General features: G+C 39.8%; 2 protein-coding genes across 8 annotated transcripts; one reads left to right on the top strand and one right to left on the bottom strand.

Annotated features, from left to right (window-relative positions):
* Positions 1–24342: 24342 nt before the first annotated feature.
* On the bottom strand, positions 24343–58250 carry LOC124137218. 5 transcript variants are annotated; one of them, XM_046503414.2, is made up of 4 exons: positions 58122–58250; positions 57702–57830; positions 29330–29489; positions 24343–26997 (listed from the first exon to the last, which is right to left on the bottom strand). In XM_046503414.2, exons 2-4 carry the CDS (start codon positions 57723–57725, stop codon positions 25901–25903), a joined length of 1281 nt encoding a protein of 426 aa, XP_046359370.1. In that variant the 5' UTR covers positions 57726–57830; positions 58122–58250; the 3' UTR covers positions 24343–25900. The 5 variants fall into 5 exon arrangements, with proteins under 5 accessions (XP_046359370.1, XP_046359372.1, XP_046359373.1 ...); XM_046503416.2 differs by lacking the exon at positions 58122–58250 and adding an exon at positions 57960–58044; XM_046503417.2 differs by lacking the exons at positions 57702–57830; positions 58122–58250 and adding an exon at positions 45280–45689.
* Positions 58251–58414: 164 nt separating this feature from the next.
* LOC124137219 (5-demethoxyubiquinone hydroxylase, mitochondrial-like) lies at positions 58415–71511 on the top strand. 3 transcript variants are annotated; one of them, XM_046503419.2, is made up of 8 exons: positions 58431–58502; positions 58922–59002; positions 61059–61269; positions 63671–63785; positions 65397–65481; positions 68999–69053; positions 69567–69635; positions 71186–71511. In XM_046503419.2, exons 3-8 carry the CDS (start codon positions 61081–61083, stop codon positions 71261–71263), a joined length of 591 nt encoding a protein of 196 aa, XP_046359375.1. In that variant the 5' UTR covers positions 58431–58502; positions 58922–59002; positions 61059–61080; the 3' UTR covers positions 71264–71511. The 3 variants fall into 3 exon arrangements, with proteins under 3 accessions (XP_046359376.1, XP_046359375.1, XP_046359377.1); XM_046503420.2 differs by lacking the exon at positions 58922–59002 and having other exon boundaries at positions 58415–58502; XM_046503421.2 differs by lacking the exon at positions 58922–59002 and having other exon boundaries at positions 58440–58586.
* The last annotated feature ends 578 nt before the right edge of the window (positions 71512–72089 follow it).

Genomic DNA, 72089 nt, shown 5'->3' with positions numbered 1-72089 from the left:
TATCACTGGATTGTCTGGTCAAGGCAGGACTGTTTACAGGACGCCGTCGTAAGGTGGGCGTTAGGCAACAATCAAACAATTATTATTAAAGATTTAATACAATTGTGTGAGTGGCAGTGGTACCGGCAGATCAGGACATGCTTAGTCTTTTCGCGAACACCTGGTGCCATCGCTGATTTTCAATGATCCCTTTTGGCTGTTTCGGTTGATAATCGAGACTGGTTATTCTCTGGCAGTGACGCTCTATACGTTCATAGCATTGTATTATGCTCGTAAGTGCAAATTTGAAGGAAAAAAACCATAATCATTGTATGTTTAGCGTCTACGGCATTAAACTGACGTTATGGTCAGTTCGAAGGGCATAAATTAACGAAAATGGTACAGAGGCTGTCGTTGAAAGATGCTTAATGAGAAACGGATGATGACGGATGGTACTGTTTTAACGCGCTGTAGTTTAAGACACGCTTAGCGAAAGGACTAGTCACGAGTTACTGTAAACATGACAATTGTGTTCAGTTAGCAAGTATTCGTTCAGATTTGACTTCGTGATCATTAAGGCTTAACGACATCTCGTTTAAAAAGACATCCCCCTGAGCCATCAGTCTCGACGGGGCATGCCAGGAATACATTTTATATTTTCACCACTGATGTTTGGTTCAGGAAGATTTCGATTACAAATTGAACGTTTTTAATGAGCTGTTTGTGTTTTGTAAAAGGTCGTTTATGTAAGTTTCGTTAAAGTTGGCCCTTAGTATATCATCAGGTCCCGGTGACATTGGGCGATGGTCACAACATCGACCACTGGTTTGTCTGGTCCAGGGTGCTGTTCCAATAAGCGATCTTAGGGTAACGACCGTTGTTACTCCCATTCTGTAACACTTTGGGTGGGACGGTGGAGTAGCCTTATGGTTAAAGCGTTACCTCGTCCTGGGTTCGATTCCCCTCATGGGCCCATTTCCTGTGTCCCCCGTCGTAATATTGCTGGAATATTGCTAAACGCGGCATACTCACTCACCAACACTGGGGGCGGTGGGATAACCTAGTGAATAATGCGTTCGCCCATCACGCCGAAGACCCGGGTTCGATTCCAACACCGGTACTTTGTGTGAAGCTCATTTTATTAACTCCCGCCATGATATTGCTGGGATATTGCTAAACCCCGTAAAACCCTACAAACTCACTCTCTCACTCTGAACAATATACACTTTGTACATTGTAACGGAACATTGGTGACTGTGACGAACTCTTAAAGAAAATCGACCCATCTCATTCACGCACTTAACTGAGACACACAATACGGTGAACTATTAATGAGATCCCCACCAGCTGGCGTCGGTATGGTCCTTCGCGATGTCCTTGAGCCAGTCTGGAAATCTCCGTTAGTGGCCACGGAAAGATTCTAGTATTCCGTTCGAGAGGAAATTGTATCTTAAGTGAGGAGTAGCCTCAATGCAAAACCATGTCTTGGGGGGACTTACGCTGTTAGTCAAATCCTGTCCCCGGCTTACAGAGTAGCCAGATCGATCAGCCGGCGTTATTTTCAAATAATCTCAAGCACTAGGTTATCGGAAGGGAATGAGAAATTTCAGGTCGTAGATTGTCGGTAAGTTCATAAACCGAAACAGAACATGGGTCGTTGAAAGAGAATGAAAATTTAAGACCAAGAGAAACGGTGTTTTTGTTGCGATGTTAAAAAGTTGGAAATAGGCAAATTGATCTTTTGGTATTACCTTGGCCTGATTGTTGGACATCAAGTAATTGGAGTTTCTCAGAATGGCGTTTCAAGAAAACGGCTCCGATAATTCGATAAATCAGATAGGATATGTGTGGGTAGTGAAAAGAAGAGGTAAAACGCCTTTCAAATGATAAAAAAATATATCTGCGAAATGATTCGAATTATCGATCTTGAGCTATACGTTCCGTATTATCAAGTTATGTGGTGTTGATGGTGATGAAAGGTCAACGCTTCACACAAGTAACAACCCGAGGCCAGTTATGGATGTAGTTCTAAGTTAAAATACATACTTTGGTGAGCAACGCTGATGAACGTTTTGAGGCCATGAGGTGTTTGGACATGTTTCAGGGATAATGTTATGGCCATCAGAGGGGGGCGTACATTTGGACCAATTTGCAGTGCTGGCAAATGTGAATGAGGTCATTAAACCAAGTCTTTAATAACCTTCTCATTCAAGTTTTGTTATCTTGATTGACCAAGGACTATAATTTTACAGAAACGAGACATATAGAGCACTTTTGACAATGAAGATCTGGGCGCCGTTCCATAAAGCCTTCGTTGCGCTACGACTGTCGTCAGTCTGTTAAAGTATGAGAGTTACGATCGTCTTAAAGCTACGTTCGCTTTATGGAATGCGGACCTGAACTTAACATTAGCACCAGATAGGGACCACCACTTCTCTCCACATTTTACAATTGTTGTTGTCAGAACGCAATCTCATAAAGTACCGGCCAGAGTGAAAGAGCAGGGGTTGTGTTATGAATACCGTCCAAGCGCAGTTTAACTAAGTGTTCTTAGCGCTTAGGTGATCGTAACTTTTACATTTTACCATAGACTTACGACAGTCGTAGGGCCAAGGCCGCTTTGTGGCAAGGGGCCCTAGGGTATTCAGAATGCAGCCCCTGGTCATGTACTCCGATACGACACCACTATGTCTGGAGACCTTAGCACACCACAATAGGAGATGCGTTAGGTGAACTTTCTAATCACTCAGCGTCAGGGTTTCTAACTCCTCGTACAAGTGAGCCAAGCATTCAAACCAGCATATCTGATTTCTGTATCTCAAAAACAAAATAAAACAACAAATTCCGAAATAAGAAAGGCTACCAAAAGCACTCCCACTCAAATGATCAACAGTGACATGATAAACTTGTTTCCTGAGAATATTTTGTTATTGTGAATATTCATGTCACTTTGAATTTTGATGTTTCTGTGAATATCAATGGGTTTTTTTCTAAGAAAATCAAAGAAGACCAATATTTTGTTATTGTGAATATCAATGTTTCTGTAAATATCAATGTTTTTTCTGTGAATATCAATGTTATAATGATGTGAATTTCTAATGTTCCAGTGAATATTTATGCTTTTCTAAGAATATCAATGTTACTGTGAATATGAATGTTACTTTCTGTATAAATGTTCCCATGAATAGTAATGCCTTTTAAGTGAATAATCAAAGTCACTGTAAATATAAACTTTCCTGTGAATATTAATGTAACTGTGATAACTAATGTTATCGAGAATATTAATATTACTGTAAATATCAGTGTTACTGTGAATTTTAATGTTACTGTGAATATCAATGTTACACTGTAAATATCGATGTCACTGTGAATATCAATGTTACACTGTGAATATCAATGTCACTCTGAATATCAATGTTACACTGTGAATATCAATGTCATTGTGAATATCAATGTTACTGTGAATATCAATGTCACTGTGAATATCAATGTCACTGTGAATATCAATGTTACACTGTGAATATCAATGTCATTGTGAATATCAATGTTACTGTGAATATCAATGTCACTGTGAATATCAATGTCACTGTGAATATCAATGTTACTGTGAATATCAATATCACTGTGAATATCAATGTCACTGTGAATATCAATGTTACTCTGAATATCAATGTCACTGTGAATATCAATGTCACTGTGAATATCAATGTCACTGTGAATATCAATGTCACTGTGAATATCAATGTTACTCTGAATATCAATGTCACTGTGAATATCAATGTCACTGTGAATATCAATATCACTGTGAATATCAATGTCACTGTGAATATCAATCTTACTGTGAATATCAATGTCACTGTGCATATCAATGTCACTGTGAATATCAATGTCACTGAGAATATCAATGTCGCTGTGAATATCAATGCTACTCTGAATATCAATGTCACTGTGAATATGAATGTCACTGTGAATATCAATGTCACTGTGAATATCAATCTTACTCTGAATATCAATGTCACTGTGCATATCAATGTCACTGTTAAATATCAATATCACTGTGAATATCAATGTCACTGTGAATGTCAATGTAATTGTGAATATCAATGTCACTGTGAATATCAAGGTCACTGTGAATGTCAATGTCACTGTGAATATCAATGTCACTGTGAATATCAATGTCACTGTGAATATCAATGTTACTCTGAATATCAATGTCACTGTGAATATCAATATCACTGTGAATATCAATGTCACTGTGAATATCAATGTCACTGTGAATGTCAATGTCACTGTGAATATCAATGTCACTGTGCATGTCAATGTCACTGTGAATATCAATGTCACTGTGAATGTCAATGTCACTGTGAATGTCAATGTCACTGTGAATGTCAATCGTGCTGCGCATGCTCATAGTACTGCGAAGGCCTATAGTACCATAATGTTAATAGTATAATGAGTTTAAATAGTACTACTAAAAAGGCCAGTGGTACTTCGAAGGCCTATAGTACCATAATTTTAATAGTATAATGAGTTTAAATAGTACTACTAAAAAGGCCAGTGGTACTTCGAAGCCCTGTAGTACCGTAAACGTCATAATAATGTGAATGACAATGGTGCTGTAAATGGTAAGTTTCAATTTCAGTCGCAGGCGCATAAATATTTTTCGGCTCCCGTGCTGTGAAAAGTGTGGAGCACCGGAACAGAGAAACTACACAAATATATAAACTCTCTGATCGGAAACACTTATTCGCAATCGCGTTTCAAGGGAAGACCTATTTTGTCATGTGACACCCCACGTGATGCAGTGATGTGCACCTTTGGGGACAGCCTTGATTCCAGGCTGTAGGGGCTATAGCTGTCCTCTGGAACAGGGGGATCCAAATTGTCTGTTCAAAGTCTTCGAAGCACACATCTGTCTCGTTTCAAGAGTAATTGGGGGAATAACGACCGTTCTTAAACATACAACGTAACTCACAGTACCAGTTCATATATATGGAAAAAAAACAACAACAGCTTATTGTTCAGACAGAAGCGCAGATAGTTTTACATCCAACTTTCTTGATTCCCATAAGACAGTGAGCTGGCACGTGAGATAGATGTCAAGGAAATCGTATCGACTTGGGGATTTCTATCTGGGTCGACTGACGTTAAACAGAGTACACGGTTTATCGTTTAGAGAAGACTAGATCGTTTTTTCACAATTGCACTAGTTTCTTGTGATTGGTTAAAGGATTAGACGTGAAATAAGGTGATGGATGAAGAGGACGTTCAACTACAGCCTGATTCCACAGCTGACGAAGATAGGCTTTTGTCTTTTCTATTGTAGCTCACCTGACTTGGGCGCAAGGAATGACGCCTTTTAGTATAGTTGGTTATACCATATAGATAGGGCAACGTCGTCAATTCTCCACGGGTATGTGAACACCACGTTCTTCCATCAACCGTAAACAAATTGGGTCAATATGAGGTGTAGTGAGACGATTCTATTTTTGTCAGCGTCAAGGAAATCAAATCATACCTCTCCGTCCATGGACTGGATATCAACTCTTCCATTGCAGATACCACAAGGCTTAAGGCACATGTTGCACACGACACTAAGCGAGAAACATTGCTTTTTTAGAATGTTTGTTTGTTTGTTTGCATTTGTTTAACGCCGCAGTCAGCAATATTCCAGCTATATGACGACGGTATGTAAATAATCGAGTCTGGATCAGACAATCCAGTGATTGAAATCACTAGCATCGATCCACGCAATTGGGATACGATGACATGCATCAACCAGGTCAGCGAGCCTGACCAACCGATCCTCTGACGACAAGCGTAGTCGCCTTTCACGACAAGCTTGGATTGATGAATACAAATTGTAACCCGGATCTTCACGTGGTTTTTAGCTTGTAAACTGAGCGCTCATTGGTCTGATAACTCGTTGTTTTCCCTCTCGCTGGAGGCCCGTGAAGGTCCGGGGTAGAATAGGTCTTCAGCAACCCATACTTGCCGTAAAAGGTGACTATGCTCACTATGCTTGTCTTAAAAGGCGACTAAAGAGATCGGGTGGTCAGGCTCGCTGACCTGGTTGATGCATGTCATCGATCCCAATTGCGTGAATCGATGGTCATGATATTAATCACTGGATTGTCTGGTCCAGACTAGATTATTTACAGACCGCTGTCATATAGCTGGGATATTGCTGAGTGCGGCGTTAAACAACAAACCAACCAACCCTCTCGCTGGAACCAGGCCAAAGCTTGATTCGTTGGTTAAAAGTAGCGGTAGCATGTAATCATTCACACGTACAGTGTTGATGATGTTACGTCAGTTAATCACAGTATCACAGTGTTCTTTTATCTATTGTTACTTCTGTGCCAATGATTTCCGTGGTGGCCTGATGGTTAATGTCATCACTCGTCATGCTGTAGACCTGGGTTTGATTCTTCAGTTTGGTGAGTAGTGAAGCCACACCTTGTATGCGCGTCATGGCCAACAAAAACAAATACAGCATATGAGTGAGTGGGTGAGTGAGTGAATGAGTATGGTTTTACGCCGCTTTTAGCAATATTCCAGCAATATCACGGCGGGGGACACCAGAAATGGGCTTCACACATTGTACCCATGTCGGGAATCGAACCCGGGTCTTCGGCGTGACGAACGAACGCTTTAACCACTAGGCTACCCGGCCGCCCCACAGCATATGAAAGATCGGTTTAGTTTGGTTACTGTGGAAAACATTGAGAAATCAGGTAAGTTGATGTTGTCGGATGGAAAACTTGCAGGGCATCACAACCTTGTTGTCTCCGATGTAAAGAAAGCATACTCATGTACGGAAGATGGATGAACCGAGTGACGACAGACAACGCCCCATGGAGATCACTTGAACCTAGACCGCCTCCGTTGTCTAGTGGTAGAGCGTCCGCCCGGAGATCGGATCGGGTTTCGATCCCAGGCCGCGTCATACCAAAAAGACGTTAAAAGATGGTACTTGTTGTTACCCTGCCTGGCACTCGGCATTAAGGGGCTAAAACAAGGACTGTTCGGCACGTCGCTACATAATTGCAATCACGCGAAGTTGAACCTCATTTCACCTCACCTCACCTTACTTGAGCCTTATGTTCCAGAGAGCTACAACGAACATGGTCACCGTTCCCGAAAGGTGAGCTACAGACCCAGATATCCATTTCCTTGCATTTGAAAAATACAGAATAATATCACCGTGGCGACACAGCAAAGTTGTTGGTCTATCTGATCATAATAAGCGTATGATAAACTGGCCTTGGCAACCGGATACTCCCTTGTGCATCAACTTCATTTGTAACAAATTAGTGTTCGGGCTAAGGCCAGACTCGGCTTATATCAGGTTTTTGCGGATCAGCCACAGCGTGCCAATCTCATCAACTGTCTTTTTAAATCAGGCTAAAGCGCTGAGACGTAAATTGAAAGTGGTAGAAAATGACACAAAACCTTCATGAAAATAACGACTACCCCATCGTTTTACATTGGTTTTGTGGTTTTTCACTCAATTTTGAATTAAGAAGCGTTCTTGAGGGAAAAAAAAAGAGAAAATAAGAACACATCCTTTAAGCTAGAAAGAAAGTTTGTGGTTATAAAAAAATAAGGTGAGAGCAGTTCGAATATTGATCGTTTTCGGGGATTAATTGTAAGAGATTAGTCTGGTGGACCCAAGAGATTAAGGGGTGTGCTTGAATCCCTCATCGCACCAGAAACGTCGATAGGTAGTACCACGATTCAGACCGACACGCATTGTGTTGGGATTATACAAGTCGAGCTCAATCAGACTGAACTGTTCGAGAGAGCATCAATACATACAACCATGAAGGCATTTAGTGTAATAGCATTACCTAACATCCGAGTGATATTTAAGACGCTGTTGGGTGTGATTGCGGATGTCGGAAATGCTATAGGCTGATATGCGATAGGCCTTTTATTGCTGCTGTATTGGAAAGGTGGGGTGAAATTGGGTGAAACTTAACGCCGCGTGTGTGTGTGTACTTGTACTGTCCGGATTAATGCCGTTTTTGCACTGAGATACCATGCCGCAGATTAACAAGGATACCACACTCAGACTCCGAGCCGAGGAGTCTTTGTTTCTAGATGGTGAGGTTAAATGGGGTCTAACGTCGCCTTCAAGATTACAATCTCATTTAAATCAGATCTTAGTTCTCGCTACCTCTAAACAAAGATCTGAGGACATCCCATTAAGGGTCACGTCAGAACAACCTTTCGCGAATTTTGACCGACCAATGAAATGACTGACAAGAAATCGACATTAGCCAATCAGAAGGCAGCTTTCTCGAGCTTTACGATACTAGTTTCAAACTGGCGACTACGCTTCGAAACATATTTTGACGTATTCTCGATTAAAAAAATTAAAACTGATAAGAACATTCTGGAATGGCTTACAGACGGCCTAGATTGTATGGATATAATCATAAAACCCGTAACTGTCGTTCGGAATACCCTGTGTTAAATATTTCGTGGTTGCATGATTAGAAAACACATTCAAACTGTCACTTTCATGATCTGGTAAGCGACGCTCTGATTGGTAGGATGAAAGGTCGTTCTGACGTGACCCTTAATGGGATGTCCTCAGATCTTTGTTTAGCGATAGCGAGAACTAAGATCTGATTTTAATGAGATTGTCATGATTATAGCCCTTAAATAGCCAAGTGCACGCACGTGTGTGTGTGGCGGCTTGTACTCGCCCGGACTTAATGCCGGATTTACAGTGCTAGCCTACATGCCGCAGTTTAACATGAATACCCTACTCAGAGCCGACCAGTTCTTGTTTTATACCCTTATTGCCGAGCCCCAGGCAGGGCAACAACAAGAAGATCTTTTAACGTCATATTGGTATGACGCGGCCGGGGATCGAACCACCGACCTTCCGCTCTATATACTCCAGGATAAACCACTACAGCACGGAGGCGATGCGACATTGGCCCGTGTACTTTGAACACTGAACACATTGATCAATGAGGCCGATACTTTTAGTTCTGAGCGTGCTGGTCATGTAAGAAAACAATTATTTCCTGGTGTAGAAGTGGCGACGGTAAAACAGCCAAAATACCCAAAGGCTAATAACATACTCTACAGTTATTTAGGACTTCAGACAGAGCTCAAGTGATGAAGCAGAGGCAAATTACCTGAGGGCCGTTTCCTGGAATGTTTTATTCATACTATAATTTCCACCCTGTGTGGTTTAGTTAAGCTACCCAGAGCATCCACGGACGGAAGCTGCACAGTGTAAACGTGAATGATGGATGTATACCAAGATAATGGCTGGAGTGGGATCTCGGATCTGCGAGGACTCTCTATATTCCAGAAGCTACTCCCCACGAACAGACGGCTCCGGGATTGGCGCTGCCAGTGCCAGAAGATAAAGATGCGGGCGGTTGTGGGGAATGTCATGGAGGCTAAACACAATTTTTTGGTTCGTCGGAATCTCTGCTGTCATAGTCGTCGCATTTCTTTGGCGCTAACCTTTTCGACGACATATTTAATCAAGAATTTTTGTCATCGGTCATTCTAAACATCTTCTTGTTGATATTTTGTTCTTACTCTTATTTCATGAAATTTCAAATGTACCTCAAATAAACAATGACATAAAATATTTTTTGTAATTTGAAGAAATTCACAAAGAGAAAAAAGGGCACTTGTCTTGCCAGAATACAACCTAGTGGAACATCAATTTTGATCAAACTCAATACAACCTGGTGGAATATTAATTTTGATCAAACTCAATACAGTTTGCTATGAATCATGTTCAACTCCAAAACAACTAGTTCAGAAATTATTGTCATTCAGAAGGTGAAGCTTCTCTTTGGCATTTAACTGGCAAGAAGGCCAGTGGCATCCATTCTTGAAGACCTTTTTTACATGTCACCAGCCACGGGCAAGACGGCTAAAACTGGTGACATGTCGAATTGTCCCAAAGTCTGTCATGAGTGAAAGTCGGGTTGTACTCTCCGTCTTGGATAAATGGCCACATTCATTCACCCATATTGTCAGGTTAAGACGATACGAGTTGACTAATGGACATAGGTCCCCAGTTCCCCATGCCTGTCATAAGAGTTGACTAATGGGGATTTGATGGCTGTACTGGCGATCTCATCTGTGCAAGTCTACCCAGGCAGTGTCGATTGATACCGCTGGAATTTTTACGGCTTAGATATTTTATAAATAAAAATGGAGTTTCTTGTCAATGTGCTGTTTTATGTCACAGTTAGGAATATATGCCACTCAAAAGAGTATTTACTATGACTACAGTTAATCTGTACAGTTAAAATGACCTCTTTTGAGTTGTATATATCAGATCAAGGATGTTGAAAAATCTCGTGAGCACATAGTACCCATGGCACGATGTGACTAGACAAAGAGTGCAGTTAACATGTAAGGTGCAGTTAACATGTGAGGTAAGTTAAAATGTGAGGTAAGTTAACATGTGAGGTGCAGTTAACATGTGAGGTACAGTTAACATGTAAGGTGCAGTTAACATGTGAGGTAAGTTAACATGTGAGGTACAGTTAACATGTGAGGTCAGTTAACATGTGAGGTGCAGTTAACATGTAAGGTGCAGTTAACATGTAAGGTGCAGTTAACATGTGAGGTACAGTTAACATGTGAGGTACAGTTAACATATGAGGTACAGTTAACATGTGAGGTCAGTTAACATGTGAGGTGCAGTTTACATATAAGGTGCAGTTAACATGTGAGGTACAGTTAACATGTGAGGTACAGTTAACATGTGAGGTACAGTTAACATGTGAGGTCAGTTAACATGTGAGGTGCAGTTAACATATAAGGTGCAGTTAACATGTGAGGTACAGTTAACATGTGAGGTACAGTTAACATGTGAGGTACAGTTAACATGTGAGGTACAGTTAACATGTGAGGTCAGTTAACCTGTGAGGTGCAGTTAACATATAAGGTGCAGTTAACATGTGAGGTACAGTTAACATGTGAGGTCAGTTAACATGTGAGGTCAGTTAACATGTGAGTTGCAATTAACATGTGAGGTGCAATTAACATGTAAGGTACAGTTAACATGTGAGGTCAGTTAACATGTGAGGTCAGTTAACATGTGAGGTGCAGTTAACATGTGAGGTACAGTTAACATGTGAGGTAAGTTAACATGTGAGGTCAGTTAACATGTGAGGTACAGTTAACATGTAAGGTGCAGTTAACATGTAAGGTGCCTGAAAACAAATGTGTGTGCGGGTGTGTGTGCCTGCATGTCCCTGGAGCTGTCAGTGTATATCTATCTCCCAGTGCCCTGCAAATAATTGATTCTAAACCAGGCTGACCAGACTGACGACATTCACCAGGCAAGTCACATGGCCTGACCACCTGACTCACATTTCAGTCCACTGTTACAACCAGCTCCATACTGGGGACCAGTTGGCCCAGTAATCTCTATTGTTGAAAAGTAAGAATATCATTAAACCAGAAATTTATGTTTATTAGTTTGTTTGCTGTTTAACGCCGCACCAAGAAATATTCCAGCTATATGACAGTGGTCTGTAAATAATCAAATCTGGACCAGACAATCCAGTGATTGACATCACAAGCATCGATCCAAGCGATTGGGAAAGATGACATGCATCGTCCAAGTCAGCGAGCCGATCCCGTTAGTCGCCTCGTACAACAAGCATAGTCGCCTTTTACGGCAAGCATGAGTTGCTGACGAGCTATTCTACCCTGGATCTTCACGGGTTTAAACCAGAAGTATAGGCATAGGTACTGTTGTAAAAAACAACCTCAGCACCATGTCGTAAATCTGTTGGTTGGTTGGTTGGTTTGTTGTTTAACGCCGCACTCAGCAATATTCCAGCTATATGACGGCGGTCTGTAAATAATCGAGTCTGGACCAGACAATCCAGTGATTGATATCATGAGCAGCGATCCACGCAATTGGGATCGATGACGTAAGTCTGTGCTAAGGTATGGTAGTTATGATCACCTTAGTGCTAAGATCAAATGGTACAACGCACCCATGGAGTTTACTCTTTCAGGTTGCCGAGAAAAAATTTAAACACTGACAATTTCGGACTAAAACAACATTCACTCACTCAGTCACTCAGTTTAGCACTCAGTGAAGGAGAACGACATACAGAATATATATTTATTTCTGAATAATTATTGCATACAACAACAGCACCATACAAATATACCATGAATCTTGGCCACAGACGATTTGTGATGGAAGCTAGACACCGATCAGGGAAGAGTCACATGACTAACATTCGTCAACTACAGTCACATGATGAAACCTGACCAGATTTGATTGAAATCACATGACCAACCCCGACCAATCACATTCTAGTAATAAACGGCTGCCACTTACAAAAAGCTTTCTGCTAACAATGAAATGTAAGCTTCAGCTAGATCTCAAATTACATATTTGTCTGTTATTACAATCATAACCAATGTAACAGAAACAAAATAATGACAGAATATTTTGAAACATCTACAAATTAATATTGACTTCAGCAGAAGGGTATCAAGAAAAAACTCATTATACTTGGTCATTGTGTGTCCAACAAGACCAACAAGGGGATGACAGACTAATTATCGTCATATGAAAAAAATTGTGTGTTCTCTAATTTCTTTTGACTTGTATATATTGTCTGAACAAACCCTCAGACTGCTTTAACTGACAAAAACAAAAATAGACAAGTAGCAAAATCATAAAGATTGGAAAATGGAAAACATGATTTTTTAACTTAAAACACTTTACTGATGCACAGAAAATGTGCAGGCAAAACATATTGCTATAAAACATAACAATGGCCAAAAAACGTCAATGAAAATAGAAGAGATGAATTTTATATGGTTTCCGAATTTCCTAGATTTGACGTTTTAGTTCTCAATCAAGTCACCTACAAGTAATGCATTTCAAAGTTAAAAACTAGATGAACAATTCAATAATGAGGAATAAAACTGAGTAAAATAAAACAAATGACAGTAAGACAAAGCCAAGTTTAACATATGAAACACTTCTTAAAGTTAAAACATTAAAAGATTCAAGCGCTGACTTGTCATTGCTTTTGTAAATGCAAAAGATATCACAAATATTGTTTTAATACCAGCAACAGAAACAGAAGTATTTGGAATGTCCAGTAGTCTCCAGGTGGACGCCTGAGGTCAGTACATGAACGTAGACAACTCAAATAGCATACACAATAACACAGCTTATGTTTCTACTGAAGCTTTGTTGTTCACAATGAGTGAGTGAGTGAGTATGGTTTTACGCCGCTTTTAGCAATATTCCAGCAATATCACGGCGGGGGACAGCAGAAATGGGCTTCACACATTGTACCCATGTCGGGAATCGAACCCGGGTCTTCGGCGTGACGAGCGAACGTTTTAACCACTAGGCTACCCGACCGCCCCTGTTCACAATGAATAATAATAATAATAATAATAATAATCTCTCAAGAGCTATATTCACTCGATTTTTCATTCTCAGCTCCCTGTGGAGAATACATACAGTCCAAGCAAGATAATTAGTTTCTTATTTTATGTCATTTTTATACAGGAGTCACACAATAAAATGTTAAAAAAAGTTGTCAGTGTTTGTTTTCTGAAGAGAACTTTATATACTTTAGCATAATAAACTTTTCCCTGATATTATCAAATACGAGCATTACTTGACTCTGTTAAAGGGAGACTAGGCTCAAGGAAATTGGCAGTCCCAAAACAATTGATTCAACCTATTCAAAACCCATTTTCATTGTCACTCACATTTGATGGTGCATATCTCTTTACCTGTTGATGAATAACCAATATAACAGATGACGTTTCATTTGGACACACAGAGACAATTACACACAGAGACATTGTCTTTTTCTTTCTTTTTTAAAGTTGATTTACAGATTTGTCCCATATAAATTCAGTCTTGTAAGAGAAAAAAGCAATAGAAAAATTCTGACATGAGTGTGAGTGAGTGAGGATGGCTTTATGCCGCTTTTAGCGATATTCCAGCAATATCACGGCGGGGGACACCAGAAATGAGCTTCACTCTTACTCAAATCGGGAATCGAACCCGGGTCTTCAGTGTCATGAGCGAACGCTTTCACCACTGGGCTACCCGACCGCCCCAATTTTGACATGAGTGAGTTGGGTTTAACGCTGCTTTTAACAGTATTACAGTTATATTGCGGCGTGCCAGCTTAATGTGGGAGGAAAGCCACTTCTGTGAAACCCATGAGCAAGGGTATGGTGCTGACAAACCTAGAAAGATAATTGGGGCGAATCAGGATTCAAACCTACAATTAAAGGTTTCTGGCACACCCAAGGGATGCAACTCTGCACAGTGAATCGTAGCACCTTGGACGGCTGGGCCACCCTTGCCCCCAATTCTGACATGAAGGTGCAAAGGAAGTTGCTGGAGTTACTCCCCCTTACCGTCAACACTGCATGGTCATATAAATCATTGCAGAATTGGATCCTTTTGCAAAGTAGAGTTTTGATGGAAAAGACGTCTTGTTACTGCGGATTTTAGAAAAAAAAGTTTTCTTAATTCTAATACAAATGTATTTCAGGTTCGCAGTAATAAACATATTTTTTTTAAACTTAAATGATAATTTTTACCATTATTTTTTCTCTATTTTCTCAGTATTTTTGGCTGGAGAATCCATAAACCAAATGAAAAAAAAGAGGCCAAACTACAACATCAAGACCATGACTGAAAATGGGTACCTGACTGTGGACATAGTCCCCCTTTAAGTGTTGTGTCACAAGGACATTGCAACAAACGATTCCCTTCTCAAATTGGAGCAGCCCAAACTTGTCTGATTGCTACCTCTCTACACTACCCGTACAAAATCAATAGTCGAACAGCATCACTAGAGCAAGCATGTGCCCAGCACTACTCTACATCATCACAGTGTAGTTGGCTAGTGCCAGTCATGTGACTTAGACATTGTGTATCAGGTAGTTCATCTATGTTGTCCCTCATAGTTGTCTCTTATAACTAATTTCATTAAAACATTAAAACAAAATCTCATTAAAATCAAACATTTACTCTTTTACCTCTATCAGGAAGATGAAACTACACCTCCATAAGAGATCGCGTCTGTTTAACTTTCTAACATGCCAATCACTGTGGCTTCTGATATTTCTATATCTCAACACACACCAACCCCACCCCCAAAAAACAAAACAAACCCAACCAGTTCCACATGTAAATAATTAAAGTCATGCCATCATATTGGTTCGGATATATTATACACACTGTTGTTTCTGAGGGCCATGGCATAATCACCCAATCATTTGTTCCACTGAAGGATTATTTGTGTTTTATGTGAATATTTGGGTGTTTCTTTTTTAAAAATCAAACTTCTGAATCAACTTGGTAAAGATGTGAATGCAAGTTGCTTTTGATAGCTAACATCTGATTGGCTCAAGGAGCCATGTATCTTCCAATTAGATTGGATGTCACAGCTTGCTCAGTGTTCACCTGACCTGACCATTTATGGAGTCGTTGTCAGACCTTCATGAAGAGAGGTATCATATTGGAGCAAAAGGTCTGTTTTGAACCCTTAAAACTTAAATACTGTATATCCTGAATGAAATGCCTGCGAGTTGTTAGAAACCGACAAGAGAGTGTTTATTCATGACAGACCTTATTCAACAAGGCACAGATTCATAAAGCAATTATTCAGCAAACCAAAACATTAATCTAGTATTTCTATTAGCTATGTACCGGGATTACAGGAAGCTGGTGTATTTTCGCAAATTCTTGAAACTCAGCTTTTATTCCAGGCAGGCATTTAATGAAGGATTTATGGCATCAGCCAATAAAATGCCAGATAGCGAGAGTTGAGGTTATAATTGTAATTCGTGATGAAATAAAGATGGCTTTTATAAGACATATCTTAGATGAATCCCCATTGCATGCAATTCAATTTCAATAATTAATATAAACGATTATCTTGAAGTAAAACTGTCTTAAATCTGAAAATGGGTTGAAATTGTTACAGGAACAAAGTATGAAGTAGGGCCTATTGGATCTACATAATTTACTAAATGTACATACTTACAGAAACTGTTATGAATGCTGTCAGACATGTTCATATGAATGAGAACTAGACTATAATACATGTTTTAGACTTAAAACACTGAATTTATATACAAGGCTAAAATGTGTTGAAAACGCTGACTTCAGGGGTTTTCAGAAAGCATTTAAAAGTATTTTAACATGAGCAAGGCTTTGACTCAAGCTGATTTTCTCAGGAGATGTAGATAAAGATAGTACATATATATGGTAAACAAATTCTTCTTGGGCCACCATGGTCATATAGACTTATTCATAGTCAGATGTTCTCTTGAAATGGGAAAATCATCCTTCTTTCTTTCATTTTAGCTGTTCTTGTGTCTTTGAGAAGCCAGAAGTAAAAAACTTGCAATTGTAAAAAAGACAAAAAGACTAGTTGTCAACAATTTGTACATGTCTGATAACTTTCATAGAATTGTTACAAAATTTACGTCACAAATTTGGACATTTTCAGTGGGCCAAAAAAGACCTCATCCTACCTCATCTGATCTTCCCGAGGCAAGCGTGTCCACAAGCCTATATCAAAGTCTAGTTTCTACCCTTGCCACATCAAGGCCACATTTTTTTGCTCGAACTTGGCGCCACCTCACGTAGATATTAAATGAGATCGCTGTTATCTGGTATAGCTTCACAAAGATGGTGATTACCATAGGCCACGACCTATATTGTCGTTATCGAACAGATAACAAAAACATTCGTGATTTCATCTCTGACACAAAATCATAGGGGGTTTAAGAGATGAAAAAGACATATTCGTGTCAACAAAGACAGGCAGCGGTAAATCACTTTCATGTGATATCGATATGTGTGATAGTCCAATCATATTTAGCACAGGAAAGTGGGCCTGATGTGGCAAGCGTGGAAACAAGACTTTGATAAAAAGGCTAGTGGACGCTCTTCCCTCGGGAAGATGACCTCATCCTTTCAAGGTTTAAAAAAATCTCACATTTCAGTTGAACTTATTACAATTGAAAGTAACCACAGTCATTAAAGGTGCCAAAATACACAGACCATTACATTCTGGGGTGAAACTACAGTACACTACAAAACTGACAGCTCAATCAGCCATGGTATTTGATCAATACCAAAAATTGTAATATACAAACAACTTCCAGTGACGCCTCCAGTCTGGCAACACAGCTTCTCAATATAGATACAGACATACAAGATACAGACATGTATCACATGGAAGATGACTTAGTGACTTGTAGCACCGGAATCACAAACACACACAACCAGTGTGTGCCCTGGAAGTCGCCGCTTAAATCTAGTCATTGGTGCTTTAATGGCTTATGGTGCTTCAAGATATTGCAAAGCACAGCAAGAGACACCTAATAATGTATAATCCAATTTAGGTGAAGAATTTAACCCCAAACTTGTCAGATTAACTGGTGAGTGGGAAAGCCACTAGATTAACACTTTCAATAGCGTGGCGGTTACTGTTATAACACGGGTGATACCGGGGACGTTTCACAAATCTTGACAATAAAACCAAGCTCCAAGATTAGATTTAAGCTCTGCCTTTCCAGGTGAAAAACACAGACTCATTAATCATTACAGCACTTGTCAGGACCAACCACAAAATTCACCTGTAAAGGAGATTCTTGAAGACTTTGTGGCACTATATTTGGTCAAACTAATGCTTCTGGTTTGACCAATGCATACTCACAGAGTACAGAACCACAAACGAGCCCTCGGATTACATCACACAAGCGGCAATGTTTATTGTACAATATGTGTCACAGCCTTTCAGACATTTTACTTTACACATTACTACAATACCAGGCAATGGCTGGATTTGTACAAAGTCTATGCCAGCAGTTGGGATCTTTGACTTTTTTTAGTTATGTACAGGGAAATTATTCATTTTAAATGGCCTCATTTTATTACCAGACTAAAAATAACACACGTCACATCTACGCTGCTTATTTATACAAATGAATACATGGCCTCATTTCATTGCTGGGCTACAGTTGGACATGCATACATTCTTCACCACAAAGCAGCCGTATGTATGTATGAAGGAACATTGCGTAAAGGTTACTGTCTATGTGTAAAATCTCACTTTGTAAAATGACTGAAATTTTCACTTAGGCAATTTACAAAAATCCCGAAATATTTCAGTCGTTTTACAATTATTTTCCCATCAGATTGACTAATTTTTTTTAAGAAATTCAAAAGGACTTAAAAACATCACAATTGACTAATTATGCCTATATTAGAAGCCAAGAAGTTGATAAAATATACACTGACTTTTGTGTTCTTTTAATCCTATCAATTTGAGAAACTGGGTAATGAAATAGAGAACAAAACCGTTTGGTATTTGTTATCATAATATAGTTATTGGAAAAATAATTGTAAATATTTTGGCATGTTGAAAATTGCCCAATTGCAATTTCCGTCATTTTACACACTGACTGTAACACATACAAACTTGTGATGTATTGGTGATGGAAGTCTATTTGCCCACACTGACAGCAATAAGGAAAAAGCCCTGGAATATCAGACTAGTGGTAGGATAGTACTACCCTCTGTCAACTTACCGGTAAGTTCTTTCAAGGCATCAATAGCGGTAATATGATCGTGGTTGCTGTAAATAATGATGATCTGCCTGTTACTTCACCAAAGGTTTTGTCGAAATTAATGTCAACAATATTGATTTAAATGTTGAATATAAATAATAAAATAGTTCAGATATACAAAGAACACTTTTTATAACCAGAAAGTGTGAAAACAGGGCAGAATTGCGTACTTCAGCACGGTCTTGCCGATACACGCTCACAGTAATGTCGTTGCGTAGGGGAAAACTCATTATGGTGTGTATGTATTATGCGCAACAATCCCCATACACAGCTGTGTTTTTTGGGGAAAAGTGCACACTACGCAAAGAAAAATACGCTATCTCTAGGACATCAGTGCCAGGCTACCAGAATGACGTTTCACAGTATGCTGGACTAAATCCTACCATGACTGCTTACAGAATGAAGGTTGTGGTTGATCCATACCATTATCATGAAGTTATGGACAAACATGGAGATGACATGTGGAGAGGTGAATCACAGATAGACAGGGAACATACCTGAAGTTACACTCCAGTCCACCATCACAAGATCTATATACACATGGTTCTCTACACTGTCACCTCTCAGCTGAGACCAGGGAGGTCACACTTAACTCTACCACCCTTCTGAACCTGAATTGTTTTGGCTGATGTCCTGTTATTTTGCTCAGGCCAGAATAAATTTAGATTTTCAAACAATTTTCAAGGCGGGAAGTTTTTAATTTTTTTTTATATGAAACAAATTATTTGAGGCATTTGTGTAATAAAATATTGACGGATGTGATTCACTTTTGGACTACATACTGGTATTAAAGAAACAAGGCAACACAATTTCTCTGTTTGTATTGGGCCTTTGGGTTACTCTAGAACATGTTGCAGTGGCACCTTGACCTGGTTTCAGCTGGGAGGCTACAGTTCAGACCAACACATTGGAGTATGTTATGGCAAGCGGCTGGTACAGCACAGGTAGTACAGACAGGAAATACAGTCCCAGGTTCAATAGATACGGATTGTCAAACTATATACCCAAGGGTATTAAAATACATAACAAATTAGTACAAGTAAAATAATATTTTTAAGTATTGACAAAATATTGAAAAACCAAATAAAAAATTGAGGGATCATGTCAAAGTATAAACCATTATCAATTAATATTTTTCAAAATATTATTTTGAAAAACGTTATTGTACTAGAGTGTATACTAGGATGCTAAAGTCAACAGAATCTTGGCATCATCAGTAATTCAAACAGAACAGCTAACAATAAATCTGAATTTTTTAGTTATGAACTTTATGGATGATTAACGACAAAGCACATAATTCATCAAATTGATGCAACTACATATATCTTTGACATGTCCCTTTTCACCAGGATATACACTTCATTGTTTTTGAGATGGCCCGTATAACAGGTCAAAAATATGAATACTGTTTGAATCTGTGTTATATGAATATATTACACTAGTATGACCTTTGGCTCAAATAGTGCATTGCACCATGTCCACTGGGATTCAATAATTTGATTATCGGTATGTCATTTCAATTCGTCAATTTCGTAGCGCCAAGGTGATCGTAACTCACATACTTTAACATAGACCTATTAATAAGTCCTAATAATCGTGCGCTTAGATCGTCTTGTGGAACAGAGTCTTGCACAACAAAGTTTATAATGTCACAATACCCGATGACGTAATTTGTGAAATTTTGTTGCTTTACACACCTGTGAAACAATGCCATGTGAAGTCAGCCTAGCAACAGTGCTGCTGGGGTCATCGAGTGTGCATAAGGTCAGTGATCTATCATCTCTACATGCAATGTTATTGAATAAACCCAGGGATGTTGAGAGTTTTCAAAATGTGTTAGTGAAACTTGTTCCCACAGTACAGAAGCACATGCTTTGGTATTAAACACTGTGTAATACCAACTTATTGTTATGAAATGGGGGATCTCTCCACGGGCGAGTAATAACGCTTATTTTGACATCCCGTGGCATAACAAACTCACTCACCATTACCTACAATGGTACGCTCAGAAAAAGAAATAAACTGATTTTTGTCTCCCACATTTATTGTGTAAAGACAATAAAAATATATTGAAAAACAACCTCAGTGGTAATTCTAATTTGACCTAAAGCTATAGCCATTCAAGCATGTGTGCATAAAAACACATTTACATGTAAAAATAGGTTGAACTTTGAAAATATACAACCCAGTGACTCCAAAAAAATGACAAAAATGACAGGTGACTGTCTCCAAGCGATGCCCATAATTCCTCACTGCAAAACTCCAGACAGATGTCAAATGCACCTGGCGACATAGTGTTGACTCAAAATATATATCATGTTTCAGGGGTCATGGGAGAAGAGTGCAACGATACAGCATGTTTTAACTAATTCAGCACCAAACAAACAAACTTGTATTCATTCAATAATATTTCAAGTTGATGTCATATTTTGTTGTTTTGTTTCAAATATCTAATTTACATATAGTTTCAGAATTGTCCGACTGGACACGGGAGTTTGGCCTCATTTTCCTGTCTGACCTAGTTGTTCAAACTACAGGAAAGGACAACTCCACTTAGTTATTTTCATGATGGTATTCAAACCTTTCAATGCTAAAAATAATGGGAATAAAAATCAATATATTGCTATTTCCAATAGTAACACAAAATTTTACTACGATTATAATAAACTGTGTACTTCAGTTTCGTCACCTGTTTTTTCAACCACAAGGTGAAATTTTAATTTATTAATGTTTATGACACATCTCACAATGAATTTCAGTTGCACTTTGCATCTCCACTACATTTAAGTATGTTACACGAGCATCAATTTCAACATACATTCATCATAATCAAAAACATATTTAGGTTCAAATAACACTGACATGCTTTGACAGCTCGTGTGTAAATGCAAATTGACAAAGTGCATGAACGATCATGTTTTATCAAGGACAAGAACAAAAGATACTTTTCAATGACCTAAAATGTGTCATTCTAGAAGTTGTGTCAATATCATAAAAAGTAACAAATTGAGTATAAACAGACATTAATCTGCTATTTACGTAATTCCCAAGCATTTAAAACAAGGCCAATACGTCTATAATGCTGACAGGCTGAAAAGATAAATATTGCATACAAAATATAATAACTTTTAATTCAAGTAACAAATGTTACATACCTTAAAAATAATAATGATGAAATAATAATAATCATTATAATCATTGTCATCATCTTGCTTATGGAATTAGAACCATGTGTCATGCTTTTTGGTGTCCATTCAGAAAACTGATTTAATAAAATCAAGGGAAGTAACTCTAAAAACAATCCAACAAACCAATCACGATTGACTATACATAAATCTTTTGATCTCTGATTATATTCAGAAGGTATAGTTTGTCTTGATTATAGGAGAATATCTTCTTCGTATGTAAATATTATTTTGTCAATTCATTCCTGTCATTTCGCTGAGATCGGACATGTTGTTACTACAGCTAACAACAATAACTAGACAGCTCACAAAGAACATTTTGTAACAAACATTGAAAGCCCAGCAGTAAATAACAATCAATATGGTTAAATAATCAACATTCACAGGCACTCACTGCAGTGTTAAATTATTTTTAAATGGATAAGAGCCTTATTAAGTCTATCTGTATACAGGTACAGTATTGAATAATATCTGATCACACACCGACACCAGATCTAAGGATCCATTGTATTGCAACATGGCCACTGGGACAATAATTTGATTATGTGATTTGTCTATTTTTTTTATGCCACATTATAAATTATTCAAAAGAAAGTAAAGAACACTCAATATTTTCAAATGACCAGGGGCTTATGAAAAAAGTAGGTGTTCCCTAACTTCTTTTGAGTAGTATACTTACCTGTTTGTTAATTTCTGATCACACACTAGATGCTACATCTATGTATACACGTACAGTATTGAATAATTTCTGATCACACACGACGCAGATCTAAGGATCTATAATTAGCAAAGAGTTTGATATGTCACAAAAGGTGTTGCAGGATCACCTGTGAGAGAAGGATTTCAGAAATACATACCAAGACAAATAGTGATCATGTGAACAGTCATCCTCGGTTATCCTGGGTATTATATCTCCATTCTATTGTGATAGATATCCTGGATCCATTTGCCACCATTGCTTCACCTTGATCCTCATTCCAATGGTACAGTATTAAAAATAGCCATTAAATCAAATGACTCTTATGAAGGAGGAGTGAGTGAGTGGGTATGGTTTTACGCTGCTTTTAGCAATATTCCAGCAATATCATGGCAGGGGACACCAGAAATGGGCTTCACACATTGTACCCATGTCAGGAATCGATCCCCATCTTCGGCGTGACAGGCGCACGCTTTAACCACTAGGCTACCTGAGCGCCCCTTATGAAGGAGGAAATTCAGTGTAAAGTTAGAGATGGGAGAGATGGAGTAGGTCATGTCGCTTCTGAAATGAAGCCATGAGGTGAGGGGTCGTATCTTGATAATATGGAGAAATAATACCCTTGATCCTCGAGGATGGAGATCAGCATTTTGAGACTATAGCATTTGAGATTTTGAGAACGTAAATTGAGGCTTTCAAACCAACACTTCACAAATGAGGGGGTGCCAACACGCCTATCCCCTGAATCCTGAATAAAATCGAACTTTTCCCATTGCTCACATCAGAAATCCCCAATACTGCTTAATGCAAATCTCAAAAGGTACGATTTGAAGATAAATAACCGAAAAAATAAAATATAAAAAGGTGATCTTTAAGCACACCATTATTATTTTTAAAATTTTGAATCTTGTACCAAATACGATTTTATTTGCATCCGGCAGACCACACGGCTGAGTCCCGAATGACCTCTAAAAAGACCCCCGAAACTCGCGTGTCATATGGGGCTTAGCAGCCTCATATGAAGGAAGCTCGTTGCTTTGAAGATCTCATTGAGGCATGGTCACCGGTTTGCTGTACGGTCAGACTTGTCTCCCACTGAATATTTGAAAGGCAACAACGTCAGCATAAGACTAACCACAAAGTTGTGTCAGCCTGAGATTGTCCTTCATGTAAAAGGCATTGTGTTCAAGGGAGACAATCAAATTTGTAATCCAAACTATGCCGTCACAATGTTTGGATCCAACTTGGATCCAGATGAATTCACTCTGTATCTGGTTGACACACAAATGACGTGCAACACACCCAGCTCCAAACATTCGGGTTTCTTAAATCTGGTTTCGAGCAAAACATTTGGACATGGCAAGATGCTTGCCTGAAACTTCCTGGATCATCCAGAGAGTGAAACTCATTGCCCCTGTTTGAATTGTAACATTTAATGAGCAATCTCATTCAAATCAGATCTTAGTTCTCGCTACCGCTAAACAAAGATCTGAGGACATCCCATTACGGGTCACGTCAGACCGCGAACTTGCGCGAACTTTGACCGACCAATGGAATGACCAATCAGAAGGCAGCTTTCTTGTGCTTAATGGCACAAATTTCAAATTGGCGACTACGCTTCAAAACATATTTTGACAAATTCTCGATTACAATTTTAAAACCTGAACAAAAAAACATTTTGGAGTGGATAATAGATGGTCTAGATTGTAATAATTCAGTCGTTAAACCCGTAACTATCGTTGGGAATACCCCATGTTAAAGTTTTCAAGATTGCATGATTAGAAATCACATTCCGACTGTCACTTTCATAATCTGGTAAGCGACGCACTGATTGGTCGGGTGAAAGGTCGTTCTGACGTGACCCCTAATGGGATGTCTTCAGATCTTTGTTTAGCGGTAGCGAGAACTAGATCTGATTTTAATGAGATTGATTTAATGAGTGTCTTCATATGAACTTGATTTTAAAATATTTGGTTACCAATATGATGTTACAAATATCTCCACAACAATGGCATCAATATCAGTAGACAAATGAAAAGATCTTTTCCTTTTAAATCCCGACCCTGTGTCAACACTGCCTATGTGAAACTGAAGACTTTTCACAAGGGTTTCCCCAAAGCAATGTACATGATATGTCTCTCGTTCACACAAAAAACGTTTGTTCAGAACCACTGCTCAAAGCAAATTTGACAGAACTAGGAAAAACATTCCTTGAAAGAGTCATCCTAAAAAAAACACCAAGCAATCATTATAAAAGCAGTTGCCATGAAAGTAATATCAGTCATTAGGCAAGTATGATGCGAGGATTTTCACTTGTTTCCATTCATAAGGAAAATGATCGTGAAGTATTATATGTCCACAACATTCTTGAGCATTTTAGAATGGAGTTAACAAAAATAAATATTCATATAAAAGAGAATGACAATGTTTTTTCAATCTAGAATCTCCAAAGGCCAGACTTTTTATAAAGAATGCTTACAGACTCATGATGTTCATCTGATCCAAATGTAATGAAAAATGGCAAAAAATGGTTAAAGCACCTTTTTATATTCCATCGAAAGCAAAACTTCACGTTCAACATGGCTTACATGATTTTTCCCACCTACCAAAATGACAAACCATGATTTTACACAAAAGTCTGTACACCCAGAAATACAAAAACTCTGGCCTAAGACTACAGGGATATCCTACTTTCTACCTTATCATTATCAAATACAAATAATACACCGTATTCAATCTAATAAGTGCCCTTAAGCCATTACTAACACACTGCCATTTGAGACCCACCACCCTCTCCAATACAAGCCAGCTGATGTTCCATCTCCACCCTCTGTGTAACTTATTGAAAGGGCACTTCTATTAGGTTGAATACAGTAGTGGTTTCCATACAAAAAACCTCTTAAGGTTGTTCTACTACCTCTTTGGTATATTTCGTCTCCAAGTGATATCTTGGGACCAATGAGGATGGTATCAGTGGTCGAGGTCAAGGCAGCATATACCAACTTGACCAATCAGATGCAAGGCACGGATGACTGATGTGGAACAACTTGACCTGGGAAAAATGGCTGCCGTCTTCTTGCTCTTGTTGGATGATTCACTTAAGCTGATTGAGGAGAGGACAAATTTTGTGAAAGTTTTCTCAAGTATGACTAACTTAAAATTATTTCATGCTGCTCTTAATAACACTGCAGCAATTTTTATGCACAGAACACTAAGACCAGGCGTCACCACTTCTCCATGTGTGTGAACTAGGAAATACAACATGAAATAATGAATCCAGTCGCACCCCAGGGTATTAAGCTGATAAGGAGAAAATAAAAAGGCCTGCATTGCCAAGGATATGTCATTACTAAGAAATGAGTTTTCATTCAACTTGAAATGGTGTTCACGCGTATTCTGGTTTGAACTTGAGATAGTTGATGAGGCGTGCTGGCAATGGGAGTCTGGAGATGACATCTGGAGGGAAGTGTTGCAAAATACGAATGCGGCACCGATTCTGCAGTGATCCATGCATCGGCAGTTTGTAGATCTGAACATGGTCGATGGTTGTCTCCATGTCATTGAGAACGATAGCCATGCGACTGCCACAGTGGGAGAAAATAGGCATGTAGTTTATTGGGCAAGAGTGCAACCCACACGCATAACGGTGGTATTGGATACAGTGCAAAGTACGGGCATTGTCGCCATCAAAAATATAAATGCTCAAATCAATTGGCTGGAATCTTCTGGCCTTCTTCTCCCGGCAGTGGCATCCGCTTGTTACCATCAAGGCCATGATGAGATGTCCGTCCCGAGAAAACTTCAAGTCCTTGAGGTTAGGATCAAGGCTTCGGTGGACATCATCGACCCGTGAGTTGGTGGCAAGGACGTCCCATGATCCAACTTGAACCAGACTGAGGCTGTTGTCCTCGCCATGTACAAAACTGGTGGCAGCAATACGGGACATACAAAACCGTGGATCAAAGGCAAATAGAGAGTGGTTGTATGGCGGCGAGATTTCACACATCAGTTCCCGAGTCTCTAGACTGTAAAGCTGAAAAACAAACGCGTTTGTGTCACTCCTCAGAGAAGGTATCTTTATCATACACATGCTTCCATCCGGGCTGATTTCTCCACGAACTGCCTCGTTCACAAATTCAACAGACTGCTTCCCAAATATGCCCACGTACTTATTCACACCCAGATCTATGATTGCGAATAGGGTCATCAAGTTTCGAACTAGATGTAGCACGACTGTGTTGCTCTTATAACACAGCACACTCTTGACATGAAAGTTCTGGATGGAGGAGAGGTGAGCAGGGATGTGGTTGTACTCAAAGTGCTCGGCCATTTTGGTAAATTTACTCTTCCTCCGAAAGCTGAAGAGTGGTCCAGATTTGTTGATATTGATAATACCCTGTCTACTGGTACAGAATGTCAAACTGCAGTCCTTATACAGGACACCGTTGCACAACATTGTTGTCTCTGAGAAACCCGCTGCTTCTGAAAAAGTTAACACTTGTTAGCATAGTGCATATCACTGTAAGTCCTGAGAGCATAAATATATGGTGAGTGAGTGAGTTGGATTTAACGCCGCTTTTAACATTATTCCAGTTATATCACGGCGTGTCAGCTTAATGTGGGAGGAAAGCCCGAAGTGATGCAGGTCTAAGACGTTTACCACTTCCGTGAAACCCACGAGCACGGGTATGGTGCTGACAAACCTAGAAACATAATCGGGGCGAACCGGGATTCGAACCCACAATCATAGGTTTCTGGCATGCCCAAGGGACGCAACTCTGCACAGCGCCTTAAACGACTGGGCCACCCGTGCCCCCCATGAATAAATGGAGAAAATGAGAGTGTCCCTTGTAGCATTAATAAAGTGAAGAGTTTTTATTTGGACACATTGGAGAATATTGTCATGTCAGGTTCACTGCAGATGGGCGGAAACAAAGACAAACCGGTATATAACAAAATGTACAATAAACAATGTAATTAAATGCAAGATGTAAACAGTGCCTCTCACAAAGATCCACGTCAAGCGTGATCAGTTTGTTTACAAAAGTTGATCAAGCAGTCATGACAGCGGCCAACAGTGTACAACAGGGTCTCTGTTTTTGGTAAGCTTGTCAAATAATCTTATACTTACAAGCAAAACACTGCTCACCCACACAGTGAACATTTCCAGGACAGTAACAGAAGTTGTGTGGAATACGTAACACTGCTCACCCACACAGTGAACACTTCCAGTACAGTAACGGAAGTTGTGTGGAATACGTAACACTTCTCACCCACACAGTGAACACTTCCAGTACAGTAACAGAAGTTGTGTAGAATACGTAACACTGCTCACCCACACAGTGAACACTTCCAGTACAGTAACAGAAGTTGTGTGGAATACGTAACACTGCTTACCCACGCAGTGAACATTTCCAGGACAGTAACAGAAGTCTTGTGGAATACGTAACACTGCTCATTTACAGACCATTCGGGGTCAGTGCTGGCGATTAAGACAGATTAATTGTAGTCGTTCTTTAAAACCATGGTGTTTTGTTTCATTGGAATTGTATTTCATCCAAAACCATTAATACAACGCCACCCAGAACTGGAGTCGATGTTAACAAACCAGATTTGTGAACACTCCTAACCCTATGTTACAAGTTTTTAAGATCAGTAGACATGGTAGTAGAATTTTTGACATCTCATCATGATAATTGTTAAAAATCTTGGAACTGCAAAAAATTGTGAATTTTGTGAATCTGCAAAGCATTGTGATGCAAATTCATTGTTCAGTGTTCCCGTTGGGTTTTGAAACTGCCTGTCCTGGTGAACTGGCACCGCTAAAAATTACCAGTCCCCTCTAATTTTTGTAATTCCCAACTTTCAACAAATACATGCAATGACGTCATCTCTGAAGTAAGTTAGTTAGCTCTACACGTCATTCACACAAAGTTCAATCACAATTTTTTTGGTTTTTTTTAGTATTTCGGGAGAAAGTCACTACAAATATATATTTAACCTCAAAGCAAAGCAAAATGTTATTTCCTTGCACAAAAAATAGACAACAGGAAACCCTGTTGATTTCACACAAGCGATATCTCCTGTAGAAGTAAGTTTAAGATGATAAAAGAAAAATAGTCCAAGAAAATTTTAAGAAGAGACCTTCATCATGTCCTATTAATCAAATGTTCACCACTTCATGGCATTCCTCATTTTAATCATGTTAATTCAGTTCTTGAGATTTCATAATATTTACCATATTTTTAGATGTTGGTTTGTTGTTTAACACCATACTCAGCGATATTCTAACTAAATAAGAGCGGTCAGTAAATAATCAAGTCTGGACCAGACAATCCAGTGATTGATGTCAAGAGCATCGATCTATGCAATTGGCATACGATGACATGCATCAAACAAGTCAGCGAGCCTGACCACCCAATCCAATTAGTCACCTCCTAAGGCAAGCATAGTCGCCTCTTTCAGCAATATTTTTCAAAAACAAAAACTATATGATAAAGATACAAATAATTTACAAGCCCTTATCTGTAAACTACATCATTCTTTAAAGAATGAACAAAATCATCCAGCTAAATCAGAACAGACAACACACCCTGCCTCTCCCTTTAAATCACACCATGAAAAAATCCCCAACATTCTAAGTCTTTCCAGGCGTCCAGTTCCACCATCTATCTCTACACACATATCCCATAGCTTTGTATTATAGTCCAGAACTGCTAGTATGGTAAACCTCGCCTGACATGACCATGAACCTCTGGCAGACAGCCTGCAGACATCCCTGATAGTGTTTCCATGGCAGCCAGCCAGTACTCACCTGCATGTCCTCCCTTCCACTGGTCAAGCGAGCACTGGTGTAAGAGTGACCAGGCCCGAGCCTTCACAGCCTGTCTGTTCATATTAGCTACCACTGCACTCGCTCCCATCAAACCGTAGTTTCCATTCCGGCTTTCCTCTGCTCCCATTCTAATCCGGGACTGTGGGAGAGAGACAAAATTAAGTATGATAAACTACGTTCATAACAAACATGCTATAACGAACTGACCGATATAACTAACTTATTTTTCAGTTCTGTCCATTTGCTATATATATGCTTATAACGAACTACAGTTATAACAAACTAAAATTAGTGGTCCCTTTAAGGTCGTTATAAACGTAGTTTACAGTACTTGCTTTGGTTCTTTTTTATTTTTAAATATTCTAGTTATATGGCAACAGCATATAAACAAGAGTTTGCCACTAATGTGGCTATGTCCCCCGCCCCTGTTGCAGAATTTATGACATAATTAAATCTAAACAAACCCTAACCTTTTTTAACCGAGGTGGAACTTGTCATGGAAATTGTGAAAAAAAGATGAATTTGGAACCTAAGTCTATCTTGCTGCCATGGAAACGTAAAAAAATAAAATTTTCTAAAATTTCTAAATAGCAGAAGGCATCAGTTCAGCATGTAACTGACAAACCTGCAAAGTTTCATGAAAAAATATTGAACGGTTTGTGAGTCATGCTCCGGAAAGGAACCCTACCCTCACAGAACCTAAGTCCATCTTGTTGCAAAGGAAACGTAAAAAATAAAAATTTCTAAAATTTCTTAATCGCAAAAGGCACCATTTCAGCATGTACCTGACAGACCTGCAAAGTTTGATGAAAAAATATTGAACGGTTTCTGAGTTATGCTCCTGAAACGAAACGTGACGGACGGACGGAGCTCGTTTCTATATCCCCCTCCAACTTTGTTTGGCGGGGGATAATAACTGAGTCTGGACCAGACAATCTAGTGATTGATATTATGGGCACTAATGATATGCATTTAACCAAGTTACCAAATCTAACCACCCGATCCATTAAGTCGCCTCTCACAACCAACATAGGTTGATGGGGACCTATATTAAACTTGGATCCTCCAACTAGTTTAACAACATGGACATGTCTGAATACTTGGATCTACAGACCCGTGAAGATCCGGGGAAGAATAGGTCTTCAGCAACCCATGCTTGCTGTAAAAGGCGACTATGCTTGTCGTAAAAGGCGACTAACGGGATCGGGTGGTCAAGCCGGCTGACTTGGTTGATACATGTCATAGATTCCAATTGCGTGGATCGATGTTCATGCTATCAATCAGTGGATTGTCTGGTCCAGACTCAATTATTTACAGACCGCCGTCATATAGCTGGAATATTGCTGAGGGCGGTGTAAAACAACAAACCAACAAACCAACTTGGATCTACGAAACTAATTACATAAAAATAATAACAAGCACTCTCCTTAGGATATTTGCAAATGGTTATCACTTCATTAAAGAGCCAGATTATACCTTCACTTGATTTCCCAATGGCTACCATGTTATTTCAAGATGACATTTACCATTCCATTTTGGCTATATACTGGGCCATGAGACAGTCATCTCTGCTACATGTCCTCAAAATGGGGTTAGATACCCTGTTGTGACATACTGAATAGTGATGTAACGTTTGTTTGTTTGTTTGTTGTTTAACGCCACTCAGCAATATTCCAGCTATATGACAACAGTCTGTAAATAATTGACATCATGAGCATTGATCCACGCATTTGGGATACAATGACATGCATCAAACAAGGCACTCTCGCCTATATGTTTCTGTCCTACAATATCCCATCTTCGATCTCTGAAATTTAAATTCAAATGATTCAGGATTATGATTCACCTGCAAAAAGAAAGAATATCAACTGATGAAATAAAAGTACTGTATCGTGGTATCAGTCGTATCGCACCCATAGTATCGTGATACGTATCATACTCGACCCATCGTATTACACCTCTTATATTGAACAGCTGACACAGCACTGAGCATTCACAGTTCACTAATCTTACGTACATAGCATCTCTTGATGGACGATGCCAGCCCCATCACTGAATCTAAGTGACCTCAACGATGCACTGCTGAAGATAAGCCAATGTTCCTGCCTGAGGTCACTGACTGAGGTAGACCTAACATTGAATGATGTCAAGTGATTGGATGAGATACAACTACTGGTTACTGTTTCCGTGTTTCAGTTATAAGATCAGATGTCAGGGTGTCTGCTTTCCTAGTACTACTTCCTCATTGAGTATTGTTGTGAATCCTCGACACTGACAGGGACCTTAAAGATAATGGTCAGTCGAAATGCGCATGGAAATATTTGTAACAGAAACTGAAAACTGAAAACTAAGAGTGCATGGTGAGATAGAGAGTGAGCATGGTGAGATGGAGAGCGAGCATGGTGAGATGGAGAGTGAGCATGGTGAGATAGAGAGTGAGCATGGTGAGATGGAGAGTGAGCATGGTGAGATGGAGAGTGAGCATGGTGAGATGGAGAGTGAGCATGGTGAGATTGAGCATGGTGAGATGGAGAGTGAGCATGGTGAGATGGAGAGTGAGCATGGTGATGGTGAGATGGAGAGTGAGTATGGTGAGATGGAGAGTGAGCATGGTGAGATGGAGAGCGAGCATGGTGAGATGGAGAGCGAGCATGGTGAGATAGAGAGCGAGCATGGTGAGATGGAGAGTGAGCATGGTGAGATGGAGAGTGAGCATGGTGAGATGGAGAGTGAGCATGGTGAGATGGAGAGTGAGCATGGTGAGATGGAGAGTGAGCATGGTGAGATGGAGAGTGAGCATGGTGATGGTGAGATGGAGAGTGAGCATGGTGAGATGGAGAGTGAGCATGGTGAGATGGAGAGTGAGCATGGTGAGATGGAGAGCGAGCATGGTGAGATGGAGAGTGAGCATGGTGAGATGGAGAGTGAGCATGGTGAGATGGAGAGTGAGCATGGTGAGATGGAGAGTGAGCATGGTGAGATGGAGAGCGAGCATGGTGAGATGGAGAGCGAGCATGGTGAGATGGAGAGCGAGCATGGTGAGATGGAGAGTGAGCATGGTGAGATAGAGAGTGAGCATGGTGAGATGGAGAGTGAGCATGGTGAGATAGAGAGTAAGCATGGTGAGATAGAGAGTGAGCATGGTGAGACAGAGTGAACATGTCGAGAAAGAGTGAGCATGGTGAGATAGAGTGAGCATGGTGAAATAGAGAGTGAGCATAGTGAGATAGAGAGTGAGCATGGTGAGAGAGAATGAGCATGGTGAGATAGAGAGTGAGCATAGTGAGATAGAGTGAGCATGGTGAGATAGAGATTGAGCATGGTGAGATAGAGAGTGAGCATGGTGAGATAGAGAGTGAGCATGGTGAAATAGAGAAAGAGCATGGTGAGATAGAGTGAGCATGGTGAGATAGAGAGTGAGCATGGTGAGAGAGAGTGAGTGAGTGAGTGAGTATGGTTTTACGCCGCTTTTAGCAATATTCCAGCAATATCATGGCGGGGATCACCAGAAATGGGCTTCACACATTGTACCCATGTCGGGATTCAAACCCGGGTCTTCGGCGTGACGAGCGAACGCTTTAACCACTAGGCTATCCGACCGCCCCCCGTGAGAGAGAGTGAGCATGGTGAGATAGAGAGTGAGCATGGTGAGATAGAGAGTGAGCATGGTGAGATAGAGTGAGCATGGTGAGATAGAAAGTGAGCATGGTGAGATAGAGTGAGCATGGTGAGATAGAGAGTGAGCATGGTGAGATAGAGGTGAGGTGAGGTGAAATTGGGTTTAACGTCGCGTCCAAGATTATTGCACTTATATAGCGACGTGCATGCACGTGTATGTGTGTGTGTGGCTGCTTGTACTAGTCCGGACTGATGCCGATTTATAGTGCTAGCTCACTGAGATACCATGCCGCAGTTTAACATGAATACCCCACTCAGACACAGTATACTGACTCCGAGCCGACCAGTCCTTGTTTTAGCCCCTTAATGCCGAGCGCCAGACAGGGTAACAACAAGTACAATCTTTTAACGTCTTTTTGTATGACGCGGCCCGGGATCGAACCCTGGACCTTCCGCTCTCCGGGCGGACGCTCTACCACAAGACCATGGAGGCGGTCTGGTGAGATAGAGAGTGAGCATGGTGAGATAGAGAGTGAGCATGGTGAGTGTGATACCGAGTGAGTGAGTGAGTGAGTGAGTGAGTGAGGGAGTGTGATACTGAGAGAGTGGGTAGATGAGAGCATGAGTGACTGTGGGTGAGTGAGTGACTGGGGTGAGTAGATGGGTGAATCAGTGATGGTGAGTGAGTGAGTGAGTGAGTGAGGGTGAGAGGATGGGCGAATGAGAGTGATTTAGAGTGAGTGTGAATGAGTGAGTGAGTGGAAGAGTGAGAGAGTTTGGTCAAATACAGCGTCTTTACAAGTTCCAGTCATTTCAAGGAGGTGAACACCAAGAATGGTCTTCACATTCGTGTCCATGTCAGGAATTAAACCCGGCAGGACCACTAAGCTTCACTACTGCACTTATCACTGGAAAGACACACAAGCCATAACACCTCCATTACTTCAATGGTTTGTGAGACATAAGGAAAACAGGGCTTTAAGGAACTTGATTTAACAGGCACCAGATGCATTTTGACATGAAAACCTAGTTGCACCAGATAAAAGGCTGCACCCTGGCCGTATCAAAGTTGGCACATAGACATGATAGATGCATAAACTAGTCTAAAAAATAATATCTCAGATCTCTGATGACTGTCATGATTTTACATAAATGATGTATTGCTATAAAACATAATAGGAACATGTGCATATAATCTTGAAGTAACCACAGTGTGATGATGTCATGCACAAGAAAGCATGACAAAATTACACATACTGCATTTGACGTAATAAATGACCAGGGCGCTCTCAAAATTAGAAATAGGGGGCTCTTATTAGAATATTATTTTGGTGAGAAAAAAAAGAGTAGAAAGATCGGAAATTTTGTGGTTTATGCTGACAGTCTGAAATGTTTATATACGACAGATATATTTACCAGAATTTAATTGCCTGTAATTAAGGGTGCATATAACACATGAGTGGGCAGTATACGAGAAAAAATAAGTCTCGTGTACATTGATCAATCGGAAGGGGTGCTAATTGGGATTGTTCACTACCCAATACATTAGCAAATATCACCGTGGGCTCTTATTAGAGTGGGGCGCTTATTACGTCGATTACGGTAACCGATATGGTCTCTGACATAACACAGGAATGTAGTATGGTACATAAAGCTTAGAGGTATTAAGCGTGTTCAAAGATCATCGTTGTGTGGAAAAGTAAAGCTTGTCTGACACAAATGTGAAAACTTTTGACATGCACTTGGTACAGGTAGATAAGACTTGCACAAGTGAGTGAGTGAGTTGGGTTTAACGCCGCTTTTAACAGTATTCCAGTTATATCATGGCGTGTCAGCTTAATCTGGGAGGAAAGCCCGAAGTGATGCAGGTCTCAGACGTTTACCACTTCGGTGAAACCCACGAGCACGGGTATGGTGCTGTCAAACCTAGAAGCCTAATTAGGGCGAACCGGGATTCAAACCCACAATCATAGGGCGCCCCAAGGGACACAACTCTGTACAGCGAATCGCAGGTCTCCAGGTCTCCAGGTCTCCAGGTCTCCAGGTCTCCAGGTCTCGAGGTAATAATTATAAGTTTAAATCATAATTATGATAATCTAGATCATGTAAATAAAAACAAGTTGTCCCTATCAGAGACTGGAGTAATGTCCACATATCTAGACTTGCCAATTAAGAGGACAGAATTTCTACACATCCATGGACTTATCTTTCAGTACAGCCTCGGAGTAAGGCTACATGTCGATATACAGATTAGGATGCAATTTTCAATAATAGGTCACACTAGTGCATGTTTTATATAGTTAAACCAAGCCATGAAAAATGTAAACTCAACTTTGTGAAATCAATTCAAGGCTAATGTTACCATATATATTTTCATTATTACGTGAGTGTTCAGGACACTACAGTAATCAGCAGTGTTCCCTGACAGCCTGGGTCAGATGGTGCGAGTGAAGATTCATACTGACTGGATATGTTGAAAACACCACATATAAGCTGATGTCAAAGCCTGACATACCCGACAGGACAAATGTGGATGACAAAAGGATTGGCGGTATCGCCACCATGGTCTTGTGACAAACATTTCCCCCATAGTGATTCCGTGTTAGAATGGTCCCAATGCAGCCAATGTAAGGACATTAACGCGATTGTGTCTCATTGTTCCCTAACAGCTGGGACATTATTCATAATATGCAGATTCTCTGGGTGAAAGGATACAGCAAGGTCCCAATACATTGGTCACGATACATTTCGCAAAATGCATATTTATGTCAATTAATGTGGAAACGTTTTGACTATAAAGATTTCAGAGGAGGTTCCAAAGGAAAATCTAGTGCACACACATGTAGAGGCTATTTTTAATAGAGCTAAATTAATAAAGCTAATTACAACACATTTTGCAATATTTGACTGACAAAACTTTTGGGGTGGGGTAGGGGTCATTAAACAAGTAGTAAGTAATTTATTTTAGCAAGTATCGCCTCGTATCGATACAGAATTTTTTTTATTGAGTATTGTATTGCCGCATGAAAACCCACGATGCACCAGTGTATTGTTTCACCCCTAACAGATTTGATTCTCACAGACCACCATCATATAGCTACAATGTTGAATCAGAACACAAACAAAATTATCTCGAAAGCTGAAATACGTGTACCTCAAGTTATTATTAATTCATAAATGCCCTATATCATAAACCTATAACTCTCAATCTTGGCTTTTGTCAGTAAAATATCAAATCATGAACAAACAATAAAAACATACAACTTTATGGACAACAACTTCTGATTTATTGCGTACGGCGATGTTTGTTTCGATGTAGATTCTTACACCGTCATCAAGCTGGATCAAGCTGGTTATCACTACAGCTTGATAACGGTGAAAGAATCTACATCAAAACGTCGCTACATGCAATAAAGCAAAAGTTGTTCTCCATAAAGTTGTACGTGTTTATTATTTACTCACCAACTTCTAGAATGCAAATCAAACAGTTATGAACCAACAATCGTCACTGCTTCGAAAAAAAGTCTCTGTGCACAACAAATTGAAACTGAAGGTGAATCTCATTACTTCAAGTAAATGCTAAAGATTCTTGCCTCACTTTCATCAGCATGAGATGGTAGCTGATAATTCTACACCTTATCAATATTACATTCCCTAATCTTCCCATGGGGATCCCGAGTCAGAACAGGTCCTGTGCTCAGATGCTTGTGGCATGAGGTGAGGTCATGCAACGCGTGGTATGTCATCGTACCCCAAATGAGTGCACATTGGTCGAAGTAATCACACAGTCTCGTCTTGATTCCACTTAGGCTGCCATTTTGCTGAGTGCACCGTTAACAACAAGCAAATAAACAAGACCAACTGAAGTCTTTGACAGGAAGAAGAACATTGAAGAACATGGCAACATCAATCTTTTATGGATAACAACTTCTGTTAATGCTTGTAACGTTTCAGAGCTACTTCTTGCCTCCCCACTAATCACGCTGATGAAGGTGCCCTCAAACATCATTACATTTCGTTTGTTTGTTTGTTTAACGCCACTCTCTGCAATATTCCAGCTATAATGACTGCGGCCTGTAAATAAACGAGTCTGGACCAGACAATCCAGTCATAGACGTCATGAGCAACGATCCACTCGATTCGGATACAATGATATGCATCACCCATCAGCAAACCTGACCACCCGATCCCGTTAGTCGCCTCTTACGGCAAGCATGGAATGCTGAAGAGCCATTCTACCCTGGATCTCCACAATAAAGAAGTTCTCCATAAAAGATTGATGTCTTGAGGACCAACTCATGCTAATCATGTAAACACAGCATCCCACTCTAACACTTGCAGCTTCACCCTGTGCACAGCCATGACTAGTCCTGCACCATGACCGTGGAATATATTTATTTTATGAAAAAAAAATCTGGGAAAGGCATACAAAAGCAAGTCTAGCCAGCTCAAGCTAGCTCTATTCCACAATCAGCATAGGGAATTTTTTTATATTTTTAGAGTCAAGAAGAATATTGTGTAATATAAGATTTCAGAGACTAAATGCTAGTCTAAGCCATGACAGCAAACAGTATTTTAACATCATCGTATTAGGAGTTTTGCTGAAGAAAGGTGAGGTGAGGTGAAATTGGGTTTAACGTCGCGTCCAAGATTATTGCACTTATATAGCGACGTGCATGCACGTGTATGTGTGTGTGTGGCTGCTTGTACTAGTCCGGACTGATGCCGATTTATAGTGCTAGCTCACTGACATACCATGCCGCAGTTTAACATGAATACCCCACTCAGACACAGTATACTGACTCCGAGCCGACCAGTCCTTGTTTTAGCCCCTTAATGCCGAGCGCCAGACAGGGTAACAACAAGCTGAAGAAAGATTTACAATCATTAAGACATCTTGTCAGACCTTGCTAACCATGTTTTCAGTATCCTGCTATCAGTTAATAAGCATAAGCTCCAAACAAACAACATCATCACATAGACGCAGACTAAAGTGTACATCAACAGATGGTAAACAAGAACAGGTTATTCCCGTCACAGAAAGAACACAGTATGATGTAACTGAAGCCGAAATAATGACAGCACAAATATGTTCTAAAAAAATACCACAAAGTAAGGTAACTTACTTGTCACCAGTTCGAGAAAAACACATCCAGACATTTAACTGTCGTGTATTGCACTGATGCAGAGCTGATGCAGAGCTGATGTGGTGCTATGTGTTGCTATGTGTTGCGTAGTGTCTGCCCTCATTCAAGATGTCATGTCATGTCATGTCATGAAACTGGCAGCATGACAATTTTCACCGATATATTTGCACTGCAAAACAGTGAATAAGGGCTGCAATGGTTGTAACGGTATTTGTATACGGACGTCTTATGCAGTTGGGGTATGATGACACAAACTTAACAAAGTTACAAGTCTGACTACCCTATACGTTAACATGCAACTTATACATCAAGCATAGTTCAGAGTTCCAGATAACTTTTTGAGCTATTGAGTTTTTACTCTAGGGTTTCTATTCTAATTGGGTTATTTCATTTTTCATTGCTTAACCAATATTCATTCACTCATCTATTCATCACTCTATTGGTTTTTCCCCAAAATTAATGAACATTTTAAGATTTTAAAAAATGAAATATTTTTTCAGATGTATATTACTGTTCTAAATATATAGGCTTGCCTAGGAAAGTAAATTAGCTCGTAATTGTGTTTCGGAAATTAGCTCCTCGTACGCATGCTGAAAAAGCTTCATTGGGTATTTACTCGTGCTGTTTTTATACATTTGAGTTTTTCATTTAATGCATGCGTTCTGTACACAAGTTAATTGAAAGTAATTTGGTTTTGAATATTTCTAGGGGGTACTTTACACAAATATGCTTCTTATCTGTAGCTCTGATAGGTTGCTGGGGATGTATTTTAATTATAATAATACGTAAATAACGTAAAAAGTGACCTCGACTTCAACAAGTTCAAAATCCACTTATCAAAATCAAACTTTGCACTGCACCTCTCCTATTGGTATACAAACTGTATGCCTAATTAGAAAAGAATCCATTCAGTAGTTTTCAAGTCATAGGTCGCACAAATGTTGAAGAAAAAAAAGTTAAGTAATTTTTTTTTAAATATCTGTATTTTTTCAGAAAATCCAAACATTGAAATCAAACTTTGTACTGCACCTCACCTATTAGTATAAAAAGTGTTCACCAAGTTTGAAAAGAATCTATGCTGCAGTTTTCAAGTTATAGGTCGCACAAAAAAAATGTCCTCTGAAGGTCAGATAGACCAAATTTCTTGGTATATCGTAACTATACTATATACCCCTGCCCTTTTAGGTCGGGGTACAAAAAGTGCTTTTCAGATTGGACTTGTTGTTAACATTTGATTTGTTTTAAGGTTAGTGAATCCACGGACCTATCTACAAGTCCCTGGTGAATCTGAACTCAAATTATTTTATAAATATCTCTAAAAAAATCAAAGTATGCAATTGATTCTTGCCTAATAAACCTTGTTTTGTCTGTAACAAAATTTCACAAATACAAAATGACAAAAAAAGCAAAGATTCCTGAACATCAAGATGTTGGTCACACTCTCCGCGAGTATAAGGAAATGTTATATGCTGGTGTATCAGCCTGCAACAGCATCGGTAAACAATACAAGGTAGAAAACCACACAACTCCATTGATTAAATCTTTCAGCGCTGACAACAGGCTGTCTGCACTATGAAAATCAAACAAATATCCTTTCATAAAAAAGGTGTGTCGATAAAGCCTGTCAACCAAACCACACATTCAGTTTCAATGCTTTGGGTCCATATGATCCCACTGATATATCAAACTTAACTATCACATTTATATAGGTAGAAGTGTGAATTATGTGAAACACGCTGTTAAATGCACATAAAACCTGGCATTGCAAATCAGATCATTTAAGAAATGTTAACGAATTATGGCAGAGTTTGTAATGACAATTGCATAGAGTTACATTAACTGTTCTTGACTACAGTCTAGGCTTCATTGATCGCGATCCCTAGGGTCTTTTAGCAGGATCACTATTGCCATTTTTAAAAATTACATTACGTCTTGCGTTTGGCATTAATGGAAATATCAATAAGCACCAATTCCATAATGCTGCGCAGATAGAAATCCATCAGTCAGATTGTAGCACAACTTAACGACAATTTCTAAAGTGTCATGCAGAATCGGTAAGACTTTCCGACACCTTGACACACAGTTGTTTCACCCTGTGTTAATAACACTCACATGGCTTTCATCAAACGAAGGGTTTAGTTAAGGGCAACATACTGTATGGGTCAGGGAAAGGCTAGAGGTCATCCCTGGACATGTACAGTTGCCAAATGTATACACCAGGCAAAATATATCAGTATAGGGTACAAGGGCTGGGACGAGTCCAAATTTACTACCTGGGTACCCAATCCCGTATTACCCAGCCGTAAAAAGCGATTAACGGTATCGGGTGGTCAGACTCGCTGACTTGGTTGATACATGTCATCGGTCCCAATTGCGTGGATCGATGCTCATGATAATAATCACTGGATTGTCTGGTCGATTATTTACAGACCGCCGTCATATAGCTGGAATATTGCTGAGTGCGGCGTTAAACCAAACAACCAACTATTACCCAGCCCTACCCGGGTACCCACTGTAGGTCTCAAGAGCTGGGAACAAAATGTCTGATTGGGAATTGTTTTATCGCAGCCCTGGTCAAAACTATTTAGATACATGTATCAAACGATCAGTACACTGAAGTTGACTGGAGATTTATCTTTACTCAGACATATACAAGTCAAAAGGAATGTGTGCATTGTCAGAAAGAAATGCAAACATTAACGACTTGCGGTGTAACCACTGAGCTATAGTGAATTTTTGTCATCAAACAATATATCGCGTGATTAACCATGGGTCCGGGTAGTCCAGTGGGTACCCTGGTCCTACTCAGGACCAACCCGACCCGAGTACCCGATTTACCCATCCCAGCCCTATTGGGTACATACTTCAACACTGAATAGCCATTTTTTAATCATACCAGCTGTATTAAGATTCTGACCCAAAAAAGTTTCTTGTTTAGAATGAGTACACATATTGAAAAATCAGAAAATGAAATTGATTATCGGATACATCTCTTGTAGCTGTTCCATGGCAATAGTTATTTGTTTGTTAGTATGTTGTTTAATGCTGCACTCAGCAATATTCCAGCCATACGACGGTGGTCTGTAAATAATCAAGTCTGGACCAGACAATCCAGTGATTGACATCATGAGCATCAATCCACGCAGTGGGGATCGATGACATGCATCAACCAAGTCAGCATGCCTGACCATCTGATCCTGTTAGTCGCCTCTTATGACAAGCACAGTCACCCTTCATGGCAAGCATGGATTGCTGAAGACCTATTCTACTCCGGATCTGCATGGGTCCTGACTACCTTTCCCAGTACTTCCTCTGTTTCATATATGACCCAGACCATGCAACCGTCCTGGGAAACATACATTGTTCTTTTCAGCAGGCATCGGTTGAATCTTAGACATAAACAGAACGAGACCAATGTAAATAGTGGATATTTCCAAACAATACATGAGTGAGTGAGTGAGTGAGTGAGTGAGTGAGTGAGTGAGTGAGTGAGTGAGTGAGTGAGTGAGTGAAGCTTTACTGGAATATGGCTAAAAGAGGCGTAAAATCAAACTCACTACCCCGCTTTTAACAATATTCCAAGAATATCATGGTTGAGGACACAAGAAATGACCGTCACACATTGTACCCAGGTGAGGAATAGGGTGACGAGCGAACACTTTAATCACTAGATTACCCCACTGCCCCCAAAACGATTCAGGGAAGTTCAGGACATATGAATATAAACAAAGAGTGGTGGTTAACATTTTTCAAGGGAAAGTTTTCGCTGGGAAGTCACTGACTCAGTGTTAGAGACGGATATTGATTTTGACAGCTGGTTGGTATCTATTACATTCAACATTGTTTACTCTGAGTCATAAAGATGCATACCAACATAATCCAACACTTTATAAGTAGTACAATTGTCAAGGGGGGGTCGGGGTATTGTCTCGAGCTTAGATATTTTTTAATCTATAGCTGCAAAAACAGATATTTTTTTTACGAAATCTATAGCCTGAATCCATTCCTTTTAATAAAAACATCTTGCAACAATGTTATTTTTGTGGCAGACATTCTCTTTATAATTCAAAAGTCTAAAGCATAATTAATTAATTTTTTCAAGATGAGGACCCCCCCCGCCCCCCAGTGATTGGTTTGGTTGGTTGGTTGGTTGTTTAAAGCCGCACTCAGCAATATTCCACCTAAATGACGGCGATCTGTAAATAATCGAGTCTGGACCAGACAATCCAGTGATTGCTATCATGAGCATCGATCCATGCAATTTGGATCGATGACATGTATCAACCAAGTCAGCGAGCCTGACCACCCGATCCCGTTAGTCGCCTTTTACGACAAGCATAGTCACCTTTTACGGCAAGCATGGGTTGCTGAAGACCTATTCTATCCCCGAATCATCACGGGTCCCCCCTAAGTGAACTCTGACTCCATTTCGGCTGGTACACATAGAGTGAGGTACATCTGTCAACAGTATCAGCTTATAGAAAGCACAAAAAGGTTTATTGTATTAGCATGATTAGTCATGCAACATAAACACCTCATGTTCCACACACAGCTGCTCTTGCTTTTAGAGTATCTCATTTTAGGCCATCCATGTTGTGGCACGATGTAAATAATCCACATTGTCTGTCATCATGGGAAAACATCTATATCTATATCTATGTATCTGTTTATGTCTGTAGGTAATAAAACAATACCCATCAAATCTTCTGTATTGGTATTGCGACGTTAATCATCCTAATAACTATCACATTATACCCGCTTTCCCATGTTATTTACAGAAGACGGCAACATCTGCCTGACATGACAGTCCTTCTGTGGACATCAACATTTTCTCCACAAACATTTCCTCCGTAAGTACTGCTGCTATTCCTAGCCTCATCATGGATGTGTACACAGTACAGAAATAATGACAATGTGATGTTAACAAGAACTGACTAATGGATAATCAATGTCAGTCACACTTGTTCTAAATGTGTCGAAAACGATTTCATCATAATAAATAAATACAGCTTGTTTCTCACTGTTACAAAACAAGTACTTAGTACATTGGGGATTGCAGGTTAGATCTGGTCCCAACCACTGATACAGGTGGCCCCTCCTGCACAGCAACAACAAACAAAATCTAATCAAGCCTAGGCAGGTGCTTGTTCTACATAGTGAGGAGAGGTGAAATGGGGTCTAAAACTGCATTCAAGATTATTTCATTTATATCCCGATATATGTGTATGTGTGTGTGCATGTGTGCATGCGTGTCTGCTAGTCTGGACATTTCTGGTTTCATGGTGCTAGCCGACTGCGATTGCGAACAATGTCACAGTTTAACAAGGATACCCCTCTCAAACACAGTATACTGAACCCCAGCTGACAAGTCTTTGTTTTATCCACTTAATGCCAAGTGCCAGGCAGGGCAACAATAAGCGCCACACTTAAAGGGATCGAACCACTGACCTTCCGGTCTCCGGCACGACACTCTATCCACTAAATCAACCCTGATCTACAAAATCATCTGGGTGCCATGGCTGTTGTATGGAGGCCTTAAGTAAAGTATGTGAGTCATGATAGACCTTGTGCCGTGATTGCTCACCAGAACTGTTCGTAATGGTTTCACTACTGTGCTGGAGGTGTCTGTCAAGAAACAACCAAGGGATTCCTTGACCTAGTCTGTCTCCCAGACCCTGGAGAATAAATTAAAAAAGGAATCCAATTCAAGTCTAGAAATCCTCAATCTCATTAAAATAAGATACCACTCGCTACCACTAAGCCTCAGCTTCAGGAAATTAAGTATTGTTCTGGGCTCCATTAGGAGTTTATTTATTTTGCAGATACATATTTTTAAATAAGGTACTATATTTGTGGGACGAAATGTTAGTCTACCCTTGACCCAAAAGGAAGACATATTAACTGATGTTTAATTAATGTTTCCTGGAAGCTTGACATCGTGGACAAGGACAAATCCATGGCAGAGTCCCTGCTATTTTATGGCCACAAACGTGCTGAACTGGAATACAACCAATACTTCATCACAATCAATCCTTCATTGATGCCGTGAGCAGATATCCCATGTTTCTATCTCAATGAACATATAGATATATAACCAAGGTACTGGGTCACCTTGTCAGATGAATGACAAGTTACATTAATCCTACCACTCTAACAATTCAGAGTGTGCATTGATTAACTGCCTCTGTCCTCTTAAATTGAAACATTTACACGCGAAAAAATTAACAATGACTGTAACGTTGTCAGTGAAAATGATGAATGGTCCACTCTTGCCATGATCAAATAAACTACACAATCCACATATAGAAAAGTTTCACACAAACTTGGGTAACAGTGTATGCCTGACATTAACATTGTTTAAAAATGGTGAGTTGGGTTCAACGCTTCTCTGAACAGTATTCCAGTATATCATAGAGGATTACTACTTTGGGAAAATCCACAAATATGAGTATGGTGCTGACAAACCATGAATCATTCTCCAGGCAAATCTGGGATTCGAACTCGCAATCATAGGATCATGGCACCCATAACTAAATGCCAAAGGGACACAACTCTACACAGCAAGTTGCAGCACCTTAGATGATCTGGCCTCTCATACTCCTCTGTATAGGAGAGTATGAGGTCACACAGACCATCTTGATGCAAAACCAATGTGCAACACTGGTAAAAGCTGAAAACCCCTTCATTACAAAATATGTGCAAAGAGTGCACAAATGCAATTAAAACGTCTGCATGAACATTAAATTATCCTCGAGTGAAATTGATGTACAGTATTACATACATGGTATATGGATAAACAATATCAATATCAATAACACATGTATTAATGTTTTAAGTTGATGTAATTTATGACAGGTGCATATTTTTTTCAAACAGCCTACCTTCTATCCTAACCAACATTTTGAGACTCTCCTGTTTCAATAAATTGGTACGGTGAGTGAACTGGGAATTTGTTAATGATATCACTTGGATGATTTAACCATCTCTTACATGAGCGGAGAGCATAAAATGTCAGACTTCCTCTAACAACCAACAAGGTAATGAGGTAAACAAACAAACTCCCATCACATAAACAGAGTCAGATTGCATAACATGTGGCAAGAGGTATTTAACAGGGGCCTACAATAAGTACAGCCATGCATCACAGTTTGCTAATCTACTGACCTGTGCCTCAAACACTGACCCAATCTTTCACCCTGTCGTCTGCTCTGCCCTGACTGACGGCTGCTTGCACTGCACTCTGAGCAGACTGATGCCTTATCCACCAGTCAGCTGTCTACTTGCCGGGAACAACCTGACTGGCGAATAATCCAAAATACTGGCTGAAAATCGTCCACTTTTCCAAGAAATGATCTATGAGCACAACCCTGGTGAAGGCTTGGCTCAAACTGTAGACAAATTGCTGGTGAGATTTAGCCTCTCTTACATTGGAGTTTGAGCCATAAATTGGGTCATTAGACAATTCCAACTAGCAGGTTCTTCTATTTTTGGCATCTGACAGGCAAGACTTGTGCCTGGCTTTGAGATCAATGATTTTCAACAGCCTCTCCCGAATGTTTCAAGCAAATCTGCTGGGTCTAGTAGTTGATTCTCAGGCCTTTTCCACCAATCGGAAGACAGCTAGCAACGCATCCCCTCCTTATGAATGGCAGAGTGACTGAATTGATTTTAACATGTTCCCCAGTGATGTGACTTTGATTGACAGTCATGAAGTTGTCTGGCTAGGGATAACAAGCTCTGGTCAATAATTTATTCACATAATTTTCAATATTGACAGATGCCCACTCAGCTACACAGTTGCAAATACAACACATTATTCAATAACGATTCCCTTTAAACGTGCAACTTCACTTCCCATGCTTCAAGGCTGAATGGTTTGGAGAGTGTTGACAGTTAGGTTATGAATGAAATCAAGCCATGATATATCAGTGTGTGATATTCCTATTCTGCTGATTCGGCTTATAGGGCTATTCCCTAATGACATGCCAATCATAAACTATACTGTTGGGGAAAGTTGACAATATACATAATTTTGGTAATCAAGGTTCATTACCATGTTAACGTTTCTAAATGTGGTAATAATTGTGGAATTTTCATGATTTTATATCAAGACATGATTGAATTATTGACGTAGTGAAAATGTTCACGTCCCAATGGCAAGGCATGTAGGACACGTCAAAATGTAATTTTTGAAATTGATACCATGACATGATATTGACCATTTGGATTTAATGAAATAACAAAATAATCACCCCCAGTAAGTGCGTACATGATCTTGCGCTTTAATCCAAAATACACAGCCTGACAAAACTGAAGACTTTTTTAAGAGCTCCAACAACATTGTGGATGTCACAAATGTAATATATAATATGTAAATGTGATATCACACACTGGATGCACAGCGGAAAAAAAACAAAACTGTATGGGATATTAATTATGAATTAATACAACACTGTAAACATTGCCATCAGAGAACGTATGCACCTGAGTGAGTGAATGAGTATGGTTTTACACCACTTTTAGCAATATTCCAGCAATATCACGGCGGGGGACACCAGAAATGGGCTTCACACATTGTACCCATGTCGGGAATCGAACCCGTGGCTTCAGCGTGACAAGCGAACGCTTTTAACCACTAGGCTACCCGACCGCCCCCCGTATGCACCTGAAACGGGTTTCCTTACTTGCCAGTGCAAGTCATGGTCTCTAACCCGGTTCATGTTGCCATCCACATTCAATCATCTCATATGGTCCACTGGTCAAGTGAGTTCAAACCGATTCTAAGCTTACAGACACATAATCTCGCCAGTGGGTTAAATAGCTGTCATATATTGAAAGATGAATTCAACCAAAAATAAACAAAATTGTCAAGGGAAATCTGTTTTTAATCATAGTTTGATGCTGAGAGGTCCAACAATGATACCGATTCTTGATAAACAGGGAAAACTCTGCCAGCAGACTGATTGCATGACCTCCTGTGTGAGTCTGAGAACAATTATTCCTAAATAACTCACTCAGCAATATTGCAGCAATATGACATCGACCTGTAAATAAGGAGTCTGGACCAGACAATCCAGTGATCGACATCATAAGCATTGATCCACAGGATCAGATGGGTCAAGCATGTCATCTTATCCCAATTACGGCAAGCATGGGTTACTGAAGACCTATTCTACCCCCATCTTCACGGCTCCGATCCAATTAGTGAGTGAGTGAGTGAGTGAGTTGGGTTTAACGTCGCTTTTAACAGTATTCCAGTTATATCACGGCGTGTCAGCTTAATGCGAGAGGAAAGTCCAAAGTGATGCAGGTCTCAAAAACCCACAAGCATGGGTATGGTGCTGACAAACCAAGAAACATAATCGGGGGAAACCGGGACTCGAACCCACAATCATACGTTTCTGGTGTGCCCAAGGGACGCAACTCTGCAAAGCGAATCTCATCGCCTTAGACGACTGGGCCACCTGTGCCCCCTCCGATCCAATTAGTAGCGTCTAGACAAGCATGGGTTGCTGGAGACCTATTCTATTCCCGATCTTCACGGGTCTGATCCAATTAGTAGCGTCTAGACAAGCATGGGTTGCTGAAGACCTATTCTATTCCCGATCTTCACGGGTCTGATCTAATTAGTAGCCTCTAGACAAGCATGGGTTGCTGGAGACCTATTCTTTCCCTGATCTTCACGGGTCTGATCCAATTAGTAGCCTCTAGACAAGCATGGGTTGTTGGACACCTATTCTATCCCCGATCTTCACGGGTCCAATCAATAATTACAATGTTTGTTGGTTGTTTAAACTTAAAGCCTCACTCAGCAATATTCAAGCTATATGACAGCTAAGGAAGAGAATGTGTTAATGCCTTTAAAAGACTTGATACAACCTCAACATGGAAATGATGCAGTAATATCCATATCACTTCTAAATGCCTTGCAAACACTTATATCACAGCTGTCTGGAAATATTTTTGGTCGATAAGTGAAATAAATGGACAGATGTTTCAGTCAATTTATAAAATGACTGAAATATTTAGACACTTAACAGATTGCCTCAATGAAACACATTTTACACATGACTGTAATATAAACACACCTGCAAATGAAAAGGCTTGTGAAAACAATGACTTAGTTTTGTCTGTCTCGCATCGAAGAACTTCCCAACAAAAATGTAGAGGAACAAGAATGATTCAGTTCCATGCAACAGCAAATGAATGAAAACAAAAAGTGCAAATATTGTCATTACGACTGACCAAAGTTAATTGTTCGATGTCACGTGTCTTTGTAACATTCTAACATTTTAAATTATATATCATTATATGATTATATATACCGGTAAGTTTGTTTCAGGTGTTTCACATAGGTGTCAAGTCTCATTGGTCAGCCGAGATAGCACACATGACAACTGTTTTCCTTGTCCATAGTAAACAAAAATCCATTGAGTTAGATTACAACCAATCAACACTTTATCAGTTAATCCGTTGAATGAAGTGCTGTTTTTGCATCGGCACTTCACGCCCAGATATGGTTGTATTCCGTCTACTTTACTAAACCTACACATGTAAACAGTAAACACTTACTTTTGACGTGCAAGAAAACAGTGCTTACCGTATTCGACGTAATAAGCGCCCAGGGCGCTCTCAAAATTAGAAATAGGGGGCTCTCATTAGAATATTATTTTGTCGAAAAAAATCAGAGTTGAAAGATAAATTTCATGGTTTATGCTGACAGCCTGAAATGTTTATATACGAGAGATATATTTTTCCAGAATTTAATTGCCCATAATTAAGGGTGCATATAACACACGAGTGCGTAGTATACGCGAATAAATAAGTATTGTGTACATTGGTCAATCGGAAAGGGTGCAAATTGAGATTGTTCACGAGCCAATATATTAGCAAATATCGCCGTGGGCGCTTTTTAGAGCGGAGCGCTTATTACTTCGAATACGGTAATCAATCAACATATTTTCATCTTATCCTTTGATGGATGGATGTTTTTTCTGTGACAACCGATCATTCCTCTCTTGCTGCACTGTCACGTGCTCATTACATAACATAAATTTCACCCCACTTCAGACCTGGATGTAGATTGAATAATTACCCCAGACACAAGGGACCTTCGTCATGTAATCTGAGTGGTGCTACCACAAATTATACCTGTAACAAATTCATTAACTGAGCATCAAGAGAATGACGACAAATACACAAGTGCAGGGTTATATCAGGACACATGGATAACAACGTGGGTGTAGCAATCGATTTATCCACACAATCCGAAATCCGAAAATGCTTTTGCTACAGGGATTTTATTTATTAATCCATAACCATCATGGGATATAACGACACCTAATGAGCTTCCGTCATTTTTTTGTTTGTTTGCTTAGGTTGAAGAAATGAATTAACATGCACCCTTTGTAACATCGGAATCTTCATAGATCACGGAAACCAATCAGTGTTCAGAAATGCGTATAGATATTGTCTCAAAGTATATTTCCGCTGTCCTTACAGACGGTAGTCCAGTCCTTTGTCACCCTCAGTTAGCGAGCATATTGACTCATGGCAGCTCGTGAACCTTAGTGGGCAGTGTTAGACAGTCGAGAAGAAGCCAGAGATTAGTGACCTTTTAAGAGTCCTTGGGCATGTTGGGTGGGTGACTGTGTTCACCAGCTTTACTCCTTTCGAGTTCCCAGGACTTTGGTCCTGCCCCACCCTGAAGCACATGTGGTGTCTCCTTAGACAAGTGAGTGAGTGAGTGAGTTGGGTTTTACACCGCTTTTAACAGTATTCCAGTTATATCACGGTGTGTCAGCTTAATGTGGGAGGAAAGCCCGAAGTGATGCAGGTCTCAGACGTTTACCACTTCGGTGAAACCCACGAGCACGGGTATGGTACTGACAAACCTAGAAACATAATCAGGGCTAACCGGGATTCGAACCCACAATCATAGGTTTCTGGCATGCCCAAGGGACGCAACTCTGCACAGCGAATCACAGCGCCTTAGACAACTGGGCCACCCAGTGGCTGGGACGAAATACCAACTGTGCGATCTAATACGTATCAAGATACCTTACTCACGATCCGATATGTATCATGATACTTGCATGTGCTCTTATGAAAAAAATGGCTTACACACCACAGATAAGAGTCTTATCTGTGGTGCGTAAGCCATCTTTTTCATAGACAGGATGGCCAAATACCTGGCACACTGATGATTTACAGTTGGAGTCAAGTATGGCGCAGTGAATGAAAATATTTATGTTTTCAATATTAACTTGCACCACTGATTAGTGTTTAGTGGAACAGTTATTAAAGCAATCATTTAAGGTCAGAATCGATATTTTTTACCTAGTGTGCGACTGGTCGATACATCAGTGTATCGTCCCACCACTTGTAATCAGACAACCAACCCCCTTTTTGTCCTCGGGATTCACAGACCTAATTAGAAGGTATTCAGGACTCAGCACTGGGGTATGTGGGACACAATTATAATTGTATTGTCTATGCAGATTCAAAATTTAAAAACAATAATAGTGTACGTAAAATTCCTATATTTATTTGATTTTTCAAATATTTTTTCAGTAATTGAACTTCAAATCGCACCCTTTTCTCAATTCTTTTGAGATTTGTGTTAAATAGAATTCAGGATTCAGGGGTGAGCAATGAGACAGTGAAAAATAAGGAGGTGTTCAGGATTCAGTGTCGGAGGAGGGGGTTGACCCCACTCTGTCATCATAATGGACACAGTTTGAAAGCTGAGATACTGAATGGTGCAATGGCACAACCTAGCACTCCTTTGGACATTAAATGATTCAGAAACTTTCTAAGGTGCATCATATCGACCATACATATTTATTTAATCTAAATGAACCATTATGGCAATGTTAAAAACTGGATGAGAATGCTGCAGTTTCAGAGACAAAGATGTCATATTTTGCATATAAAATCACCACGGTTACACAATGGCCTCACTAATACATAATCAACAGTAAATTGACTGAATAATGGGCTGAAACTGTACTATGGAGTTAGATAAGAACTCTTATCCTCTTGGTACTTATGAATGACATCACTGCTAGGTTAACCATGATAACATGAATAAGCTTTCTTTCATGGTTTCCATGGTTTCAGAGGCAAGTGGTTCATGATCATGAAAAAGGTCATGCAAGGGTGAAACCTCAAAACAAACATATCCAGAATTCTTTTGGAGTTGTGTGAACTGGTGTACCTTGACCAGTTCCATACACCAGGTGGAAGCTGCTACAGGCTCATGGACCTCATTCAAACGGGTTTACTGGATGCAACATACTACTTCTGATACACATGAATATTAAGAGTGGATGCAATTAATATCCACGTATCCATATCTAATGCTGGTTTTCTAGTGATAGCCCACAGAGATTCCATGCCACGGTTTAACATGGATACCCTACTCAGACACGGACACCGAGCTGACCAGTCCTTTTTAATGCCAAGCACCAGGCAGGATAACAACAAGTACCATCTTTTAGCTACATTTGGCATGACGTGGCTGGGGATTGAACCAGTGACCTTCCTCTCTCCGGGTAGTCACTCTATCCACTAGACCACAGAGTCTGTTCGAAACAATACGAGAAATTCAGAAACTGAAAAGTGTACTGTATTCGACGTAATAAGCACCCAGGGCGCTCTCAAAATTAGAAATAGGGCGCTCTTATTGGAATATTATTTTGGTGATAAAAACAGAGTTGAAAGATAAATTTCGTGGTTTATGCTGACAGCCTGAAATGTTTATATATGACAGGTATATTTTTCCAGAATTTAATTGTCTATAATTAAGAGTGCATATAACACACGAGTGTGTATTAAACGTGAATAAATAAGCCTTGTGTACATTGATCAATCAGAAGGGGTGCTAATTGGGATTGTTCACTAGCCAAAATATAAGCAAATATCGCCGTTGGCGCTTATTAGAGCGGAGCGCTTATTACGTCGAATACGGTATTATCAATGTCAACGAAGAAAAGAGAGCAGGTGTATTAGCTCATACTGAACTGGGTGAAAAGCCTGAAAGGTATTGTTCCTGCTGGCCCACTTAATTCCAAAGGGGGAACCTAAACATCATTATGATTGCCCTGAGGCATACTTGAGAGATAATATCCCCTTCCTCGTGGAAATATTTATACAAAATAAGCATGAATACGTATGAGTAAAAAAAACAATCTTGACTTTTTTGTCAATCCACTCCTCTAACTGCCATACATATTTGTATCATGATTTATATGCATGTCTGGCTTGTGGCTTGGTAGCCATGATAGCAAAGTATTACATCTCAACCAAATCAGACCTTCTTCTCTGACTTGATCACATTGCTACCTCACATCAAGATCTAACAAACTCTCCATTTATCATATAAATTGAATAATTCTTGTGAAATGCATTATTAATGCCATGGCATAGATACACTGTTCATCATTTAAATATGATAATAATGGGATACCTGAGCGCAGAATTGTTGACATGCTATTTCTGGGGCTAACGTGCAAGCAGTAATAATTTTGCTTTGGCTAAAATTCAAAATTCAATATATGCATGCATTATATGCAGCCACACCTGTTTTCGATTTTTGACAAACATCTGTATATCTACACCAGATAATATGGATTGTGATCAGACAAGATTGCTATGTACTCTTAGGTGAAGCAATACAGTTGGGTTGTAATATGATATGTATCCCGATACTCTGGGTGCGACACGATTCGTAATCTGATATAGTACTTTATTTCATAAGTTGGTATTCATTCTTTTTGCAGGTTAATCACAACCCAGAATCCTGGTATGATTAATGGCTGCAGTTTTCCACAACATAATGAATCTGTTGGATGTGACTATCATCAGTAGACTACCCAGTACAACATCCTCATGAGTGGGAAGTTATCATAACACTGTAAGAGGAACTTTTATGGGAAACACAAGTTGTTTATATAACACAATTATATATAAATATATTGCAAATCAGGATCATCCAAATACATGATAAAAAGTTGACATCCGAAGATGGATGTTATCATCAAAATGATCTAAATGTCTGCAAACAAATATTGTGTAGACGAGAATGTCGCCAATATTTCTTGTGAGTGACAATGGCCACCTGACCACTGGGTCCTTGAGTGACAACAAACATAATGAACATGGCAAAAGATAACAAATGTCTTTTTTTGCAGGTTTGATCAATTGAACTTTCCTAAAGTTGATTTGATGGAAACAAATACTGTAGGGCTTGGATGAGCCCAAATTTACTACTGGGGTTCCCTGACCCCCTAACCCCCTATTACCCGACCCTATCCGGGTTCCCAGACCACCTATTACCCGACCCCATCCAGGTTCCCTAACCCCCTATTACCCAACCCTCTCCGGGTTCCCAGACCACCTATTACCCGACCCCATCCAGGTTCCCTGACCACCCATTAACCGACCCTATCCGGGTTCCCTGACCACCTATTAACCGACCCTACCCGGGTTCCCTGACCACCTATTACCAAACCCTATCCGGGTTCCCAGACCACCTATTACCGACCCCATCCAGGTTCCCTGACCACCTATTAACCGACCCTATCCGGGTTCCCTGACCACCTATTACCCAACCCTATCCGGGTTCCCAGACCACCTATTACCCGACCCCATCCAGGTTCCCTGACCACCTATTACCCAACCCCATCCAGGTTCCCTGACCACCTATTACCCGACCCCATCCGGGTTCCCTGACCACCTATTACCCAACCCCATCCAGGTTCCCTAACCCCCTATTAACCGACCCTATCCGGGTTCCCTGACCACCTATTAACCGACCCTATCCAGTTCCCTGACCCCCTATTACCCGACCCTATCCGGGTTCCCTGACCCTCTATTACCCGACCCTATCTGGGTTCCCTGACCACCTATTACCCGACCCTACCCGGGTTCCCTGACCACCTATTAACCGACCCTACCCGGGTTCCCTGACCCCCTATTACCCAACCCTATCCAGGTTCCCTGACCATCTATAACCCGACCCTACCCGGGTTCCCTGACCACCTATTACCCGACCCTATCCGGGTTCCCTGACCACCTATTACCCGACCCTACCCGGGTTCCCTGACCACCTATTAACCGACCCTACCCGGGTTCCCTGACCCCCTATTACCCAACCCTATCCAGGTTCCCTGACCATCTATAACCCGACCCTACCCGGGTTCCCTGACCACCTATTAACCGACCCTATCCGGGTTCCCTGACCACCTATTACCCTACCCTATCCGGGTTCCCTGACCACCTATTACCCGACCCTATCCGGGTTCCCTAACCCCCTATTACCCGACCCTATCCGGGTTCCCTGACCCCCTATTACACGACCCTATCCGGGTTCCCTAACCCCCTATTACCCAACCCTATCCGGGTTCCCTGACCCCCTATTACCCAACCCTATCCGGGTTCCCTGACCACCTATTAACCGACCCTACCCGGGTTCCCTGACCCCCTATTACCCGACCCTATCCGGGTTCCCTGACCACCTATTACCCGACCCTACCCGGGTTCCCTGACCACCTATTAACTGACCCTACCCGGGTTCCCTGACCACCTATTAACCGACCCTATCCGGGTTCCCTAACCCCCTATTACCCGACCCTATCCGGGTTCCCTGACCACCTATTACCTGACCCTATCAGGGTTCCCTGACCACCTATTACCTGACCCCATCCAGGTTCCCTAACCCCCTATTACCCGACCCTACCCGGGTTCCCTGACCACCTATTACTCGACCCTACCCGGGTTCCCTGACCACCTATTACCCGACCCTACCCGGGTTCCCTTACCCCCTATTACCCGACCCTACTCGGGTTCCCTAACCCCCTATTACCCGACCCTACCCGGGTACTGGGACCCGGTGTAGGTCTTAAGAGTTGGGTACAAAATGTCCAATTGGAATCATTGTACTGGAGCCCTGGCATAAACAATTTAGACACATGCATAAAATAATCTGATCAAGTATACACTGAAGTTAACTGAAGCTTTATCTTTACTCGAACATATAAAAGTAAGAACGAATGCATGCATAGTCAGAAATAAATGCAAACATAAACGACCTGTAGTGTAACCATGGACGTTTATTGTTATTGTCATTCAACAACATATCACATAACTAACCACGGGTCCGGGTAGTCCTGTGGGTACCCGGGTCCTACTGAAGATCCACTGACCTGAATACCCGAGTTACCCATCCCAGCCCTAAAATACTGCCATACTGAAAGTGTCCTACATGGTATGAAACCAGTAATGATAGGAAATGAACAAAATAATGTCAATATGTCTACAAATACAAGAAATGATACGTCACAAGCTTTTCGGGAAGGACTATACTAATCAGCATGTATAATACAAACATGATAAAAAAATTGGTTTGTTGTTTAACACTGCACTCAGCAATATTCCAGCTATATGATGGTGGCCTGTAGTGTAAATAATCGAGCGGACCGACAATCCAGTGATTCATATCATAAACAACGATCCACCTGGTCGGTGTAGGAACTTAAGAAATAGGGCTGGGACGATACACAAACTGTGCAATCCGATATGTAACACGATACCTTTCTCACGATCCGATATGTATCACGATACCTTTCTCCCGATCCGATACATATCACGATACTTGCACATGCTCTTGTCGGTGATGGGTAAGCTACATTTTTCATAGACAGGATGTCCAAATACCTGGCACACTAACCATTTACTATTTGCATTGTCAAGTATGGCGGAATGGATGAAAATATTTACGTTTTCACTACTCATTTTCACTAGTAAATAGTGTTGGATGTAACATTTATTAAAGAATACATTTTAGGTTAGAATCAATACTTTTTACCTTGTGTGCAATTGTGATCATAACTTGTATAAAGAAGTGAAAAATCGCGATCCACCGATGCATCAGTGTATCGTCCCACTACTAGTACAGAGACACATAATAATCAACCAATGTTCGTCACCAAGGCTCGCCACACTGTTCATTAATTCACCTCTTATGACAAACGTGGAAATCCCACAGGGACAAAGACTATGTACACAAGTCAAATATTTGCTTGACTTGAGTGAGCCCATTAATTTCTGCAAGCATGCATATATATATAATCCTTATTTAAACATAACTGTGAGATCTACAGTGCTCAGTATAGTAATGATTAACATGATAAAAGGCTTTATTCATATCCATTATATACCCACATTCACATAATTGCTATTTTGAAATTTTGTATTTTCCAATTTTTAGTTTTTAATAGAAACATATTTTAGAGGTGAGGTGAAATTGGGTTTAATGTCACGTTCAAGATTATTGCCCTTATATAGCGGCGTGCATGTATGTATGTGTGTGTGTCTGCTTGTACTAGTCCGACTTATACCAACTTCAAAGTGCTAGCCCAGTGAGATACTATGTCGCAGTTTAACATGAATACCCCACTCAGACACAGTATACATGGTATACTGACTCCGAGCCGACTATAGTCCTTTAGCCCCATAATGCCAAGTGCCAGGCGGGGCAACAACAAGTACCAGCTTTTAATGTCTTTTGGTATGACAGGGCTCTCCAGGTGGACTCTCTAGCACTAGACCATGGAGGCGGTCAAATGATTTTTGAGAATTCAATAGGAGGTGATAGTATTCTACGTATAAAAAGATAAAAAATAAAAGATTTGGAATTGTAGACACCATTGATTACATAACCAAGGCAAATTCTGATTTATTAAATTCCTGAAATGATATTAATTGCTATCATATATTTTTTTAAATATCAAGTAATCAAGTAAATGACATTTCCTTTCCGTCAGTTGCTTACATATCCCCAATGGACTAAGTTGTGACTATATGTAGTGTTTGACACATGTTTAAGACAGATGGCACAACCTGACTCAGAAATGAATGTTACTGTTAGTGTGTGAAAAGAGATTTAACGTTGTGTTCCGGTTTATTTCATTATTAAAGTGATATACATGAGTGTGTGTGTGGCTGCTTGTACTAGTCCAGACTTCTGCTGTTTTTAGTGCTAGCCCACTGAGATACCAAGCCACAGTTTAACATGAATACCCTCCTCAGAAACAGCATACCGACTCCGAGCCGACTTGTCCTTGTTTTATCCCCTTAATGTCGAGCTTCAGGGTAACAACAAGTACCGTCTTTTAACGTCTTTTGGTATGACCCGGGACTCTCTGGGCAGACACTCCATCCACTAGAGTCCAGTTTATATGTGACCCATAGCTGTCTAATTGTTCATTTCCTCATCCCGCTTGTTCCCAGTAATACAGTAGGTCAGTAGGTCAAATGAGAATCACACATGTATCAATATCATACTGTACGTGTGACCATGGTAACTGTTCATGACACCAACACACAAAACTGTACTTTAAAATAACATATTTTTATCTCCATCCACCACAATCAAACACCTCGTTCTATTGTTCAGGTGTAGTCTTCTCAAACCTTCGAAAGCAAATAATAGCCCCCCCCCCCCCCCCCCCCCCCGAACTTTATTCTGACTGTCATCATTCAAGAAAAGAAATAATTAAAGATTTGAAAGAGTTGATAAATACCTTTGAGTTCTTCTTTCCTTGCATTGTGGGCCAGTTAGTGATCAATAAGTCACTATAATCATATAGTGTTCGTTTGATCAAATCACGGAATCGTTCACAAAGATAATGACCTTGTGATCTTCACGAGAACTGTCAATGAGAAGTTAAAATTAGTTAGATCTGATATTTCATAACAGGACGCCAACTATTTATACAACTTCAACATTCCAAATAATCGCATCTCTGTCATCGTCAACCAGCAAGTGTCACAATCCGTACCTCGCATCTTTTCAGTCATATCTCACATTTCAGACAGCTGACCATATGATCAACCACAACATTAATAGTTGCTATTTATAGAACGAAATGACAGGATAGCTTCATGCGTGACTTATGCGTAAAACAAACTAATTTTCTTACGTTTGTGTAAATTACACTCACGTTATAAATTGAAATTATGGACAAAATTCCATCATTTTCAGCAGATCCTCTTATGAAAGTCAAATGACGAAAAAGAACCCGTGATGTCACATATTATATGCACACGTGCACGTATTCACTGACAGTGACATATTTATATCCTAAACTCCGCACTAAAGGTTATCAAAACTTTCCTTTAACTCTCAAATAAATTATATATTTTCAGTCACAATATCTCATATTCTGATATTAAATATCGCAATATTAATTTTGTTCTGATTTATTCATTTGCGTTCATGTACATTTTTAAATTTTTTTTTATCACTTTCGCTGCGAGTCAGTGTCATGGCGCTGCCCTTGAAGAAGTCGTCGAGTGCGATAGAGGGATATTAAGTCTAACTGGTATGAACCTTTAAATAGAATCGGATTGGTTATTCCGAAACACCATTAACGTCGTGTAGAATCAGTTGAACATTAACTGAAAAGGTGACAATATATGTGTGTGTCAATGTGTGATATTTCTTAGGTAATAATATGCAAAGGGAGGTAACTTCTTGCACCGTGAATGTGAATTCCAAAACAAGTTTACATATCACAAGCAATGCTGTGTTCATTTATTTGAATGGTTCTCCATATTTTACAAACTTTGAGTTATTTAACAATATATGTGCATCTAAGTTCCAGATCTGTTTAATAGGCCGTGTTTACTGGTAAGTGATTGGGAAAAAATTATCTAGATCTATTTCTATGACCTCTTATCCTGGTTACTGATTTTCATCAGAGACCATATAATATTATATGGTCTTTGTTTTCATTAACAGACACCCGCTAAAAGGTGTGTCCCGCGTGAGCGACCGGAAATCACAAATGCGGCGATACGATGAATGCCGCGGTACCACGAGGTCAGAGTATACACGGAATATGTCAGAAATAACATGAAAAAATGACGATAACTGGTCGCTAGCTTCGACATGTACACTTTCAAGTTTATCCAGTCCAGAATAACATGTTGACATGTTTTAACTGTTCGAAAATAGGGTATGTTAAAATAGGAAGGCAGATGCCTCGCTGCACACGCGACCCGCCAGTCACGACCTTGGGTGGATTGTGGTCCCTCTCGGCAGTGGATGATTTTACATAGCGCTTTGATTACTTTCGCGGAGGTCGCGGGTGACAGCACAGCCACGATGATTGAATTAATTAGTATCAAGCACTTCACTGAGTACTGCTGACCCACCCATCTCACGTACAAGAGACGGCAGAGCGACTGCTTATAATAGAAGATTACACATTTTCAAACAATAAACCGCTACATACTACAAAGTAATGGGCAACAATGCAGTTTACCAGGTGCATCTTAGAAAACGCTAATTGGCTAAGGCTGCTGGCTGTGGCTCTCGCTTCACAGATCATACGTGCCACTTCGATCCTGAGGGTTAGTACATCTATGTACGTTTTTGGTAAGGTTTAGAGAAGGTTACCCCCAAATCTATCCTCTGCTATTGGATCCCCTTTGCGATCAAACACCCCTTCATGATCCTAGGGTTGGGAACCACTTGCCAATCACACCCCTTTATGTTGATCCTTAGGGTTAGTTGTAAAGTATTGTATTGTTTAGCTCTCTCTGTTAAACCACAGGATCATGTAACTAATAATAACAATAAAAAAATCTCGCCAAAAAAAATCATAGACGAGGCCAAAGGCTGTCTGTGATTTAGTTTTGTTACTATTATTAGTTACATGGTCCTGTGGTTAAACGTAATTTCATGAAAATCCTCATAATTTGTATCAAGTTTTTGATTTTCGCGTAGAAAATACCTATAGTGAAAATGACACATAAAGGTAAACAATCAGGTGCTGATCTCTTTGAAAATGAGCACTAATTATAAGTGATGGCAATTAACTCATTAGCCAAGCTTAGTTTCGAGCTGGCAATGTGAGTTCGATCCTCCACTTGACAGTGAATGAAATCCGTAAAAGTGAGACTAGTAAAGTGTACAACACAGCTACACCCAAGTTATGAACACCTACAATAACTTTCCTGTACAATCCCTTCACCATTTTCCTTCAGCCCTCAGAAGTACATTATGAACATTGAACAATGATACAGACATTTGATACCCCTTGTTCCCAATCAGTTTACATAACTGAAAATGCATGTTAATAGCTTTGAACCTGAATTCTGGAACAAATCCAGTTTTCCCATGGTATTTTTAGAATTCACAGAGAAAAGAAATAAGATCTAGCATGGAAAATTAAAAAATTAAAATAGAAATCCTTATCTTTTGAAATGACAGGTCAATTACTAATTTGTTACTCTCTGTTTTTGATGGAAGTTAACAATTCTAAGTTTGTGGGGAAGTTTTTTGTGCATGTGACTGTTTGTGAATTGAACCTGCTGTAGGGTCCCTTGATCATATGGGTACAAACTTCTACAGTGTGTGAAGCCCTTTCTTTGTGTGCCGCCATGGACAGAATATTGCCCAAAGCTGTGTGAAACCATCCTCACTCACTCCTCACTCACATTAGGAGGCTTGGCTGTCTCAGCAGTGTAAAGCAATAGTTCCTGCTCCAATAGTCAAGGTTTGAATCCCACATTTGCCCCCATCGTTACCCTTGGTCTGTCAGAACCATACTTGTACCCAGTTTTCACCCAAGTTCTAAATGACTCAATCATGCAATGCAATCTCATTAAAATCAGATCTTAGTCCTTGCTACCTCTAAACAAAGATCTGAGGACATCCCATTAGGGGTCACGGCAGAATGACTTTTATCCGACCAATCAGAGTGTTACTTACCAGATCATGAAAATGACAGTCGGAATGTGATTTCTAATCGTGCAACCTCGAAAACTTTAACATGGGGTATTCTGAACGATCTGTGCATGTGACTGTTTGTGAAGTAAACCTGGTGTAGGGTCACTTGATCATATGTTGATCCACAAACTTCTTCTTTCAGATTTGTGAACACCTGACGTTGGATGATGTCCTTGCCACTGATGACACGGGTGTTTTGTCGCTATGGCAGCACCAGTGTGCGACAGATGAAGAGAAAAGCTATGCTTGACCGCATCATCCGTGTTGACCATGCCGGGGAACTTGGGGCTGATCGGATATATGCCGGCCAGTTGGCAGTACTGGGGAAGACTGCTGTTGGGCCTGTCATCAAGGTTAAATATTGATCCAAGTTTATATGTATGTAACCCATATATGTGCCTTTTACATGTTTAATCACTCCAACCTGAAGCCCAAGTCTACTACAGTATTCTCTTGCTAATGCACACTTGAATATAGCACTAACTCGGTTAAAGTGCTCAGTAACATATGGCTCCCAAAAATCTGTAGATTTGTTCCGGACTAGAATATAAATATTGAGTTCACCATTTCATGAAAAGGTAAGTTATTTTTGGGCATGTATACATTATATACATGGTTATGTTAAATAAAACATTCCAAATAAAATCATAAATTACATGAATATATAAGATTTGTATTTGTAGAAAAAAATTTAAACTGTTGAAAGATTCTTGGGTTGTCGATAAATTGAATGAGAGTCTTTGTTAAAGTACATTGTGGTTGTAAACAGAGATAATAATAGCTGTGTAATAGTTAAATGTTTTTAGTGATGACCTATAAATTGTAGAACAATAATCTGGGATTAGTCTAGACCTTCTCAATGGCCGATGTTCGGCCCAAAACCTGCAGCAAATGACAATAAAAACTTTCATTATAATATAAGATTCACAATCCCTCAGAATGTTTCTCAATTAAAAAGTTTAAAAAAAATTAGTTTTGAACAGTATCAAGATTTGTTCCCTATTTGCCTGCCAACCCCATGGCCAAGGGCACTTAGTCTGGAGTCCAAGATGAAGCTCTTGATAATGTTTAGGCACAGGCTAATGTCAACATATTTTGTCTGCTCTTGTCTCTAGCACCACCTACATGAGCTAATGTCACATGGGTACAAACTTTTACAGTGTGTGAGGGGGCGGTCGGGTAGCCTAGTGGTTAAAGCGTTCGCTCGTCTCGCCAAAGACCCGGGTTCGATTCCCGACATGGGTACAATGTGTGAAGCCCATTTCTTGTGTCGCCCGCCGTGATATTGCTGGAATATTGCTAAAAGAGGCGTAAAACCAAACTCACTCACTCACTCACTCTACAGTGTGTGAAGCCCTGTCTTTGTGTACCGCCATGGACAGAATATTGCCCAAAGCTGTGTGAAACCATCCTCACTCACTCCTCACTCACATTAGGAGGCTTGGCTGTCTCAGCAGTGTAAAGCAATAGTTCCTGCTCCAATAGTCAAGGTTTGAATCCCACATTTGCCCCCATCGTTACCCTTGGTCTGTCAGAACCATACTTGTACCCACTGTTTTCACCCAAGTTCTAAATGACTATGGGATGCAATCTCATTTAAATCAGATCTTAGTCCTTGCTACCGCTAAACAAAGTTCTGAGGACATCCCATTAGGGGGTCACGTCAGAATGACCTTTCATCCGACCAATCAGAGTGTCACTTACCAGATCATGAAAATGACAGTCGGAATGTGATTTCTAATTGTGCAACCTCGAAAACTTTAACACGGGGTATTCCGAACGATAGTTACGGGCTTAACTACTGAATCCACACAGTCTAGACCATCTATTAGCCATTCCAGAATGTTCTTTTGTTCAGGTTTCATTTTTTAAATCGAGACAAAATGTTACAAAGTGAAGTCGCCAGTTAGTGCCATAAAGCACAAGAAAGCTGCCTTCTGAATGGGTAATCACGTAACGTCCTGTACTGGTAATGTCGACTTCTTGTCAGTCATTCCGTTGGTCAGTCAAAGTTGGTCTGACGTGACCCGTAATGGGGTGTTCCCAGATCTTTGTTTAGCGGCAGCGAGAACTAAGAACTGATTTTAATGAGATTGCTAAGGGATGCATTTCCCTTCTGAGAGCAAGGGTAATACATGAATTCTTACACGAGTTTTGAAATTCAGTATGACACACATGCAAGTGTGAGAATTTCTATATTACCATATATTTCTTAAACTTTGTGAGCTCCCCTTTAGAAAAATGCACTGATCACAACCGCCGTCTTAGAAAACCACAATTGTCAAATTCAGCTTTGATGTTGATGTCACAATGAGATTTGAATGACGTCAATAATGGTGTCAGGATGACATAAACAATACACTGTGCGGGTGAAGTGATAATTGCTTTGGTGTACATACAATTTTTATGAACTTGGTTATTTATAACCCTATGGGAAATAAACTTGAAGAGGAGGGATGAAGCTCCTTACCAGGTACTGTAAATCTTGAAATTGACACGAGCGTGTATGAAATGCGAAAAATGTAGTCTTTGCTCGCATTATTAAACATCGCATTTATGTCAACATTTATATCGCATTCATATTGTGTCGCGGTCGCAATCTTTTGGAGACGCATTAATTTCAAGATTTACAGTATGTCTCAGTATTTCAGTAATGGGTGTACTTTTTGGGGATGGGGCAGTTTTTGGTAGCAGTGACTACTAAGATGGATGGACATCAGTATGATCAGTGATCATGTTGACTGTTTCTTTCAGGAAATGTGGGAGCAAGAAAAAGAACACTTAGCGACCTTTGAAAAACTGATGAAGGAGCACCGTGGACGACCTACCGTTTTGTTGCCCATATGGAATGTGGCAGGGTTTGTGTTAGGTGAGTGTGTAGTTGTCGACACCAGGTGTTCTGCGTGTTCGGTCGTGCAGAGTCATACTTCTTGGGTGGGTAGGAACTAAGCGTATTTGACCACATGATTTGACATTTATGTCTGTGACGCAATCAACACATTTTTAGAATTCAAGCATCCAGGGAAAGCCCTGCCTTGAATAAGGATTAGGAGTATCTGATCATGGAGGGTAATTGTATCCTCCGTGGTATTTCAGAAGCTAACACTGATAGAAATGTTAAAATGACAAATTAGTCTTATAAATATCTTGATTCTGAATCCATTATATTTTGTTTTCAGCAAACCCTGTGGTATATTTGAGTTTTTCCTGCAAATGGTGTGTGTGATATTGAAGTGAAAGTTATACACATTGACATAATGGAAGGCAACTTTTTCACTTGAGTCTGTAAGTTTCTGTAATGAAGTCATCAGATCAGCTATTTGAATCAGTTTGGTTATTGTGATTTTGAGACCTCTTACTGACCAATCAGAATCAAGCATTTTCCAAATTCATTGTAGAATTGGAAATAACTAAGAGATCACATACGACAGGAAGCGTTTGTTTCAAGACACCCCCTACACCCCCTCCAAAGAATGATTGGTTGACAGTCTAAGCCTTAGACTAGACTCTAAGGACTCATGTGATGCTAACATTACAGTTTGTCTCTAACATTGTTATTTCATTATATCAATATCTTTATGTGTTGCCTGGGTATTTCAATCAGTATTTTGAAATACATGACCTTTGTACAGACTTTTTATTATTTTCTAGCCAGAGGTCTAAAACAAATAGTATTCAGTCCCAGTATGTACATACTTTTCCCTTCAGTGTGGGGAATGTGTCAAGCGCCTCACCAGGAAAGCCCTTATGCAGAGCTCTCTATAAAATGGCTGCCCCCAGTCAAAGCTCCCACTGTGATAGGTGGCCACAACTGTGCTTGAGTTGAACTCTCAACCGACGGACCTTTTATAATATGTTCACAAATAAGTGATGACTGCAGTGATGCCAAATACTCTTACCCCCGCTAAATTATTTTCTTTGTTTGTCAATGTGAATTTCTGTTTCATTACAACTATCATGTAATTGGTATAGTAAGAATGTAAGGGGGATGTTGGCTGATTTTACCTTCGTCTGCAATCTCGAACCAGTCTGATCAAACAAACAAAAAGGTAAATTCATCTTGGATATATGGTCAGTCGTAAGTAAACCTTTTCAAAATTCACTGATATCATTCCCAAAGACATAACAAAAGTATAAACGTCTACATTTGGGATTAGAGGGCAAATTTCAAGATTCTTGTATGGTCGCGCCCACACTGGTGGCAGTGATGTTACGGGGAGTGTAACAAATGTGTCACAAGCTGGGGAGGAGCTTGGGCATGTGTGAAGCAAGGGAGACTACTCTACCTCTAGACAAGCGAGAATTGAGATCTGATTTCAGGGAGATTGAGACGGGTGTCTGCCATCTTGTTGTGATGTGATCTAGTGTTAGAAACTACTCTTAGATGGAATGAAGACCTTTGAATAGACACCCATTCAAATGACATTGTTATAAATCATTCATGACACTCACAGTCAAAGTAAATTGTTGATGTCTGCAGGGGCTAGTACTGCCTTGCTTGGCAAAGAAGGGGCTATGGCTTGCACGGTCGCAGTAGAAGATGTAATTGGTGATCACTATAATAGGTGAGTGGTCTCCTGTTCTAGTCTATACTCTGTGTTGGTTGACACAGGACAAGGAATATGGTATAAAGTCATCTCACGACCCAAAATATTTCATAACAGTCATTGGTAATCACTGTAACAAGTGAGTTGTCTCATTGTCTGTCATATGTCATAAAATTATCTCCTGAAGAATATTCTTTTTATGAAGTGAAACTTTTCATAAACACAAGTAGTTCATAATTGGACCGGGGTAGAATAGATCTTCAGCAACCCATGCTTGCTGCAAAAGGCGACTCGCTGACTTGGTTGCTGCATGTCATCTTATCCCAATTTTGTAGGTCAATGCTCATGATGTCAATCACTGGATTGTCTGATCCAGACTCGATTAATTTACAGACCGCCATCATATAGCTGAAATATTTCTGGCATTAAACAACATTTACGTAAGTAATTTTTTAGTCAGTAGTTGTTCACAAGTTATCAGTCACACTGGGTATTAATAAGTTTCTCTGGGTATTCAGTATATTTTTACTCCCTTGGCTCAAGTCTTTGGGGTATTTTCTAAACCAATAATAACAATTTTTTAAGTAATTTTGTTTAAAATGTTATTGTAAGTGACAATTTATGCAAGATTCTCCATAGTAGAGAATGGATATATGTATGTAATGCCTGCATTTGATCAGTGGAAAAACAGCTGTAAATAAATACAGGCACGCAAGCTGAAAAGGCTGCATTAGGTAATTATGACAGTGTTATTTTACTTGTGGGATTTTAGGAAAAATAATTTGGGTTCTAGTGATTTATGTCTATTTTACGCAGACATGCAGCATACCTAGAACTCTGTTAATGAGTATTTGATCCTGCTCATTCCAATTTAAGTCATCGAGGCTTGTACAGTGCCCGTTTTATAGTGCTGACGCACTGACATACAATGCCGCAGTTTGACATGACTACCCCACACAGACACATTACTGTAAATCTGGAAATTAATGCGTCTCCAAATTGATATGACTGCTGACACCCCATCCCCAGTGGAATGATGCATATCCTTATCTTAATCCCATCAAACAGCAAATAGCTCCACTTATTAGCACTGAGAAGAACACTTCCGTAAAAACAATGAAAAGTGTTTTCCTTTAAACAACCCTCAGTTTATATTTTACTCTGTTGACTGGCATTAAGGAAGCTCAAAGGCAATAAAATGATTGAACCAACAACAGTTCACTGATTGGTATGCGGAGAAGGCGTCAACAAGCTTGACACATGTGGGTAGAACTCTTGACCCCAGCAGTGATAAGTCACCCGATGCCCATTGTGTAATTGATATTCATTGAATGACATTGATATATAGAGAATCTCACCAGAGTGTCTTTTGATATCAAATATATCAACACGAGATGATAAAAGTGGAAAAATTCCGAAGCTTAACGAGGATTTTTGCCACTTTTATCAACGAGTGTTGATATATTTGATATCAAAAGACATGAGGGTGAGATTTTATTTATCATCCAACATCAATTTTCAATTTGTAGACAGTAATTAGCAGTATTGATATCAAAAGACATGAGGGTGAGATTTTATTTATCATCCAACATCAATTTTTCAATTTGTAGACAGTAATTAGCAGTGTCTTCAGTGTAAAAAGTAAAAACAGATTCAGTAGCAGAGCCATTCGTGATGTCATTTGATTGTGACGTCATGGTAACCAGTGACGTCACAATGGTCTGCAAAGCATTGTGATGTAATTTCATTGCAGCGATATCTACAGTGTAGATATCGCTTGATCTCATCCAAGCATATCTCCTGTGGGAGCCAGTTTTGGATGATAAATACTTGTTACAACTGCTGTTCAATAAACCGTGTTTGTGTTATTATTCAAGTTGGTATTTCTGCTATTCAAGTGTGCAATGAGGCCGTCTTATTGTTGATAGTCATTTTGGAGACATAAATGCGAAGTTAATTATTGCGAGCAAAGACCACATTTTTTGCATTTAATTCACGCTCACGTTAATTTCAAGATTTACAGTATATGGACTCCGAGCTGACCAGTCATTGTCTTAGTTCCTTAGTGCCGAGTGCCAGACAGGGTAACAACAAGTACCATCTTTTTACATCTTTTGTTTATGATGCAGCCAGGGGAACAAACCACCGACATGAAGCAAACACTTTATCCACTTGACTATGTATATGGTTTACTTTTTGTGTAACATATGGCTCCGTGATATCTAATTGTTCATTTTCTCATCATGCTTATTGTCAGTAAGGCAGTAGATTAAGAGATTAAATTAAAATCCACCACATATCATATCACGCATTCCACCAAGTCACTGAGCGTGACCACTCCATCCATTTACTCATCTCGTATTAAGAAAATACTCTCCAGGGAACTGAGATTCAAACCTAGAATCCCCATGGAGGCCTTAGCACCCAAGGACACGTCATCGTTTCAAACACTGTTTGGTATGACAGGGCTCGAAAACATGCTCATTTGAAACCTATACTCATCGCCCAAAAAACACGAACCATAGAAACGTATAGAGAACTAGTTACGTTAACAAAAGATGTTTTAATGACAAAACAAACACTCGGTCAAGTGTTACCACAGAGTGTCTTCATTCTAACCACAATATGCTGCTTGTGATTTCCAAACACGCTAATCCTGCACAAGACAAATGTGATGCGTTCATGAACGTCTGTCCACGAAACATAACAGCATGTTCGTTTGTGAATCCAACCGATTATAATATCTCTTAAATATGAGTAAATCTTCATATATATAACAAACATGTAAGGTATTCACGTTTCTTTTGGCAGTGAGTATATTATTGAAAAATACTATCTAATATCTATGTCTACCTGCGTGTCAAAACAGTTCAGATGTCTGACTAACCCTCACTTGTCCACACAAAATCTATCTGAACATACTCAATACCTCTGAAGTGTATATACCATACTACATCGCTAATCCCTGTGTTATGTGTAATTTGTCAAGCTTTCTTAGGCTTGACATCATCAAACTGTGGGTACTTCAAGATTATGTGCACATGTTCCTATTATGTTTTGCAGGAATTAATTTATGTGACACTGGCAGCAGACCAGCCTATGTTTCAGCTTTATATAATTTATAAATTTATGGGACCAGGTAGACTAACATCTGGACCCCGATATGAACTTATTTTACAGAAAAAACAGTTGTTAAATTATAGTTATAAGATATAATAAAAGGGAGCCCAGAGACTTTCTTCATTTTCAGATACTGCAGTAATCTAGACTTGCCAAACATAACAGACTTGCCTGGGCTGTATTGGATATATTTGTTTCAGGGTCTGTAAGACAGACTAGGGACCAGTGTGTAACCTGTCTTTATCTGGTGCTACTTGGTTTTCATGTGAACATGCAACTGGTGCAAGTTAATTCGAGTTCTTTAAATCAAGGCCCTGGTATAAATAAATGGTTCGTTAAGTAACTTAGTCCATATAAAGCAACTGATGCAGTAAAAGCTTCTCTACAAAGAGTATAACAGTATTGTATATTTCAGTCAAATCCGAGAACTGATGAGTGATGATCCTGAAGCTAACAAAGAGTTACTGCAGGTAGGTGCTATCACATCTTCCCAAGGCAAGGGAGTTAACTGACTCTAAAACACCAGTTTCCGCCCTTGCCGAACATGGCTGGAATTTCTGAGTATATTTTGTCTTTACGAACAAGTCTGCGCAAAGTTTACTCAAAATCCCGTAACAAAATTGACATCAGTTTTGTAAACAAAAGTGCGACTGCCATGTAGACTTGGTCGATTGCAAGATTTGCAAATGATATATACCATCAACTGGGCATCGACAGATATTTTCCAAAAATGATTGCAATTAATTACAAAATTAATTAAAAGTCAATTCTTCTTGTTCTATAAAAAAAATGATAAAATCATGAAAAAGTCTGGATGCCTTTCCTCTCCAGGAAAGTCACAGACTCATTGAGGTTCCATGTTGTTGTGATTGTGGGTGGGCAGACAACTCTGTCAGGGGAGGACTTCATTGGTTAACACAGTATTCTCCCCTTATCACTGATGTATTTCAGTCATACTCAGAGTGACTGTTCCTCTTCTCCAGACAATAACCAAGTTTCGAGATGAAGAGCTCCACCACCATGACACAGGCTTAGAACACGATGCTGAGAAGGTGAGAGTGACACAGTATCAGAGAAGTCATGTAGAGATGGATCTCTTGACTTGGAAAGGAATAATCATGTTGAAGAAAGATAAATGAAGATGCGGTTATGTGGGGAGATAGATTTTGTTTTCTCTGAAATTTGAGCTCGGCACATACCGGTGCAATTGGTTTTCTCAACCATTCTCTGATGTACCTTTTGTGACATCATTGATAAGTGATTCAGTATAAGCTAGGCCTTAAAGTAAAGGTTTGTGTACAGGATAACTTCAGTATTTATTATTGAAAGTTGGTGAAATTTGGTATACATGATTTCTAGGATGGGGACTCAATAAATTTAACTTATGGATGACTGACACTCTGTATAAGTTCAAGTCACTTTAGTGAGTTAGTTTTACGCCGCTTTTAGCAATATTTCAGCAATATCATGGCGGAGGACACAGAAATGAGCTTCACACCCTGTACCCATGTCGGGAATTGAACCCGGGTCTTCGGCTTAACGAGCGAACGCTTTAACCACTGGGCTACCCAACCGCCCCTCTGGTCGCTTGAAGATAAATTATAGAACATAGCCGAAATTTATTAAATGCATGGGCATTGAAATCATTTCCCAATCAGCTATGATGGATTTCAATAAATAACTTGATGCCTGTCATATGTCCCAGTTGTGTCAAATGCCAATATGGACCAACATGCTGTGATATTTACGTTTTAAAGCAGCATTAGGCCAACTCAAAGACTCAAATCTCTGGCAAATAAACTGAAATTTAATGGATGTCAGTCACCATTTAGTGAATCAATACGAAGTGTTTGAACTTTTTCAAAGTTATGTTTTGAAACTTTAGTCGGAATTTTTTGTATTACAAGTGTCACAAGAATCTTTTTTGAAATGATGAGACTAACTGTACTGACAAGTACATTTATATTCACCACCATTACCATGATTACTGAATTTTTATAATCAGGAAAATAATAAATTATATAATAATAATACTATACTATATATACTGATGGAAATGAATAAGGGTGCACTAAGTTTTAGACACAGTAAAATGATCTGCCATCATGGGTTCCAGCCTTGTCTACCAAATACAACTGAAAACAGTCCGTACAGACACATGTCAACATTTGACTCTGAAATGTGTTGAATTTGTATGCACGCTATTCAAATGTTATGAGCTTATTTCCCTCTATTTTTCATTGTTCCCTTATTAGTTTCCATCAGTATAGTATGTGTGGTTGGTTGGTTTGTTTAAAACCGCACTCAGCAATATTCCAGCTATATGACGGCGGTCTGGAAATAATCAAGTCTGGACCAGACAATCCAGTGATTAATATCATGAGCATCGATCCACGCAATTGGGATACGATGACATACATCAACCAAGTCAGCGAGCCTGACCAGCCTGACCACTCGATCCGTAGGTCGCCTTTTACGAAAAACATAGTCGCCTTTTACGGCAAGTATGGGTTGCTGAAGACCTATTCTACCCCGGAATCTTCACGGGTCAGTATGTGTGAAGATTCATTACTTTGACCTTTGATGATTCTGTTTTTTTCAGGCACCATTTTACACAGCCTTGACACAAGTGATAAAGTTTGGTTGTCGAGGCGCCATCTGGGTATCGGAGAGGATATGAACCTGCGTCCAACCTGTGCCAATTAAACTCTATCCATCCTGTGTATGGGTCATGTGACATGAGAGTACATGACCATGACGCGCTGCACACCACCCCGACATTGTGGTGTGATTGTCAGACATTGCTCGCGTCACCTACTAATGACCAGTGTCTCACTGGAGACACCTTTGAATATGTGTATGCCTACGAAAGAGCATGTATAGCAGAATCCTCCTTGTAGGTTGGAGACAATAAATGCAGCCCTTACATTTGTTATGTGTTGATTCCCAAATTGAAACGTGGAGGTAAACCTAGAAATTGGTTCATTCGGAACTAAATTGTGAAATCAGTAAATAACCACACAAGATCAATGAACAATCAACAAATTATATTGAGATACACAGGATTAGGTCATCGTCCCAAGGCAAGGGAGTCAACTGACTGTAAAAGTCCAGTTTCCACCCTATTCCACCTCTCATATCACTTGCTTTTGCTTCGAACAACACAGCAGGCGGCCATTGAAGATGATAAGATTGATGATCAAGATCATCATCATCATCATTTATTGTATTCTGGCCATAGGCCCATATACATACAGTAACATTATATATATACAATTTTGTACATGTAGAAGTATAAACATGCAGACTTATATGCACAGAGATGTGCACGTGTACAATTTTGTGAAAAATAAGTCGCAACACAACACAAGAAGAGATAAAAGCATTTGATTAATGAAGGCAAATAACCTAAAGAATAATTAAACATCATTTGTACAAAGACGGTTGCGAAGTCGTAAACCATAATTAATGTATAGGATAGTATTCTTTTGTTGCTCGTTAGATAT

Source organism: Haliotis rufescens, unplaced genomic scaffold (genome assembly GCF_023055435.1).
Source record: "Haliotis rufescens isolate VD_foot unplaced genomic scaffold, xgHalRufe1.0.p SCAF_11, whole genome shotgun sequence".
NCBI lineage: Eukaryota > Metazoa > Mollusca > Gastropoda > Lepetellida > Haliotidae > Haliotis > Haliotis rufescens.
The sequence above is the reverse complement of the archived record's forward strand: the minus strand, read 5'-3'. Positions and strand labels throughout refer to the sequence as shown.

Coding starts and splice junctions, on each gene's coding strand:
- LOC124137219 (XM_046503420.2), top strand. CDS start 61,081: ATGATGTCCTTGCCACTGATGACACGGGTGTTTTGTCGCTATGGCAGC. Junction 63,786..65,396: donor TGTGGCAGGGTTTGTGTTAG/GTGAGTGTGTAG, acceptor TGATGTCTGCAG/GGGCTAGTACTGCCTTGCTT. Junction 65,482..68,998: donor ATTGGTGATCACTATAATAG/GTGAGTGGTCTC, acceptor TGTATATTTCAG/TCAAATCCGAGAACTGATGA.
- LOC124137218 (XM_046503413.2), bottom strand. CDS start 31,400: ATGGGGCTGGCATCGTCCATCAAGAGATGCTAT. Junction 29,490..31,367: donor CGTCCATCAAGAGATGCTAT/GTACGTAAGATT, acceptor TCTCTCCCACAG/TCCCGGATTAGAATGGGAGC. Junction 26,998..29,329: donor GTGGAAGGGAGGACATGCAG/GTGAGTACTGGC, acceptor TAACTTTTTCAG/AAGCAGCGGGTTTCTCAGAG.